Source organism: Haemaphysalis longicornis, unplaced genomic scaffold (assembly GCF_048455015.1).
Source record: "Haemaphysalis longicornis isolate Haplotype H1 unplaced genomic scaffold, Haemaphysalis longicornis Haplotype H1 scaffold_2, whole genome shotgun sequence".
In the NCBI taxonomy this organism is placed as follows: Eukaryota; Metazoa; Arthropoda; class Arachnida; order Ixodida; family Ixodidae; genus Haemaphysalis; species Haemaphysalis longicornis.
Genome location: NW_027526295.1, coordinates 247,800,948 through 247,862,781, shown reverse-complemented (window position 1 = coordinate 247,862,781; position 61,834 = coordinate 247,800,948). Strand labels below are relative to the sequence as shown.

The 61,834-nt window shown below is 47.9% G+C and overlaps 2 protein-coding genes across 2 annotated transcripts; both read right to left on the bottom strand.

Annotated features, from left to right (window-relative positions):
• Window positions 1-12,247: 12,247 nt before the first annotated feature.
• On the bottom strand, window positions 12,248-27,228 carry LOC144170336 ((3R)-3-hydroxyacyl-CoA dehydrogenase-like). The gene is made up of 3 exons (XM_077700077.1): window positions 26,827-27,228; window positions 15,473-15,666; window positions 12,248-12,709 (listed from the first exon to the last, which is right to left on the bottom strand). Exons 1-3 carry the CDS (start codon window positions 26,975-26,977, stop codon window positions 12,308-12,310), a joined length of 747 nt encoding a protein of 248 aa, XP_077556203.1. The 5' UTR covers window positions 26,978-27,228; the 3' UTR covers window positions 12,248-12,307.
• An 11,047-nt stretch (window positions 27,229-38,275) lies between these two features.
• On the bottom strand, window positions 38,276-50,351 carry LOC144170341 ((3R)-3-hydroxyacyl-CoA dehydrogenase-like). The gene is made up of 3 exons (XM_077700083.1): window positions 50,143-50,351; window positions 42,613-42,806; window positions 38,276-39,915 (listed from the first exon to the last, which is right to left on the bottom strand). Exons 1-3 carry the CDS (start codon window positions 50,291-50,293, stop codon window positions 39,511-39,513), a joined length of 750 nt encoding a protein of 249 aa, XP_077556209.1. The 5' UTR covers window positions 50,294-50,351; the 3' UTR covers window positions 38,276-39,510.
• Window positions 50,352-61,834: the final 11,483 nt, after the last annotated feature.

Genomic DNA, 61,834 nt, shown 5'->3' with positions numbered 1-61,834 from the left:
AGCTTCTAGCATGGCGATTGGTAAGTCTCGAATAATAGATCGTGGTTACATGTCACAAGTGGTGTCACACGTGGTGTTAAGAAGTAACAATACCGCCTTTGTTATTTATTTTTATTTCTAAATACTGCAGGCCCCGCTCGTGCACTTGCAGGAGCAAAAGGGAGATATCTGCGAATCTATTTCTCTCAACGCATCTGGTAGGATTCATATATTCGGGCTTCGGAGTTTGCTTTATGCTTTCTTAAAAAGGGGTATGTCAAAAGTACCAGGTTTTTCCGCACAAACTCGTCCTCTTGCAAATGAGGGGTCCTACCCGCTGTCGTTTGCCACCAGGTCAACAGGCGCTTGGTCGCGTCCCTCCGGAATCGATTGGAGACCCTGATTTCGGGTGGGTATTGGGCGCGGGCGGTATCAACGTTAGTTTCCGGAAGGAGAAGAGATGGACAAGGACGCACCACAACGATCGCAGTGACGTTGGGAATCATCACTAAACTTTCTTACACCCTTTTTGGCCGAAAAGGGTGTAAGAATCTTGGCGAACCCCTTTAAAAGGTGTTTTGGCGAAAAAAGGTTTGTACGAATGAAAAAAGGGTGTGCGTATAAACACCCTAAATAAAGGGTGTAAGGTTGCTGAACACCCTAAAATAAGGGTAAGGTTGCTGAAGGTTGCTGCCAGGGAAGCGGCCACACAAGGCAATGCGAATCGCTGGAGCGCGCAGCATTCAACACAAACAGTCGTCAATACGCACAAGTTACACTGGAACACAAATGAATTGAGCAAGAAAACCAACGGGATGCAAGCGCTACAATGAATGCATACTCACTTAGTAATGCATGTGCTCTTTTTGCTTTTATATACAGCAAAAGAAAGCCCCCGATCGAGTCGATGGGCTTGTCGCAAAAAACATATTTTAGTGCTAATTTTGGAACTATGCATTTTACTATGAGAACATACAAATTAATACGCGGATTTGCAAAAAAATGTTTAGTCACGAGGTAGTTTTTGTGTTCCGTAAGTTATAGAATTTTATTAAACGCCGAACAAACCCTTCCCACCACGTCAAAACCCTTCAAAGAGGGTGTTCATTATTTCAACACCCCTTTTTTTCAGAAGGGTGTAAAGTTGCAAATTAAGGTGTTTGAAACTAAGAAAAAGGGTGTAAGCGAAAGGGTGTAAAAAAAGACCACCAACTAAGAAAAAATTGGGCCCATCTCCCCACGAGGGGGGGGGGCTCGAGTAAATGCGTCGCGTAGGGGGTGGGTGTATTGCTTTAACGTTAGTGTTTGGGAGTGGTGGTGGGGTGGTAGTGAATGTGTTAACTATTATTGCTTATTACTATTAATTATTATTATTTCTTTCATATATTAATTATTACTTTTGTGATTTTGCGACTCGAGTCCCCCCTCGTGGAGAGATGGGTTTTTCTTTTTTTTTTGTGACGCAAGAGGTGAAGGCAAGGAGTAGGTTGTTGTAAGTCGTTATTTATTTATTTGTTGCTGTTGTTGTATTGGACGCTAAGAACGACGGCTTCGTGGTCGCTAAAGTGTACTGTTAAGAGGTCTGTAAGCAGTGGTCGTGCGTTGCAGCAACTGGTGAAGACGAGATCGATGCAACCCGCCGCGGTGGCTCAGTGGCTAAGGCGTTGCGCTGCTGAGCACGAGGTCGCGGGTTCGATTCCCGGCCGCGGCGGTCGCTTTTCTGATGGAGGCGAAAAGCAAAAACGCCCGTGTGTACGAGATTTCGGCGCACGATAAAGATCCCCAGGTGGTCAAAATTAATCCGGAGCCCTCCACTACGGCGCGCCTCATCGCCTGCGTTGCGTCGGCGCGTTAAACCCTACAATCAAATCGAGATCGATGCAACTGCTGCCGTGTATCAGCAGCTTCTTGACGTAGTTTGAATGTGTCAAGGATATAAGGCGCGTTCATACCCTTTGATTCTGTGTCGCTTTTGTGGCGCGAGGTATGTGGCGCGAGGTATGGTGGCCTTACATTGGCCACCATAAGGACAGTGTTTTGAAGCGGGTCACACGTATGTGTCTTCCTCCAAATGCAAAAACGTTTTTCTTTAAGCTGCATACATCAACACTCCCAGTGAAAACATGGTTGCGCGAGAAAGGAATGTCTATTCCTTGGTCTGACAATTGCCGTTTATGCAATCAACCTGAAACCATTGATCATTGTTTTGTTTTGTGCCGGGATGCGGTGTTTTTCTGGGATGTGTTGCAACGAACTCTTAAAAAGGACGTGGACATTACCCCTTATACAATTCGGTTCTTGCTTTTTAGATGTTACTGGAGTGCCCTATGATATGTTTGTTGTGATCGGATTGTATAGCTTGTGGAAGTGCCGCATGACGGACAGGCACGCGGAACCCCCTCGCCCAACGAAGTCCATTTTTCGGGAGCAAACTGCGTTGGTGCGGAGCATTTATGCGGCGCAAAGTGACCCACCAGAATGGCTGCATCTGTTGGACGCGTGCGTCTGCTTGCCAGAGTTTTAACGGACGGCTTATTTTAGCTGCAGTGATGTGCATCTTCTTGGATGACTCCTAACTTTTGTAGGCTGTATTAAGGGCAGTTTTCCATGCAGTAAAGAAAAAAAAAGTCGCTTTTGTGGCGCAGTGGGAAGAGCACCATGTACCCCGCGTTCCGCCCATAGGGTCGTGGGTTCGAAACCAGGCGCCGATAACTATTATTTTTTTTATATAGTGTAGGGGGAGGGGTGCGGACCTGTTGTTGAGAGCGAGGAGGGTAGCGTGATGCGGGAGAGGAGGAGTGGGGGAGAGGGCGCACCTGCGCGCTGAGCTGTTGCGGACGGACGGCGGACGCTACATGTGAGTTAAAGAAATGCTCTGCATTTAAAAGGTGAAGGGACCTCGAACTTTTGTACCTGTTTACACGGCTGCTAAAATATTCAGTGAAGAAAATATTCAGTCCACCCGTGTAAACAGGTACAAAAGAAATGCTCTGCATTTAAAAGGTGAAGGGACCTCCAACTTTTGTACCTGTTTACACGGGTGGACTGAATATTTTCTTCAGGCGGGGATGTTTTGTACCTCACGATGTTTAAAGCAATATGAATTGGCATAATTTATTACCAGTAAAGCTGTTTAAGCTTGAGCTAGTTTCGGTGGCGTTAGCAAATAAATACAAAGAAAAAGAACTGCGGCACCTGTAAAGGGTGCACCACCGCAGATAAGGTATGATAGCAGTAAAGTCGGCTTTCGAGCTTGTTAGAATGTGAGCACAAGGGGCGTATGCGTATGCGCACCTCTTACTATACCATTTCAAAGGTACTAATCTTTTTTTGGATTCTAAAAGGCACAAAAATTGGCCCAGCTTGCAATAGTGTTGCAAGGCTGGAAAAACTGCACAGCTGGGGGCCGACCCAGCTTGTTTCCCCCTTGAATCCCCCGGCAGTCGGGGGGAACACTGGAACAGCCTTGTAAAATCCCGTTAAACTTGGCCTCACCCCTCAGCGGTCATCCTAGCTTAGCAAGAACATTGCAAAGCTTCGCAAACATAACAAAACTTAGCAAGACCAGAAGAAACTAGGTCGACCCCCAGCTCCGATGTTCTTTTTTTGCAACTGAACACATATTTCACACCGTTTCAACACCCTACAGAAAGCCAAGCGTGTTGCAGTCAGTAAACACCCTTTTCGCCACACGACTATAGTCTTTTTGATTTTGAAGGTTCAAATTGGTGTTTCACGTGCCAAAGCTAAACATGGGGCACGAGGTGCACCGCATATGGAAAAGAGCGATCATTTCATAGGAGCAATTATTTTTTTTGCGTTGGAAAATTTCTTGCGGGTAGAGGAGTATATGAGGGGGTGTCTTGTTTTTTACAGTGCTATTATTCATCCAAGCATGGCCTTATTCAATGAACAGCTGAACACCTTTTTCACACCCTTTCAACACCCTAAGAAAAATCAAGGGTGTTGAAGTTGATCAACACCCTTTTTTCACACAAAAAGAGTGTAGAGCTAGGAAAAGGGTGTTGCGATTCAAAAAAAAAGGGTGTAAAGGCCTCCCAACACCGTTTTTCCACTTATGCTACACCCTTTTTGGCTAAAAGGGTGTCAAAAGTTTAGTGTGCACTGCTCTTTTCATAGAAGGCGAGAGCTTAATTTGACCGTTAGGGCCAAATGGGAATTGTTTGGTTCCTGGGGGCATGCACTGACGATGATTTAGAAACGAGCTGACGTGTAACAGAGCATGCCCAGTGGACAACGCCAAGCTAAAGCCAGATCCCGGGCGGGCAGCAACCGCAGGAGCCATACAGCAGCAGAAGAAAATCATCGAGCAGACATCGTTGCCGGGTTTCTATGCCGTGGACATCAACTACCTGCCCTTCTGGCTGCTAGGGTCCTCCGTGGTGATCGCGGCACTGCTTCTGGCTTTGGTCCTCTACGCCTGCTCCAGGCGACACGCGCTTGGACCGGGGCGCACACAGGTTACTATGGACCTCTTACAGTCACCACTAATTGCGCGGATATTTATACGGCTACCAGAGAAAAACTGCCCATGCATTTTTTTAGGTGCACGTCCGTCTGTGATCCTTGGGACGACCCGCACCCATTTCAGAATTTGGCAAGCGCGTGAAACGCAGCCTGGTGAAGCAGCAATTGCAGAAAGAAAAACACTAATTTAAACTCAAGACTTATAACGGCTACACTTTTCTTATGTTATTGTTTACTTCTGGCTTGATTGGGCTTGCCTGATTGCTCGAATGATTTATTAGTTCCTTGCTGGGTCTCCAATGGCTAAATTCGTATGAAAACTACGAATGAAGTGAAGAAAGCCCTTCGCCTTGAGGAGAGTAAGCTTACGAGCGGCTGATTGCATTACCGACGATGTATGTTATTTTCGATGACTTGTATTGAAACTTTTGCAACTTGCGAATGTCAGTCCTTCCGTCTCCAGACGCTTGATTGGCCTTTTATACCCATTTGTTTAAATGAGCTCACACCAAAGCCTGTTTGCTGGTTTATGTCAATAAAAATGAGAAGCAAATATGGTATACAAAATCAGAATGGCCTAACGCCATTCGCGAGGAACTGAGCATTTGAGCACACAAGGTGAACTTTGAGTATTGTTAGATCGTAAAAGTGTCCAGACGTTCCCTCTGCCGACGCTATGGAGCCTCTATATAGGGTTACGCACAACATCGGCATCCTTCACTGAACTCCCAGTGTGGCGCGGCCGCGTCTAGGAGCAGATCATCCTCGCAGTGAAGGATGCGCTAAGATCGCAGCAGATTAAATTGCAAATAGCTTGTAATCGCGCTTCACGTAGTTGAGGCGGCCATTAAGTGCCGTCCTTTCACTCAGCTATAGGTGACGACAACCCTTTCCAGCTTCTTGACAAGGAGGCCGTGAGGCTTCCACCCAGGCCAGATTCCCTCAAACCTGACTCGACATGCATCTTAGGCGACGGGGTGCCTTAGCTGCAAATCCCCGGAGACGATAGACCCTGTTTTTTTCTTCGTTGTTGGGAGGGCGTATATTTTTGGGATGTTTTACAGAGGACACTTTGCAAAGACTTCCCTCTACACCCTCATGACATAAGGTATCTCTCCGTAGACCAAGAGGATAGAATGCCGTATGACTTAGTCATGGCGCTGGGCCTCCACAGCATATGGCGCTCACGCACAGCAAGGCTGTACAGCGACGTCGATGCCCGTTCGGCAAAGCAGTATTTTAGAGAAAGTGTAGGTCGTTTTGTGGAAGTTATTAATTCTCAAGAGTTTTCGCCTGTGTGGCTGCCAAAAATAGAGCAGCTTACGTCATTGAAGGAATTTAATGAAACACTAGCCCTTAGTCGGGCTGCTTCACCACGTTGTTGTTGTATGATGATTACCGCTGTTGATCTGCAATGTGTTGTGTATTGACGAATCCAGGCAATAAAGGGAAAAAAGGAGAGGAGCGTGAGGGTGGTAGCACAGAGCGGAGATCGGTGCCAGAGCCCCAGTGGCTAATCACTGCTCCGCCCTAGACAGCTTTCGCGTTGAGTGGAACTGCTTTAACTTTTTGTTCACTTTCTTTCCGCGACAGCATTTCAATATTCATATTTTTTACATAAAATCAAGGAACTAACTCCCCTATGCCTTCCCTAACGTGGCTTTCCCTTGTGTTTATTGATAGGGCCCCTCATCCCATGTTCTGTGCATGCTTTGTCGAAGGCTTCCAGCCACCCGCAGCCCGACACTGATGCCTGGACTGAAACCTTGTCTCGTCTTTGGAAACATTGCTCTCTTTTTGTCTTCCTGACACGGCCGTTACACTTGCAGGCACGCTTCTGGATATACTCGAGTTCGTATTCATATAATACCGTACTGCAGGCAACAGTACATCCTATTTGTGTACTCTCTCGCTGTTATTACACCTCCAAGCCCCCTACCATTCCTGCATGCTTTCGCTTTTTTTTTTATATCTGCACGTGCGTAACGTGGCTGAATCGCCGTGCATCTCACCGCCTGTGCAGGTTCCCCCTCGTTGCGCGGCGATCACGTTGGCCTGCCCTGCGTCCCTGCGCGGGGCGGCGCACCAAGTTCCCGAGATCGTGTTGTGTTCGTCGTGCCTCCAGCAGGACGACCTCTTCCGGCTCGACCCGACGGCGACGGTGCTTTGGAACCTGCCCCTGTCGAGGAGCCTGAACCCTTCGCCGTGCCCTCCACCCACGCCGCCACGCCCAATGCCTAATGCGAGGAGTGCCGACGGTGCGGCAATTGCACACAGCAGTGGGCAATTGATTTGATTGCTTCAATCACGTTTCAGAGATGTCTCACTAATAAGTTAAAACTACCGGGTAAATACGCACGATCAGCGTCGCAGAAAGCAAAACATGAAGAAAAAGAAATACAAGCAAAATAACACAAAAAACGATTCTCGTAACAATGCGATAGCTATAATGATTGTGAACCGAAGCTTTGTGGTTGTATTGTTCTAGTTCGAAGGCCAGCTTAGCATCCAACGGTAATTTTACCTCACTCCTGAATTCCCAATATCTACGTTCTCGGGCGAAGCTATCATTCTAGTAATGGCGGCCCGTTTTACATACCGTTCGCATTAGTTAGTGTAGCTGCATTTAATAAAATTTGAGACCAGAAGTTATAAAATTGCCTGGCATTGCTCTTGCATGGGTGAGCTTACGGTACATATTTTCCTACTTCCTTAAGAAATACGACCATATTTGTGTTACGTGGAAAAGACCATTGTACAGCGAGATCACCGGAGAACTTTTGATGCCGAATTTTGTCACTGCTGACCCTTTCGCTAGTTCCAGCAGGGCGTGGCCTATTTTCGGGTTTGCGCATCCGACAGCAATGGCGCCAACGATGGAAACCCGCTTATATTTCGCTGATTGGTTCGTAAATCGCGCTTACTTTCTTTACAAGACTTAGTTTTCCAAACAGTCTCTGAGTCAGGCAGATAATCAGCGTCACACTCCCAATAAAGGTACGCTGTCGCATTAAAAGAAACACTCGCAGAAATTTCCATGTCAAATAGAAATGAGTGAATCGTGCAATTCAATTTGCCCAGGGAGCGAGTGGTAACAACCATGTTGGCTTCAAGTTCCTCAGATTAGTCTAAATAAAGAACCCAAAACAAGCATGTGCACATCATCAAGTGGTGTATACTAATAGTGAAACTTACGAGTAGAATTCAATACAGTACATACGGAAGAAATCGGCCAGGAATATCATACGAAATGCCAAATAATTCTACGTAAAATTGAAGATTGCGGTAGAGAAAAAATACACAAGAAGATAAAAAAAATAGTTGCGGCTAAGCTCACCTAACCTTGGATATGCAAAGCAAAAGCTTGGCTTAGTATGCTTGACTCTTGGTTTCGCTTGGTTAACCTTTGATGTAGCTGTTGTGCCGGCCACGGCTCCAAGCCGTTCGGTTCAGTGCAACGCCAAGCCGTTCGGTTCAGTGCAACGCTCACAGGAGGAGGCCCGGCCTCGCTTTCATTCTCGGAGAACGCGGCGTTCCTCTTTCAGTGCGAACGCAGCGCAAGATGAGTCACAGCCTGAGACGACCCAGCAGCGAATGCGTGAGAGGCTGCGGGTTTGGTTGGCTGCCGATCAGCTGAGCGGCCGCCACCCGGCCGCCGCCGCTACGTGAGCAGAACCACTTAAAGGGGCCCTAAATAGGCTTCCGAATGTCGCCATTTCAATCGCGCAATCGCTGGAGTACCCCTTCACGACAACGTGTACCAACTATTACACCTCTGCGTAAAGCAGGGGCCGCACAAACACGAAAAAAAGATTTCACTTCCTCCCCTGGCTCACCAACCATACCTTGCCGCCACACTTGCGCGCTCTGACGCAGTTCTTTCCGGCTCTGACGCGCCTCTATGACGCACGAGACACTGCCCAGTGCGGCGCCGCGAACGCGAACCACAGCGACAGCGCTCACCGTGCAACCGGAATCTGGTGGGCGGAGCATGCGCGTCGAGTGCTAAAAAAAAAAACCGCGCGCAGGGCTTGGCGCAGCCAATGACTGCACGTACATCAAGGAGGGTGATGGATTGCCCTGTTTCTCTCGGTGGTCTTGCGCCGGGTCGATGACGTCGCGGCTTCCACAGTGCTTCGGAGGAGCTACTAGAGGAGGAGAGCCCCAGGCCTTATGGGTGGCCCCTTTTAATGAGCGATAACTCGGCTAATACTTAACGCATTTAAACAATTTTTGCGGGATGACGTTCCTTGGATAGTACTCCAGTGACTGCGCACGCAAAATCGTAACATTTGGCAGCCTATTTAGGGCCCCTTTAAAACGGGGCCTTGGGCGCAGCGCCGGCAGCGGGCCCGGCGAATCACACGAGGCGCTTTGAGGGGTGTGTCGCTGAGGGTGACTCTCCGGTCAAAAGGTTAACCTAGCGCATCCTCCGCGGAACCACTGGACAAAAGTAGCAAAGCTTTGCTTTAAAAGGCTAACACGGCGCCCAGTTACCCCTATAACATTCAGACTTCCTCAAAAACCAAACGCCTCTTCGTCTAACGACAACGATGGTTTAATTGCTCAGCCTACTCGTAAAGGGATCCGTTCGATGTGGTGTGGCTGTTGACTTTGCGTCGTTGCGTCCTTAAATCCGTGAATCTCGTCCGTCCATCAGTGAGACCAAAAAAGCCTGGCTTGAAGTCCAAACTGCTTCGACCGTGTCGGCGCAAAGGTATGGCGCAAACGTGTAGACGTCGGCTTCATAACGCGAAGTACCCAGGTTCGATGCCGACCACGGGAAGCGTTTTTTTTCCCTCGGGGTGCTTGATGTGCCTTCGCTCATAATCATCATCGTTTTGTGAAACCATTGTGTGAAGTTGCCCTTCGTGCAGTACGTTTTGGGGACAGTACGGTCGCCATCACGGAGGAATAGCAAGCTTCGCTTTGATAAAACATGAACTGAAATGCACTGAAGTGCTATTTGGGATTGTTGGTTGAACATACTTATGGACGACAGCGCAGCTGGAACAGCGCTCCTGTGTGTTTATAGGTGTTCCTTTCTGTCCGTCTTCCAGCTGCGCTATCGTTCCCTAAGTTAATAAAACGTGCCATTCTAAGCGATTTCCCATCCTTATTGTTTACGGAGGTAGCTCCAGGTTTCACTCAGAGTTGTATACAGCTTGTCATATTACCGCACACGAATACTGTGTGCTGCCGTGTAAAGTGCTTTCGATTTGTCGCATTGGCCTCAGCTGGAAGGGCAACTTTCAGCGGACACCAACAAACAGCACACTCAATAAGCAAGTAATCCGACAACGCCGCTTGCAGGCTGAATACAGTCTAGTCCACTTATAACAATATCTAAGTGCCAAGAAAATTCCATCGTTATAACCGATAATCGTTATAAGCGGGTCGAGAAAAAAAAAGCCACAAGAGAGATCAAAACATTTTATTAGCATGCAAGTGAGGTAGTGCAACTACTCGTTTGCAGAAAAGCCATAGTCAGTCAGCTTTGACCGCTTCACGCGAAGCTGACGAACATCTTTTTCGAGAGCATCTAATTGCTCCACATAGCTGAGCGGGAGGTCCTTCGCGAAAATGAAGTCCCGTAGGGACTGTATCATTCGTTGGGCCTCGTGCGATGACGGAACGGCTAGGCTGCTCAGCCGCGTCGTAGTCGTCGTCGCTCTCACCGCTGTCCGCTGCACCACGCACACTCGCAACGATCGCCTCGTCACTGAGGCACTCGGACGTTTCCACACCATCGTCGGCATGGAGAAAATCGTCGAGACCCGACGCGTCTTTGTGAAGCGCCGACCATAACTGTGGCACCCCTTCATCGTCGGGTGCTTCCGTGGCCTCCCCTGGGATCGCTTCGTCCTCGCCTGCTTCCTCCTCGTGATTTTCGGCGCGCGCGGTAAGCGGATTCAATCGCTATATCCGATATCGCGGCTCGGGAGCATCGTAATAAGCGGGTTATTTTACCATAGAAAGCATACAAAATTGGACGGTGCAATTGTTGTCCATCGTTATATCCGATATATTGTTATAAGCGGTATCGTTATAAGTGGATTCGACTGTACTTCAAAATACATGAATGCGACCGCAGGCAGCTTGGTGACCTATAGAACTAAATGCTAAGGAAGCAGGCTGGGTCGTGTTTTGAATAAAAGTACATGGAATTAGGTGCTCCGGAGATTTCAAGCAGCAAGCTGATGTTTCTTTTTTTCCTTTTTTTCTACAGGGGGTGGGGGTGCTATATCACGTGGAAGATGGAACTATTTTCCGGGCCATGACGACTCAAATGTGGGCTGTCTTTAAGGCCTTCTAGCAAGTTCTGTTTACAGGGAACGTTTAGGGCAAAGTTACTTTGTTTTGCCTGCACGGCGCCACAGCCCCTTCTCCTGGTTTGACATGGCACGCGTAGCAAAAGCGGCATTGTGTACAAGATGCAGCGCGCATCGCAAAAGCGACACTTTTCTATATTGGGCGGGAAAGCTTGCACATACCGAAGCTTTTCTAATCTTTGTAAAACAAGACCGGTAAGCGCTTAGCAAAAAAAACTTACGCCCACCTCCCCTCGTGGGAACCCTGGTGTGATGCAATGCATCTCATGGGGAGTTCCATTGGCGTTTTCCATCGTATATTGATTACGCTTATAACAGGGATTCTCACGCGAAGGGGAGGTGGGCGTAATTTTTCATTTTCACCATGCAATGCACATGCAGTACACGTATGCTCAGGTACGGTCTTTATTGCAGACGAGAATGAGTGCCTTGTGGTCCATAAAGTGCACATTTAGGGGCTCGACGATTGCATCAAGCAATCGTCGAGTACTGCGAGAGAGTGCAAGCGTAACGCGGACGACCGTCGACTGAGACCGTCGGAGCGCGGCATGCCGCTTTATATTCACAGCGCCCAAAGGAGAGGAGAGCGCGGAGAGAGAGAGTACTGCACATGCGCAGCGCGCGCAGCGCCGCCCACCGGCGCCTAGCAACGGAGTGAGAGCGCGCTGCGCCAACCCGCAGCTGTTTGGGAGAGAGTGTTCGCTATCGGAGAGAGGAGAGGAGGAGAGGCGCAGCTGTGCGGACAACGCCGGACAGACGCAGGAAGGACAGAGGGGCGAGCATGAGATGCGTTGCATCTAAAAAAAAGAAAGAAAAGAACTACAAGGGCACGTAAATAAGCACTTCTTATGAGTTGTGAACGCGAAAGCCGTTTAATGTCCAACTGAACGCTCTGGCATTGACGGCGCCGAGCTGATGTTCGGTTATTGTTAGCGCCAAAGCGTCAGCAGTGCCTGCGTGCGGCGGTGCATCGCACAGAGCGCCTCCGCTAGTGACAGCTGTGCCGGTGGCTGAGGCCAGTGCGTACTCCGTCTCCCCATCCCACTGCGACTCCTCCAGTCCTACAATAGCGTTGGGCTGGCACAAACCCGCGTTCGCAGCCAACTAATTTCATTTCATTTAACGGGTTTCATTGAATGTTTGTGAGGTGGAGTGCGCCGAAGCTAGACCTGGCCAAGAGGCGCGCCGTATATTTAAAAGCTCCAGAATAATTTTGACCACCTGTTTAGCGTGAGCCGAAATATCAACAGACGGGCGTTTTCGCCTTTCGCCTTCATCTGAAAGGCAGCCACCACGGTCGGGATTGAGCCCGAGTCCTTCGGCTCAGCAGCACGACGACTTAGCCACCGTGAGTCACAGCGGCGGGTGTGACGGCCAACTGCAACGTCGCGCTAGCACACCCCCGCGTTCGCAGCCAGTGGGAATTTGAGTGATACAGACGACGTCGGTGCGGGCTTTTTCGCTCCGTGGGCAATTTAATGGTTTCGAACGAAAAAGGATGCGAGTGCTCACATGCAGTAGCCGCCCGTAACTTCGAGGGCGGCGCCAGTTACGTAAGAGCTGCTCGGGCAGCAGAGGAAGGCGATGGCCTGAGCTATTTCCTCCGGCTGGCCCACTCGGCCCAAAGGCGTGCGAGCTACGAACATCTGCTCTTCTTCTTCGCTCAACGCGCTGACCATCGGCGTCTGAGTCAACCCCGGAAGGACGGCGTTACAGCGGATGCCATGCGGGGCCAACTCCTGCGCCACCGACTTGGTGAGGGCGATCACTGCCCCCTTGGAGGCTGAATACGCGCTGCAGTTGATCAGGCCGCTCTTGCCCAGGATGCTGGCGATGTTCACGATGACTGCGTCGGCCACCGCTGATTCCATCATGGCTCTCGCGGCAGCCCGCGTCACGAGGAACGTGCCCTGCGGAAAAAGGAAACAATGTGCGTGTCGCTTCCGATCAACCTGCAGAGCCATCTGAAGATTTAAAAAAATCCCCGGCCACCTCCACTAACGTGAAACCTGGGGAGGGGCGAAGCATACAGTGTATAAGTGTTTTCTTAGCGCCTTGGCGTGTTTACCAACGGAGATGAAACCGTTCGGGGTTACGAAGCTTTGTTTTAAAAGTCCCTTGTCTTTGAAGCACGAAGCTCTAGCGCGAGGCGTAAACGAGTGTCCCGGTGTTTTTTTTAGTACGCGTTACAAAGCACTCCACAGCGAGGCGTAAACGAGTGTCTCGGTGTTTTTTTGTTTGTGTTTGTGTTTAGTACGCGTTACGTTCAAGCGCGAGACGTAAACGAGTTTCCTGGTGTTTTAGTACCGTGACTACATGAAACGAACGACGATTACGACGACGACGACGACGATGACGACGACGACGACGACGACGACGACAGGAGACGCCGACAACCCCAACCCCTAAAGTCCTCGCCCCTAAAACCGCCACTCCATGTCAGAAAGGCGGCGCAACCGGGCAGTGGCATCAGTTTAACACTCCGCTTCTCAAAGTCATGTGGGCCGTCCCCGACACTTATATTTTCTTCTGCTCTGTTCTCCAGTGGACCAGCATGAAAATCCTATCAAAATTCCCCAAATATTTCCAATACTTTCTCGTATTCCCCGCATTGCGCCGTGCAGGGGAAAGAACGTGGGATGGTAGGAGGCCTTGGGGTTAGATAGCGGGAAGGGTTTGGTCACGGGAGGATTTTTATAGACATCGAAAACATCTTTTGGAATTTAGAGGTGCGTTGAAGCGGTGACCTTCAAGGTACGTACCACAGAGCAAGAGTTGCAAAACGTTTTGCACCGGTTTTAAAGTTTTGGGGACATATTTGGCGCTGATTGGGCGGAAATTACAAACGTAGCATGGTGTTGCATGCCGTTTACTAGCAAAGCCGACAACGCGCGAAGAAAAAGAAAAAGAGAAAGGCGATGCGTGTAAAAGTAAGTTCTCGGCGAAATCACATACGTTCCCGCAAATTGCAATCAGTGGGCCTCTTCGATTTACGGCGTTCGGGTAGACAGCTGCTTGCCAGACTAAAAATGTAACAGCTCCGTGAATCAGAGATGCTTGCCCTAAAACGATCAAGGGCGATCTGGCCATGTTCCAGAAGTGATGTGGAGCTACCCTAGAATGACTAATGGCTACTTGTTACTGGACCGTCCAGGTTAGCAAAACGTTTAAAAAAGAAAATCATAACTTAGCTGCTCGCATAACAGACTCGCCGCATATCCAGTATGTCTGAATTGGTATTCATCTAATTTATCAGGCATCGGGGCTTTTGAGGTCCTATACAGGTCCCTTATTCCAAAAGCAAGGTTAGAAATGAGTGTTGAATTAAAAGAGGATCAGATATATTTAAAACATTCTAAAACCAATCTGAAACACAAAGTTGCCAGCCACCCTTGAGAATGCATGCAAACTTCGTTGGCGATATACTAGAGTCCCACCGACCCTTAAAACAGCGCAGAACCGCATCCTGAACAAGAAAACAAGGTAAGTTTGAGTTGCTTAACGTCCATTGAAAGTACTTAACTGTAATATGCTTACGCAAATGTTCATTGAATCTTCGCTACTTAGGGGCGTGCATTATTTGCGGTTACTAAGTTGCTCACATATTGCAAGTCACATAGCCCGAAACCGCTCCCGTAAATTCAATAGGTGCAACGGGTTGCAAAATTGACGACGAAACATGAAGACTGCTTAACTTGGTGCTTTAAGGTTGTCAACAGCTGAACATTTCTTTTGTGAACTACATCTGCTTGTTCTGCGATAGCAACAAAGGGGGTCTAAATCTAAAGATAGGAATGCTTTCCTTATATATGTTGCGAAAAGGAGTGACCTTTTCACGACATACGGAATAGCGGCTTCTAGACTGTTTTGTCCAAGCAAGCGACGCGTTTAATCCCGCCACTCTCGTACGATGCGACGGTGTCGAGTTTTAAATGGAGTTCTAATATGCCCTATCGGTGCAAAATGCATTACTCAACACAAACATTTCTTTTGTTGATCTAACACCACAACGCAAATGGTCGGAAAGCTACCCTGTTCAAACGTGGCCACCGCATTTTTTTTTTTTTTCAGAAAACAGTAATGTCATTTAATTGGGGTGATACTGGAAAGGAAAGTCAGCATGCATCCCAGCACAACTTATATATACCAGAGGGCTAACGATTTCATAGGCTGTAGTGATTGTGTCTTTAAAGCGAAAACTTTCTTAGTGGGGCAGTCCTGTCAAAAAACTAATGCATTTCCCCATAGACCGGTTGGTCGACCGAAAAGCTCTGATAATATCTTTGGAATCACAGCGCGTGCGTGAAAAACCGGGCCGCCATTGTGTCAAAACGGTTACTTGAAAATCGCGAAAAAGAGACGATTTTAGATAAGACAATGCACGCATCGATCACGAAGAAGGAGCGCCATAGTGTGTACCTTTATCTTATAAACCACGCATCGATACACTTTGAGATCGTTCGTAGATGCGCTTACTTAGTGCGGGAAAAATCGTCGCATGGTTTCGTTGTTTGTTTGCGATTTGCGTCTTTGAAGGTTTGGCAATCGATTGGACACACTTTCAGTGAAGGTTGGGCGCACTTTTGAAGCAGTTTGATGTCAGAAAGCTTTCGCCCTTCTCTGAACTTCCTTTAGGAAAGGATGGTAACGTTATTTCATGTGTTGAAGTTTACCTTAAGGTTGATTTGAATAACCTTGTCGAATTCTTCATCAGTAGTGCCGACAATGGGAGACATGGACGGTACACCGGCGCAGTTGACCACGATGCTTACAGGCACCGATTCGCTCTCCTTAATTTTGGCGAAAAGTTGCTCCACCGACTCCGTGTACCCGACGTCCAAAAACACAGATGTGTGGCTTGATGAACCTGCAAAGGGACAATTCCATTTTTCATCGTTAATTGCTTGCTGGTCTTTTCTCTTTTTTTTTTCAAGGTGAGGTATTCTCATATCAGTGGATGACTCAAAAAGTATATCCTGTTGCGTCAATCAAATGCTGTTTTGCCATATAAGCCGAAAAGAGGACCGCCGTAGAATCATTGCATTACGTTTTGCATGAAAAGCGTTCACTAAGCTTGTAAGTTACCCATAGACAATAAGTATTCAACAAGAATTCAATATAGCAGGGTGAGATGTTTATATATGCCCGCACTTTTATTTGCAATGTAAAAAACTGAATTACTAGAACTATCGTTGGCATGCCAAATCAAGTACATGCAGTTTGACTCGGTTTCACCCGGATGTTTTGTCCGTACGTCACCTTTGTGGCTTTCCGCTTTGTGGCTTCCACCCGGCGTCACATGTATTTTTAAATACGCCAACCGTTAAAACATGCGCCCGTGAGGCCACATTATTGCAACTCAGATATAAGAACAGGTCATAACGCAAGGAGTATGGGACGAACTGATGCTGATACGTTATAGGTGTGCACGCGAGCCTCATTTGGTTACATTGCGACATCGGCGGGCCTAATTCAATTTCGATTGCTCGCTTTAACGTTTGTGCATCAAACTTTTCTTTACGCGCCTATCGCGCTTTCCCCTATCGGTACGGCGTCCTGTTTTCCCTCGCGCCGTTGCTTAACACGGAGGCCGTGCACATAAGTTACACACCATGGGCGCCTAGCCAGGAACCAGGCCTCCGCCGCGCTCCCCCACTGCGCAGGAGCGGCGCAGGCTAAATCATGCCATCACTTTCTTCTCTGTTGCACTACCGCTGATTATTTCCCGGCCTGCGCTCGTGCTCTGCTGCCGTTCGTTCTTCTGCGTTGGTTCGCTTCAAAGTAGGCGCACTTTTTTTTAGTCAGCCCACCGAGTGCTGTCGCACAATGAAAAAAAATAGAACGTGGGTACAGTGCGTTAAAGTAACTATACTTTGCTAACACCTCTTTTTGCTCCGCGTTTGCAGCTTTGCACTTTCATGCTAAGATCCGCATGAAAGTGCATAAACTACCTCGGGAGTACACAGGTAAGGCAGGCCGCGCGAGAAGCGGCCAGTCGGTCTTACCTATGTATTCCGGCTATTTTCAGTGGTTGCGGGAACTGCCATGGCGAAACGGCAGCCTCTCATACTCTGATGGAGCGGGTGGTATGCATGGAATGCAAACTGACTGCCCTTCTCACAGCCAGTGAGAACTTCTGCTGTGGACTCCAGCTCGCAGCCTGCTGTAATACGGAGAGCCACTGGGGCGGTACTGGAGTAGTATCACATACCACCTCTTACTTTGAGAAGTTATTGGCCCCGAAGCCGGAAAACCAGGGGGAAGTTTTTAAAGAGACCCTGCAAAACCTCTTCCCACTTTCTTGGGGCCCTAAATGTTTTTAAAACGTAGTCAACTAATACACTCAGTGCTTGCAATAAAGAATCACAAGGTAACTCAGCCAAAAATTACTGCTATATGCGTATCACATAACTAAAAAGCTTGCTCAAAATAATTTTCCCTCCTTCCCTGTCTTGGCATTCCTCGAACGCTCGAATTACGTCCTTACAGCGGTGTAGCGGCTATTGGCCGCGATTCTTTCAGTTGCAGCAATGAATGGATTCGATAGCCACTTTTAAAAAACTGCCACAAAAGGAAATCAGAAACGGAAGGCGCATCTCCTGCGTCGAGCAAATCACGCAATGCCGCTCCAGGCCAGCGATACCTACACACAGAACACAAATAAGCCGGAATGGGAGTAAATGGCTTGTGTCATAACTCAGTACCAATTCGGAGTTTTCAAAACTCCTTCCAATGGGAGTTTCGCCTTACTCCCATTATTTCGGCAGTTTTTTTAGTAGCATATGGGAGTTTCATTTTACTGCCACTACAATGGGAGTTTCCAGGGGTACCATTGGGAGTGTATTGTTTCCTCCAACTGGGAGTTTTCAGGGGGCGCATTGGGAGCAGTGTTGACCTGCATTCGAGGTTTTTTTTGTGTGTTTTTGTGCGCTTCATATATATGCGCTGCAGTGGAATTTATTACTGCATTTGGGAGTTCTTAATAAGGGCACAGGCCGCATTTTTATTTTTCGTTGGGGATCACGTAATTTCTAGTCTTTTTCCGCTTCAAACGTTGAATGGCGAAACGTGAAAAGTTTGTTTTCTGCACAGTCAATTTATTGCATAAAAATTACATGGATACGATATACGTGTGAACACGTTAATAAGACAATAAAAACACTGAATCAACAAAACACCTACATCGAGAACACAAGAACTTTATCTACTACAACACTCCTCAACGAAAAAGATGTAAGCCATTTGCAAACAATGAGGTCAGCATGTCGTCGGTGCGCTGTTTGCTTGCACCTGCCTCCCAAACGCTCAGGACGTTGCCGCACCCCCTGGCACGTTCTTCTAGAAGCCACAGCAGCACATTCATTAGAGGGATAGCAAAACGCTTTAAATCTGCGGTAACAAATACATAAGCATATTGGGCATCTGACCTGAAAAAAAAAAAAAAAAGAAACGGCACTGTAAAGACGCTGAACTTGTCACTCTTGTGTCCAACTTTCCGTAATGTCTGAATGTTTGTTTAAAGCTACGCAAAATTGCACTTCTGTCCGAGACACCTGCGCTCACTAGTTCGTCAAAACGAAGTGTTCTGCTGTTCAAAAAAGTGCGCGACCCTTCCTTGTGGCGACCAACTTCTCAAAATGCTTCATTTCCCTCTTTTCCTTGCGTGTAGTGTTCTGGGAACGAGCTTCAGGTTTTACCCCCCGCACTGCCCCTCTCTCCCCTCACCGAAAGTTAAGGAAAAATTTCGGTCGGTGTGACACCTGCGCGTGCCCCCCTTCAAAAAAAAAAATAAATAAAATAAGCAGTCGTCTGTCGACTCTACAGAATGCTCCCTCGAATGGCGTTTGCTGGTTATAGTTACACGCGCCTAGCGTACGGAGAGCTCCCACGGAGCCCCGACCTTCTCCCTTTCCAGTGAAAGCAATTAATCGCCGGCGGCACGCGGCAGTCACCCTCCTCGTAGCAGGCGCGGCTGGCACCACACCTACTTCTCAAGAAAAGCGGCTGTCCTGCGACGTTTGACCGGCCAACTTCACCCTCGCTTGCCAGTAAGCCACAGACACAGCACTGTAAAAAAAATTTGGTCAAAATGACGGAAAAGATCTGGCAGCTCTATTTCCAAGCGGTTGGCTGTCAAATTGACGGGTGGTCGTCAATACCAAATGATGGCGTTTTTAGTCATTTTGACGTCTTACTTGTCATCCTGAAATACAAATTTGTCGTCAAAATGACGGGCTGACGTTTTTTCATTATGTCATTTTGACGTGTCCCTGTCAATATGAAATACTAATGGCCCGTCAATATGACGGCCTGAGTGTTTCACAGCAAACCGTCATTTAGACGTCAAATGTAAGTAAATAGTAGTCTTCGGCTGAACTGCCCAATTTTCACATTCTGTGGGCAGTAACTGATAAAAGATGCTACGACGATTAGCTTCTGTGCTCACGTATTTATTGCTGCAGAATGGTACATAGCAGAATGGATGCAGGAATGCACAGCAGACTTGCGGCTTTCCTGTTGATTTTCTGAAAAGCCATGGACCACAGCACCTGAAAAATAGAACAAGTGGTATTGTGATTAGTTGGTACATGATATTAACGGTACTTGGACAAAATTGTATATAATAGACAACAAAAAGGGATCAACCTACACAAAAACAGGTGGTGGGAAATGCAAACAAATATGACAATATGTTGATCCAATCGAAACAGCATCTTTTCCATTAGCTTTAGGAAGACAGCGACTTTTCAAGAACACCAGCTGTGCAAAAGTTAAATGGAAAAAATTTGGTATACGTAGTATGTGCATAAAACTGGCTTAAAAAGATAAAAAATAAAAACCACATTTCAATAAGCTACATCGCGCTGTGTAACCACAGAACAAAGGAAGCTGCCAGAAAGTCCCAGTAGCTTTCTTTAGTACGTGGCCGCAGCGATGAGAAAGTTAATAAAACTTTAACCGTTATCGAGATGAAGTTGTTCCACACTCATTTACCTTTGCAAACTCAATCGTCAGAGTGAGGGTAGCCGTGTCGGTAACAAACGTTGAACATGAAGAATCCACGATGACGGGTGACACTGCCTGCTTCATAGTATTGTTGTGGTGATGCTGTCGTGTCCGTCGACTGCTATGAAGACCCGCTGGAGTCCACCCATCTTCGAGCCTGCATGGCGACAAAATTACTGCACTTACGCACCATCGCAGTTGAAGGAGCGATGCAACGATCGCGAGTAACAGTTACACGTACTTTGAACAAGAAGGCGACGCACGAGAAAAAAGACGCTCAGAGTTTACATGTGTCCAGAAGCTCTTGGCCCGTCAAGTTTAAGCAGTCGTTAGTCTGCTCGCTTTCTACCCTTTGCACGACCCGATGAAAGAGTCGACAGCCCCCTACCCTTCCCCACCCCAACTTTCGGAAACAGTGCTGCGGCGTGAACAAGCGACACGTCATTGCTTATTACCGAGTTTCGGCGGGTGCGCGGGCACGATCAAAAGCGTTGCTTCGCGCAAAATTATATTACAACAATACATACGCGTCGTGCACCTAACGAAACGCCCGCCTACTGCGGTGCCGAAATCAGCCGCTGTCTATTCCCGCCCATTTCTTCCCATGTCGACATTTCGAAACTGTGTCAGTTGTAGACAAAACTCATCAAAACGCAAACGCGTTTCCTGTTTGGGGCAATTAAAAGTGCTAGAAAAAGTAAAAGCTCCAGGCCGTGCAGCGGCCGGCGCGATGGTGGTCATCGTTGTCACGGCGCAGTTATCCCTCGCCGACCGCTCGCACCGACGAGCGTGCTGCCCTGTTCAAGCTACAGATGCAGAAACACGGTTCCAGTTTCTGACACGACGGTCCACATAGTATTCGAGCAAATATACTCTGCACACTTGAACTTGCTTCACAATTATTGCGTTCGCAGATTTTATTTATTTATTTATTTTTTTTTTTTTGCGAGGAAAAATCTCTTGATGCGGTAAATCGTTCACTTACCGCTATCAGATGCACTTCCTCTGTTGCTGCAGCTCCGTGCGCATGGCTGCTTGCTGAAGGAGACCAGAAAAGAGACGTTTGCTCCGTCGCAGTTTCAAAGAAGAATGTGTGAGCCCCCGACATGGGAAAGGAGGGCAACCCAGACGCTTTCCGAAAACAGAAGAAAATGTCCCTTCCTTCCTCCTCCCCCGATCGCGCGGACGGCGGCCGTCGCCGCGACGGGAGACAAAGGAAGCGTCCCTGGAAAGACCCCACTCCCCCCAGCAACAGGCAACGGTGCCTCTAGGAAGGGTCCCCTGCAAAGGAAGCATTCTTCGACAATCCGGCGTCGAACAAGAGAAAAAGCAAAAGGCCCCACCGGCGACTGCGAGAGCCGCCTGGGGCGGCCAATCAGAGTGCTGTATTACCGAAATCAGTTTGTTTGTTTCCTTTCGCTCCTTGTTCTATCCCCTCTACCATCGAGTTGACGGCGAAGCAACAGTCTTCCCCATTTACGTCGACTCCCTGTCAAAAATCACGGTCACTTGGCCGTAAAAGTGACGGCCAGTTTTTACAGTGAGCCTAACAAAAACACCTAACAGCTGTCCAGAGTTCGGACAGTTTTCATTCTGCTTGCGAGTGTGAACCAGTGAGTGTTCTGCTCGAGACCCGCGCAAATACGCATGGCTTTCACACCGTTCGGCCTCCCCAATGACGTTCCGGGCATGGTGCCGTCTTTCACGCACAACGCTCACCTCCAGTGGCGGAGAATCGCCCGTGCCGTGGCGCGGGAAACACGTTGAGTTTATTGGACGCTAGAAGGGGCACAATTCTGCCAAAATGTTGCGTACAATAAAAAACGTGAAAATCTTACCTTCAACCACCTCGCAGAGGCACAACCGCGTTGTTTTTAACGAGCCACTCTCAGCGATCACTGCATTTAGGCCTCGCGTCGGCTCGCTGGCGTATTCCGTCGGGTCGAAGGTCGGTGACACGGAGGCGACGTTGCAGTCCGTCGCACGTAAGTCCAGGCTGGTTCCACAATGTTCGCAACGAGCTTCGTTTGTTGGGAAGCACTTCACATCCGTTCGTCCGGCCGCAAGTTCACACTGGCAATAAATTTTCGGGGGCGCTGGAGCTCACACGACACACGACACCAACTGGCAGCCATTTTGTAAGGACGCGTAAAGGAGGAAGGGGTGAAGGAGGAGGAGAAGGAAATGGAGGTGGCGTGGGAGTTTTTAATACTCCCATTAGGACAAACGCAGTAATCACAGCCAGATACTGCGTTTTGTGAAGAGGTACAACCGTGGTAAATGCGCTTATTTACGACGGCTTGTGGCCCCCGGTGTAAACTGGCAGTTTTTCCACCATCATACTACCACACGTGGGAGCAGGCCGCCTGTCGTGAGGAGTTTAAAAGACGTATTCCAGCCAAGAAACTCCCATTCAGGCTAACTTGTGTTTTGTGTGTATAGCGCTCGCGGTGTTTACAGACACGAAGGAAAAAGTGAAAGCGTTTATCGGCAGTGTAGCAGAGTCCCATTAAACTCCACACGGCAATACGTCATCAGTGTGCACTGCCGAGTCTACATATATTAACTGTAGTTCTGGTTCTTGGAACAAATTTAGTGGGCTGTGGATAGTTGCGGCTACTTTTTATTCCATGAGAAGACTGGAACGCTCACGCAGCCAAGTGACGTACACTCTTCTCTTTGGTTTAGGTGACCCGGGTAGATACCGGCTGTTAGCCATGCTTGGGTCGTCTGTTAGAGGCCACAAGTACACCTTGCGATACACTGCTGTTCGCCTTACCCCATGCAAAAGGAGTAAGAAATTCACACAGAAACATTTTCTTGGTGGGCAACGTTGTGTCTGGGTGGTGCTGTGGCAGGTTAGTGGATCATCCATCTTCCACACGACAGGAAAAACGGTGGTCTTCTAACTGGAGAAGCTTACTGATACCTCACAGCGTAATGGACCTCACAGCGCAAATGCACTACGTTAGATCACCACAAGATGAGCCATAATTATCCGCTGTGCTTCATTGAAGGCACTGGCATGAGCACCTGCAGCTTTCGGACAGCCTAAAGGTCGCCTTCGAACAACTCGCACGTTGAAAATACCTTGTTAGTATCATATTCGGATCTTTGCGCAGTTTGTTGATATGTAGTGGAATCATGTAAATCTGGTTTACCAATCCCCGTTTGATGCTACCCAGGTAAGCTGCTGCACCACAATCGCAGTCCTCTTCTGTCCTCGCAAACAGCAAAAATTAGGAGGACATGGGATGCGAGCTGTGATCCAGTATCAAAGAGGCTTCCGGTTAAATTGTAGACTTGCCCCATGTCTTGGAGCTTAGCATGAAGCCATTTTCGGTAATGTACCAGGTCCCGAGTGATGCCATTTGTAAGAATCCATTGTACTTCACTGAAGGATGGTTTGTAAAACTGTTGTGTTCGGTTGTCTGTTCATGGAAAGGCTGCTTAGAGGCTCGGGCAGAAGCTCGAAGGGGGAGGCTGCACCTTACTGGCTCGGAACGCTGCAGTTACGGCATGTATGGCACACCATTTCAAACAAAACCGTGCCGCCTGCCTCATAAACCCCGTCAAGGTCATAAGCCACCCTTCAAGGGGCGATGAAGACAAAATACAAGTTTGTTTTATTCGAAAGATTAGGTGTTCTATAGACCCTTTGCAAAAAGGCGGGCAACGCTGAATATTCAGCGGTGGCAACACTTCGCTCTGTCCGCGCTGACAGATGTTTAAGCGTCTGTGAACCACAAACGCGCTCGTCTTCCTTTTTTTTTTTTTGCACGTTGCACGTGCGCACGTTCCTTTTTTTTTTTTTTTTTGCACAGTTGCACGTGCGCATCATGACTGCCGAAGTTTTAACGCGAACATTCAGGCAGGAGAGTTGTGTTGTAGCAGCCAACAATTGGAGCCTGCAGGCAGGTTTTCTCTGCTTATTTTGACGTTTCAACGGCAGTAGATTGATTTGATTGATTGTAGGGTTTAACGCGCCGACGCAGCGCAGGCGATGAGGCGCGCCGTATTGGAGGGCTCCGGATTAATTTTGACCACCTGGGGATCTTTAACGTGGGCCGAAATTTCGTACACGCGGGCGTTTTTGCTTTTCGCCTCCATCAGAAAAGCGGCCGCCGCGGCCGGGAATCGATCCCGCGACCTCGTGCTCAGCAGCGCAACGCCTTAGCCACTGAGCCACCGCGGCGGGTAATCCTGCTTTTCTATTAATCGTGATGTAAGTACAAACCCCCTGACGCAATGCACGCATCGTACTGCTTATGTGATACAGGTGGAAGATACATCGTGTTTCTAACTCACATAACTTCTGCATGTGTCCTATCATGAGTTCCAACTGACATACAGACGAAAAAAAAAGATAGCAGCAATCAAGAGATACGACGGCAAGGAAACGTAAGTTCGTTCGGGACATTTCGTGGAGACAAGAGCAGCGTCTTTATGTATGCTTTCGTCCGTTCCGCGAGAGGCTTAGAAAAATTGAACAGGTACAACGTGAGCAGTGCGTTCATAGCGGCCAGCTGCCGCTACGATAGGGCAAGGGCGCATCGAATAAACACAATTAGAACTGGACGACTAAACAAGTAGGCAGCGGTAAGGCTATTCGCTGTTAGTAACAAATCCTGCGGTCGTTTGCTGCTCTTCATCCTCCCAAACGACGGTATTCATCGCTGAAATTGTCGTATCTTGTAGGGTCTGTCAGTCGACGGCTTCTTCAAATGAAAGTTCAGAATATGCTGCTCTTCAAACAAACGAAGAGCAGCAATGTTATTTTCCCACCCAGTTCTCGGAAAAACAAGCTACGACAACCGCATGCCATTATTACGCCGCGGAGGACGTTAGCTGCTCTGCGTTTGCTGACTTTTCGCTGTTTTCGCTTCCTTCATGATGGCGGAGCACAGTGTTGCCGGAATGGCCTACTGCTCCTCCGCTCCGGAAGCGATCGATGCTTTATTCACTGCGAAATTACTCAATGTAAGCTAAAATTTTGATTCCCGAGCCAAAACATTTGTTTGAACGACGTTTGCAATGTCATCGTATACGAGCAGGTCTTCGAGCTAAACTTGGTGTCGAGCGGAGACTTGCTTATTGTTAGTCAACCTAGATGGGCTACAACACCGCGGCAAGCCGTTTTCTGCCTTTGGTTAGTTTGTGACCGTATATAAACCTGCTTGGTTTTCTTCATGTAGAAAATATTTGTTTCGTGAAAAACGCTCGACAAATACGCTCACGTACGACCCCGTCGCTTGCGTCAATCGGCCAGTGTCGTCTGAAACAACCACGAAGCCCCGCAATGTTGTGCATCTAAACGAAGCATAGTGCGCACAGTACCAACAGCAGTACGCATCGGTCCTTCTACGTTTACGTGGGCTTCGTAACTTCCACTGTTTGTCGCACCATTCTTACTGATATAAAAAGAATGTGCCCTAAATTTAAGCGCAAATAGCTCGTTCGGCAAGCTTATAAGCTCTGCCTAATTTCGTTTGCTCTTTCCGGCCTCCGCTAATCGCAGAGCTGGCTGGTATGACATGATAGGTTCTGTTCCGGGAAATGAGCTAGTGGGTCGCATGGGCATTTTCTTTTTTCCCAGTTATGTAGGTTATTTGAGCGAAGTTTACGTTAAAAATGGTGTCAGCGTGATTCTAACGAGGCAATCTTTTGAAGAAACAAGCTTGCATTTTGTCTTCCTGGCCCCTTTAAGCAACATGTAGGCTGCTTTCTTCTGTGCTTCTGGCATTGTTGCTGGTACATTGTAAACGATGTTTTAAGTATAGTGAGATGGTCTTGATAGTCTTTTGAACCAGTGGCACATGTGGGAGTGATGGTGCTGGTACGAGGCATCCATTTCTCTGCAATTCTTGAACTTACATCCTTCGTATGTGGCCACGTCTTCTATGTAAACCTTAGGGTAATGTTGCTGGAAACAGGTGACCGCTTGATTTTGTTTCACGAAGTGATTTTATTGATACCAGACGACTGGGCTGCTGCAGACACATTGATTCATCTTTAAAAACACGTCTAGCTCGTTAACTGCCCTCGAGTATATTTAGAATAGTGCCGCTGCGCTTGCACTGACGTCACCGTAGCTGCCATCTTTGTGACCCACAAACACGGCGAAAGGCTGCACACTTATCCGGTGCTCTTATCTTTCGGAGCACTGAAAAATCTGTAATTGGGTCACAAGAAAGGGTTCTGATGACGTCATGCGCAAGCTATGCATTGAGTTTCGACATCACCTGATAGGAATGCACGGGTCATACTACTTGGGATCAGCCGTTTGGGCTCGGCATATATGGATCAGCCATCAAGTAGGTTATGCACATTTTTTCTGTGTAACCGCAGACCCGCACATTTTTCTGTGTTGCCGCAGACCCGCACCTATGATAGCGTACTGTAGTTTAGCTCTGGTTTACGTTCGAAAAACAAAACAAAAAAATAAGCAGCAAATTTGTGTTTGCAACCTCCATGGTTCCGCTTAAATCCTACGTGAATACTTACGTATTACAACGTGGATGAGGAATCGTTATGTAGAAAGACAATACAATTTTTTATTTTGGCATATTGTCTTAACGCGGAGAGAATTGCGACAGGAAATCAGACACAGAAACAGCAAACTTTCTGCTTTGCGTCAAGGTTAGCCGCCAGTTAACGAAATCTGCCAGTATTCTTCGTCTCTAACATGCTGCCCCAATAAATATCCTCCCCTTTCTGTGTGTTTAGAAGAGCTACAATAAGCAACGCACGTTGACAAGCAACGTTAAGCCCGGCAGTCACCGCATTAAATTGTTATACATAATCCACTGTTGCAAAACATCAGCGGTAAATATATATCAGAAATTCCTTTCTATATAGCTACTGTTACTTCTCAGAAATTGTCCGGCCAGAGCAAGAGGACAGAAATAATCAGTCGGAGTCATTTCGGTATACCCCGGTGCACAACTTGTCTCATGTTTAAAGTACCCGACAGAACTCCAATCCCATCCCCGCAGATTGGGATACAACCAAGAAGACCCACCTGGCAGTGACCGGGCCACCTCCGTGGCTCCATCCAAGTTGATGTCAGCTACGACGACCTGGGCGCCCAGAGCGGCCAGGGCGTGGCATACGGCCTTGCCGATGCCACTTGCGCCGCCAGTCACCACAGCCAAGCGACCGCTCAGAGACATGATGCACAAAACTGGCTGTTCGTACGCCGTTCCTGCCGCCCGCGTTGGAAGCCGGATTCACGCGCGCTGTCTGGCGTTCTTATGGGGGCACGGGAAATGGTTATCGCTGAACGCTTTGTCGGAGGGGGACGCAGCGGCCTGAGATAAGGTTGCGTGCCGAAGGTCCTGCGTGCTATCAAATGCGAATAACGCTTTGAAAACAAAGCTTTCTAGCTCTACCAGCCAATGGTTCTTTCGTGTTGTGTGGACAAGGAACTCCCAACGCGGCGGCGGCGGCGGAGGGAAGTGGGGGAAAGGGAGGGGGACCTTCGAAAGATGTTCCTCTCCGGTTTATTTCCGCCGAAGCATTCGTTTGGCTCGCCACCCACACGAATCCCAGGTAACGGCTGTGGAGGGAAGGGAGAGGGCACTCTTTGGCGCGAATCTCAGGTTTGTAGAGCCATGTGTGTGAATTCAAATGACGCCGCGTGGGCAATATTTGTGGGTGTCATTTAAAGCGTTGCTTTCAAACACCTTCACAGCGTGGATTGGAGTGTTTTTTTTATTTTTTTGCTCCGTTCGTGTCTTCTTTTTTGGTAAGGAATGACAATGAAGTACAGTTATTGCGAAACCTTGCTCATATGTTCAGGAAAAAATAGGGGCTGGACGCACTCACGGGCCGTTTTCGTAAGGTGCAGGTGAAGGAAGCACATATGTATACATTCCCTTCGATTCCAGCGGCACGCAAAAACGTAACATTGATTTCGGAGTCGTATTCACGTCTACACCGTCTTAAAAATTGAACAATTCAAAGCAAGCATAGACCGATCGGAAAGTCGGCGCCTCATTACGATGGCCACAAAAGGCAATCATCATCATCATTATTATTACGATGTAAAGCAGCAAAACAGGGAGTTGTAACGACATCCGTAATCGCGCTATGGGCCCTATCTAATGTAAACATCGTCTGCTGTGTTGTTTGTTCTCTTTATAGGGACGTACTCTCTGCCATACAATCGATATATATAGCCTTGTTTGCGACAAACCGGCCTAATGTAACACAGGTGCCCATTGTCTCTGTGCCTTCTGATTTTTTGCTGCGAAAGCATTACTAGCGTACACTTTGTCCGATTTCGCGTGAACTGGTTAAGCCTCATTCGTGAAGCCCCATTCGTGAAACCTTCCGTATTTACAAGTTTATAACTAGCACTCGATAGACGTGCATCGAGATAGAGAGAGAGAGAGAGAGAGAGAGAGAGAGAGAGAGAGAGAGAGAGAGAGAGAGAGAGAGAGAGAGAGAGAGAGAGAGAGAGAGAGAGAGGGGAGGGAGGGAGGGAGGGAGGGAGGGAGGGAGATAGATAGAGAGAGAGAGAGAGAGAGAGAGAGAGAGAGAGAGAGAGAGAGAGAGAGAGAGAGAGAGAGAGAGAGAGAGAGAGAGAGAGAGAGAGAGAGAGAGAGAGAGAGAGAGTAAATGTTTATTGAAAAGGAGAAGAGGTCGGACTGAGAAACTGATCTTGGGCCTGCGACTTCACACTGGGGCGAGGTGCTGGGGACTAAAATGCGAGTGAAATCGGTGACTGAACTATGTACATGCAGTAAGACCAATAAACGTCTCACATGCAACGGTCCGCCGAATCAGATTTTCCCAGACCCCTTCTCAGCACATGGCTATCGTCAATATATAAAAATATATATATACGATATTATTCCGCAGTCTATTCAATTTTTTCGCGAACTAGAGCCGACAATCCAGACAGGAGTCACTAAGGAGTATAAGCAGGGCTTTAACGGCTAGGTTTTGCTTCCTGTTGTCAGCCCACGTGCCCGAAATCTTCTGTTCGGACAGACGGCGAGTGTTAAGCGTAGTAATGCTGCCTCAAGGCCCTTCCGCTCACTAGTGTACCTTGGGCAAATGCTAATGCTACTCGTGAATGTAGATATTTGGGAGTAGACTGTAGCCTTCGTCCTACAGTGAGAACAACTAGACTGTTGATGATGATAATGATGATTATGAATATCAATACGATGATGATCATCATCATAATCATAATGTGGCATATTCATGTTACTTTATGTCTGTACGTTTTCGAAGTCGAATTGAATTGTATTCCTGTGAGTGTGCTATTGCTATATTCATTTCATAAGAGTTACTATAACATTTAATTTCTTTTGATGAATTTTTGGGAGCAAGAAGACGCTCCTTCGTGTGTGCGTTTTATGTGTTGTTTTGTTTCATGCACTGCGAAGAGTTCAGTGTACATACGAAAGTATTATTGCGTTACTTTTCATGAAATGTAATTGAAATGTGTTGTTTCACCAGCTGCCTGGTCACTTTACAAGCACTGTGTGCTTAGATTGACCAGAAAATTAATCCTGTACAGAATACGGATAAATGAATGAATGATGACACGTCGCTTGCGCAAAGGTTGATGCGCAGCTAAGGAGGCACCGACACGGATGTGTGACGGCCGGACGTTCGGCCTAATGTCGTCCACCACTGTGAAAACCCACTCATTTTAGTAGTAGTAGTAGAAAACGTTTATTATAGCAAAAGGGAAAGGGAAAATGGTGGTGGTGGAGCGTCCCTAGTCCAGGACGCCTCTTGACCGGGCCGACTCAATGGCCCGAGAAACCAAGGCCCTCTAGCGGGCCGGGTCCGGGCTGGTCAGCTCAGTCTCCCACTGCTCCCGGGGTGGGGAAGGGGGGTGGGTTAGGGGAGTGGGGACAGGAGTATTCAAGGTGGAATGTGGTGAGTGGGGTGTCGCAGTGTTGGCATTGGCGGGAGTAGATAGTGGGTGCGATCTGGTGGAGGATGACTCGATTGAAAAAGGTACAGGTCCGTAGGCGACGATAGAATATGGCTTGCTGCTTGGCTAGGGAGTAATGTGGAGGGGGGTAGACTCGGCGGGTAAGGCTGTAGTGGGACAGAAGGGCATTGTACGTATTATCAATAGGAGTTTGAAGGAGGTCGTGGTCGTTCGTGCGGGGTGATGAGATCACTTGACCATCGGTGGAGAATGCCCGGAAGTGCAGAGCTCGGGCGGCGGCGTGGGCCGCTTCATTCCCCGGAAGGCCGGAGTGTCGGGGAGTCCAGACGATCGTAATGGTGGTCTCGTCAGGGGAGGAGAGGAATGGCCTGGGGTGGGGCTAGACCTGCCTGGTAGAGGCGGCATGCCTGCTGTGAGTGGGAAACTACAGCGATGTGAGGTGAGGAGAGGTATCTTTTATTTCATTGTATCGTTAGTACATCGCAAGGCTGACTATAAAAGCTCCATAGAGCAGCTTGACAAGCCCGTCGGATGCTTGGCGTGGGTGGTGGCTGCGAAGGCGATTGCCAGAGCTTCTGCCGTTTGTATTTTGTTGGTGTGCGCGGTGGCAGCCGTGGAGATACTGCCGGCAGGATTTAGGGTGACCAAAGTTGTGCGTCGAGTGCAGGAGTCATAGGCTACGTCAGTATAACGGACCTGGGGGTCATCCGCTAGCTTCTTTATGAGATAGCGGACCCCCGCTTCCCGACGGCCTTGGTTGAAGGTGGGATCCATATGGCGCGATATGGGGAAAACGTGGATACGGTGTTTGATGGTAGTTCGGAGGCGTTGTGGTCGGTCTGAATTTGGCGGCGTAGGGTAGCCGAGCATGCGGAGAACGGAATGACCAGTTGGCGTGTAGCTGAGGCGTTGAAGTTTGGAGTTTCCCTGAGCCTCCACAAGCTCTCCAAGGACGTTGTGTATTCCCAGCTTGAGCAGTTTGTCCGTTGACGTGTAAATGGGGAGGCCAAGGGCCGCTTTGTAGGCTTTACGAACGAGGGCTTCAATTTCTGCGGTCTCTTGTGGTCGAAGATTGAGGTATCGAAGATTGTGGTCGAAGATTGCTGATCAAAAGAGCTTAGACCAGACGACAAATTTCCGATTCTGTGAGGCCGTGATGTCGGCTGCGGATTCTGGGGATAAGATGGGTTAGGCGAGTAATGGATGTCTGGAGTTGCGGAAGGAGCGCTGTACCCGTGCCGTCCCGATGGAAGGGGACGCCGAGGACGCGGAGGGTGGTCACCGAGGGGATAAGTTCGCCTTGAATCGACACTTCAGGATCAGGTGTGGGAGGAGGAGGGCGGCCACGTGACCGGGCCCACAAAATGAGAAGGGCTGATTTGGCAGGTTCACAGGTCAGGCCCCTGGGATGCAGGTAGTTGACGGTGGTATCTACAGCTTTTTGGAGGGCGTCTTGTTGTTCTCCACTGGAACCAGAGCTAATCCAGAAAGTAATGTCGTAAGCGTATATAGCATGCAGCAGGTTGGGTATTTTGTTCAGAAGAGTAGGTAATTCAAGTAATGCGAAATTGAAAAGTAGGGCGGGATATTACATATCCTTGCGGTGTGCCTTTAGGGGGTGTTCTGATGATGGGCGAGGCTAGACTTCCGAGCTTGATAGTGGCCGTGCGCTCTCGGAGAAACGTTGAAACGTAGTTGAAGGCTCGAGACCCGCATATAGAATCACTTGGTGAGTAACGTTGTCAACTGCGCCTTTTGCGTCCAGCGCAAGGATGATGCGAGGCGTGGTCCGGCTGAGATGGTCTAGCACCTGCTCCTTAAGTTGCAAAAGAATGTCCTGCGCGGATAGTTTGGTACGAAAACCAAACATTGTGAGCGGGTATAGGTGCTTAGAACCTTAGGTGTGGAAGGGTATAATTAGAACCTTAGCGCAAAACGTTGGGCCCCATGGTCTGCGCATACCCTAGAGTTGCTACTGTTATTCTATCAAAGTGATGCGTGCGCTCAGAGTATCACATACCCGTGGTGGTGCGTTGGGCCGCGCTTTATGAGCGGGAACGTGTGCTGCAGCAGTGTGCGTTGCTACAGTATTTTTGCTTGTTGCGGGTTTGCACGGAGGCCTTTCCATTTAGCCGTGTCAAAGTTTCGGCGCACGTTAAAAATAAATCCGGAGCCACTACGGCGTGCCCCATAGCTCAGGTGAAACTACGAGGCGTAAAGACCCCCCCCCCCCCTTCCTCCCCTCTCAATACTCAATAATAAATAAATTATTTCGTTTGGCGCAAATGGTGCATATACAGAGTTCCTCGCTTTCAGCCCGTTTTAGCTATAGTATATGTGGTTGTCACCAGGCCGGAGTGGGAGGTTCCCGTTTTGTACTATACGCGGCGAAGCATCGCAACCACTGCAGTATAGGGGGCGAGAAAATCGAAACCACCTCACTAGCAGTTTTCGGCTAAGGAATCCGCTGGACGGCGCAACCAAGAAGTTACTTCTGGTGACGAAAAAATAAATCATTTATTGCTTTACTCAACGAGCCAATAAAATTAATTTACGACGAGTAAGTTTGGCACCAAATATGTTTTAAAGAATACCGTCCATAACTTTTACAGATAGCCGACTGGTGCACCACCTAGCCTCTGAATTCGAAAATACGAGGTCACTGATTCACTGATTCACTGTTTGTTTGTTTGTGACCAGATACCGGCAGCCATATTCTTTCGTTTCTCCAGCAAATGCGCTCATGCCATTTTCTTCTTGTTAAAGATGAGTTATGGCACTCAGCGCCAGTTCTACGCAGCATTTAAAACTTACAAGGTATGCCAAAGCCGCATGTCCGTATACAGTGCCAGTTCGGTTTCACCGGAAAAAAAAAAGTACGCTATCGGCTTAAGCTGAACGGGCAGCTGCATGCAACGTTCGAAAACTTCCCTTCGTGGGCGCCGTGCTGTACTCCTGGAAGTGAATGACAAGGTGGAGGCCTTTGTCCGCGAGCATCGTGTGATGTCTGTGCGGATGAACCCGGCTATCCAGAAAACTAAGCACATGACACCATTCGAGCTTGTCTACGGAAGACGGCCGACTACGATGATTGACGCCCTGCTGCCGCACGTAGAAGACGACGACCCCATCCCCGATATTCAAGGATATCTTCAACGTGCGGAGGAGGCCCGCCAGCATGCTCGAGTTTGTACAACAGACCAGAAGCTGCTGCATGCCGGACGCTACAACCTCCGACGCCGAGACACCGAGTACCACCCAGGAGAACTTGTAGTGGTTTCGACTCTAATCCGACGACACGTAAAGCGAGAAACTTCTGTGATGGTATTTCGGACCCTACTGGATGCTATGACGTGTTGGCCAACTTACCTACGAGGTTATCCCCAATGGTGATCCCGGCACATCACGACGACGCTCTCGGCCCGAAAGAAGCGCATGTTTCATTCTTTATTTTTGATGCCGCACGGGTTGTCTCATTTGATAGGGAGAGTGTGTATTGCCCTGTTGTTACTGGGCTAGAATAATAATCTGTGATCTCCAGTGTTCTCGGTGTAATTACACGGTACGAGAAACAATCACGCCGAAAGATGAATTCTCGCCGAGCAGACACCGCGGCATTCGATTCGCCGACGCCAGCCAGCGCCCGTCACTTCGTTAAGTGCTTCTAACGCCACTTGTATGTGCTTTGAGTTTTTGCGGAGCACAAGTTCGCTCCTATAAATTTTTGTTGCTTGAAGAAAACCTGTGTAGTCCCCGACTACGCGACAATATGCAGCAAGTAATGCTATGTGCATAACCTTTTTCTTTCGCTTCCAGAACCCCTTTCCCTCTAGTGGGTCAGTCATCTTGCAGTAAATGAATTAATGAAGATACTTTACAAACGCAAGGATGGAGGCTCGGCCTAAGTAGGGGACGAGCCGCCACCTTTTTCATTCGTCAAGACTTGACCGGTTTTTGTGGGAGTGCCGCTTCTAGCTAGTCTGTAATGGAGTACTTTGAAGGTACTCCGCGACAGCTGAGCGGTACACTTATATAGCACTTTCGCACCGTATGCATGGAGGCTCCCCGTTGCGGCCTGCGGGATAACTTGGAAACTAAGTTTGAAGGCACAATGGGGGGCCGGTCGTAGTAGCGTATACACACAAGTACATGCGACTGCGGCCTAGCTTCGAGCCCCGCCCTGCGGGAGCATCTGGACTTCGATAGGGATTTGATTAGACGGAATAATTTCCGTTTTTTTGCTCCCTCAGAGGACGGCTTTGCGGCACTGCTTTCTGTACTCTATTGCCCTGCGTGCGCCGAGTTTTTTCGCTTGCTGGGGTTGGAAGGCTTTTTTTGTACAACTTCGTTACACAAAAATCAAAATTAACAGCGATACACACAGGGTGCCCCAACTATAATGCACCAGTATTTTGAAAAAGAGCAATGGCGTGACTCGAACAAAACTTACTGCATGTTTCGAGTACAGTTGAATAGCGGACAGTAATTTTTCGTTAAATAAATTGTAATTAATTAATTGTAATTAATTATTTAACTCCAGAAGTACTGTCCCAATCATTAAAGTGTCGATGAGGCACTTGTAGATTCCCCAGAGGAGCACCTAACTGTCGTATATTCAACGACGTACTAATTGCGTACTCATTTTTGTGACTGAAAAATAAATCACCGAAATATGAAAAGTGTCACGTGATGGCGCTGCCCGATTTTCGGTAGTCTTCCTTGCTAATCTTCTGAAGGGGAGATCAAGTGCGGGAGACCTAGCCGTACGCGGTACAATGTGTGGGGACTCCAAAGATTACCTTCCCTAGTCCAATTGGTGCAACTTATTCTTTGTAATTAGAGTACACACTGTGATTAGTAAAAAATCAGTTGCCGCGTATAGCCTTCGTCCTGAGCACTGTCGTCCCTTCGGTCTTTTGGCGCTCCTAAGAAGTATTCATTTCGAGAGCCCACACCGCGACTTCAGTGCACCCATTTAAGCATTCTGAATTGGCTGCGGTGCAAATTGTCCATAGTAGATGCCGCCGCTCCGAAATGCCTCAGCAGCTTCGCATAATTATGCTAAAACTGTGTCTTTTCTTGCATGGGGCGTGGGTTACTCGAACGGGGCCAGTCGGCTACGCGATGTCGTCTGACGTACGCTTAAATTGCACGCAGATACCACCGGCGTACATCAGGCGGTCTCAGGTTAACATTATTCGAGAGCGGTTATTTTGCTACGGAGACTGGAAAGGTTGGCATGGTTACATTACGTTCCGTAAACACAAGAAACGTTCTCACGTTTTCAGATAGTGCTTTCAACTCTTTCGTTACTGCGGAAAATCGACCGATGTTTAGTGGTCTAAGGAAACATTTTTTTCTGCTACTATATATTGCAGCAACTTGAAATGCAGACGAGTTAACACGCTTTCCATCACCACCAGTTCGTAATATGTTTTCATGTATTATAGCTGCGAAAAAAATATCAATATCAATTTTTTTGTGAAACCGTAGAAAGTGATAAAAAGCAGTTGTGTATAACAAACCACCGATAGTAGGAAAAAAAATCGAATTTACATTTTTTACGCGTACATTTCAAAAACACATCCCTAGTGAAAATGTTGACTTGCGCTGAACGGCTTGTCAGATATAAAAAGAATGTTAGCACGCGTAATTCCCGTGCCTTTCGGAGAAGCACAACCTCCATTTCAAAATGCGTAGTTCTGGGTGGTTCCCAGGAAGACATCTGGCGGGTTGACATTATCAGAGGCCAGTTTGTTCCCATGTGACGTAAAAACATCTTGTCAACGACTGACTTTGCATTTACGGCCAGCACAGTATTCGAGACAAGCACGTGATGCGAAAAAACCTGCATGGAGTTGAAAACAAAACTCTTGGTTGATGCTTGTTGACGTTCACTGTCAGTTATCTCTCAAAACAAAAACTTGCGTTTTATTACCATCTTGTGACTTGCGATTGCACCCCTGCTCCCCTGCTTGCAGGAATGAGGTGCGATGCGCTAAAATCGCGCCATGCAAGCTTTCCCCGAATAGCTGTTGCGCGATAAATGAGTTCAGCACTACAAGCATCCTGCATTGCAGCGTAATTGACATTTTGGAAAATAAACAATACGAAACTTGTTGGTATTGTTCTTCAACGGTCTATAGACAGTTGTACTAAAAAGCAACACTAGACCTCCGGAGATACCCTCGTATGGCATCGAAAATGGCCGGCGAACAGCTGGCGGTGTGCAAGGCCGGTTTGGGGCCTTATACGCCTTATACGCGGTCTTGGGGCCTTGGGGCCTTATAAGCGGACAACGAATGCGGCTTCGTTTCGAATATATACGTCGTATAAAAATATGTTCCGGGGTGTCATTACCCAATACCTAACAATAACTTGTACCTTTTATAAAAATATAAGCCACGCGAAAATATTCACCACGGCGCAAGTCTGCGTGTGAAATATTTGCCCACTCCTGCCTTATAGAAAGAACCAAGAAAAGTTAATGAAACCACGAAAACATAAATGGTCTGAAAAATAGCTCATACGGGAATGAAAAAAAATGGCCGCGTATCTGCTGCTTCCGTTGCAAATGCCCACGAAAAACGAAAGTCGACTGGCGCCTCTGCCATGTAAACGCCTCCTTTCTCTTTCCCGCTCATCTCTGATGTCGTTAATCTCGCGTCTCGTTTCTCCCAAGATAACATGCTAGAGGTTTGTTCAAGTCAATTAACCTCCCGTCTCGTTTCTCCCAAGATAACACGCTAGAGGTTTGCTCAATTCAATTTAAATTTACCGTGTTCTACTGCTCCAGGCCGGGGGACTCGATGCCAGCGCTGCCGTATGTCGGAGACGCGCGTGATTCGAAGCACCCTACTACAATGTTTATAGAACCACGTTGACCTGCTCCACGTGCATTCTAAGCGGAACGTGGAACCTACTATCAAGTGGAACCTTTCGTTACTGTTGCCGTTTCCGCCAGGATCTATAGTGGCGAGGGCAACAGCAGGCGACGATTTTCTGCACTTGATGTATTATTTCATTTGATATCGCAAAAAAAAAAAAAAAAGACGAGCATCCATGATTTTTTTTAAACGAAGGAACACTGCAAATACCACTTACGAATTGATTTTCTGCCTCACAATTGCGGAATGTTTTGTTCTTGTTTAACAATGTTGACAAGTATGAAAGTTGTTACCGGACTTAGGCGTTTAGGTTTGGCTGTGGGTATATATAAGACTATTGCGCAGATTCTGTTTCACTTTGGCCGGGTGGCTCAATCGAATCACAGACAGACAGGCAAACAGACGACAGAAAGACATACAGACAGACCAAAATTTATGCGTTTGAGTAGTCCAAGAAAGTCTATCGCCTTTAAAAAAATCCCTGCAGACTTATAGGACAGAGAAACTAGAAATCAGGAAGGAAGGAAGGTTTCTATCGCAATACGACAGGCAGTGCATTCCTCTTTGAAGGCCGGGCGGGGTGCCTGAGTAACCAGGTACACACGGGTATCGACAGGAAGCAGGATGAAACATGTTTATGCTGTGACATTGATCGGGAAACTATATACCATATTATCAGGGGCTGCACAGAGCTACGACCGCCGCGGGGCGAAGGAGAAACGACGTTGGCGGAGGCTTTGGGATTTGGGGTGAGGCGGAGCCTCATTGACTTCAGGGCCATAGAGGTGACAAAGAGGCGGCTGTAATGGTGGTGGAGCAAAACTAGGGAAGGGATGGGTATGCAGGCGGAGTAATCATATGGATGAGAATTTAGAACAGCGGGGGGAGGAAAAAAAATGGGGTGGGAGCGATGAGAGTTTAAAACAGCGGGTGAGGGGGAGATGGGAGGGAGGAAGCAAATCTATTAGCTTAGCTAGGAGTAGGGCCAGTAAGTGGAATAAAACAGGCACGCCAGTTGCTGACAACCGAAACCCCGATTCAAAGGCAGCGCCACTAATCATCATCATTAGTACTTTCAAGAAAAACAAGGCGTATCAGCGGACACAAAGAAACATGTCGCTACTACAACGCCTCTGTGAACTAAAAATAACAATATAGTACACATATCACACAGACAGAAGATGTCCGGTCACCACTATCGCTCTTCGTCATCCTTTTTCCATCATATTCTGACCTCGCATCTTTGTCTTCACGGAAATTAAATGAATGAATTAACTTTATTGGTGATTAGGAGGCTTTGTAGCCTACATGGGGAAGAGGGAAACCAGGAAAGGGGAGTTGGATGGCCGTCACGATCATCCGGGCCGGAAATAATGTTTAGAAAAAGTGTATCATAAGCCGAACTCCAACCCCCAGAACACCAACAACGGATACGTGCGGATGAACCCATCACGCGCCTGCAACACACCGCTCCAAAATTTTCCAAAAGAGGAGCAACAACCTGCTTTTGTAGCAATATTTTTAGCCTCTGTCTATGTAGCTCCTATAATTTATGTTTTTTTTTTATTCCGGTCCACCTTATTGTTGGAGGAGTCATACAAAATTAAACTTATCTTATCTTAATAAATTCCTCGTGTCATGCTTTCCTGCCCTTTTGCTTTACTTGTCTTCTATTTTGTCCTGGCTCTGCAAAAATAAAGGGTTTCAGTTTTCCAGACGTCTTCAATAATATTGATTGATTGATTGATTGATTGATTGATTGATTGATTGATTGATTGATTGATTGATTGATTGATTGATTGATTGATTGATTGATTGATTGATTGATTGATAACAAAAGAGACTTCATACCCCAAAACTAGACTCATTTTTTTCTAATACATATTCACTTTACAATATGTGCGCCAAACATTCCGCAGCAGTGTCGAGGCACACGTAGGATGATTCATTATTGAGGCGCCCCCTTCCATTCCTACCACGCTTTGCTTACAAGAAAACCCTTACTTTATTTTGCCGTAACCCTGGCGCAGTCGTTTCATGTTGTACGACTGAGCCCCACTGAACGAAATCAAAATCTACTGACACCGCCCGAGTATTCATAAACTGGCTAGAAATCAATACTGGGCATGCGCGTACATTTGTCGAGCGAAGCTGTAGATGGGTCTTCAATGAGTTTAGCCTTCATAAACAGGTGTCGACTCCGCAGGTGCGGTTTGAAATTACCGCGGCTCAACCTTTTATGCGGCCACGTGTTTCGCTCAGAGATTCTGGTTCCACCAGGGCTATAACACTCTTGTGGCTCCGTCGGTTTGTCGCTACAGCTATTCCGCTCGATTTACATGTAGCAGTCGTGCCGCAATTTTGACCATGCATGTGCTCCGCCAGCGCTGCAAGACTTTCACTGGCTTGCACGCATCCACATTCGTTAGTGAGCCCTCGGAGCTCGCCTGAGAAGTGAACTTTTGTTCCTGGGTACCCTACGCGGAATATAGAGGTTTTTCACCTGCTTGTTCATCTGTTTGTTTGCGTGTTTATTCGAGAAAGAATTCGGAGGATTAATAAAATTTTTCGAATTATTTCAAGGACAGCGAACATCCTTGTCCTCTACACATTCTCCACCTCACATTGAAGTTTAGAACACCCAGATACACGCACCTTACACACACAGCCCGTGCCCCCAGCACAGTCATACTCGTTAGCTTTTTTGAGAGCAAAGAAATCAGCTGCGCACCACACGGAGCACGCACTGCTGCCGATCTGAATTATTTACAGTTAGCTACAGAGGCCCCTAACAAAGGGGGGCACGCAGGTGGTCGTGCGAACCCAATCAGAACGAGCCCGCCTGGCAGCTGTCTGACGTAGCAGCTGGCCAAAGCTTCGCACAGCAGGATGCGAGCGCTCACATGCAGAATCCGCCCGTCACCTCGAAGGCGGCGCCGGTAACGTAAGAGCTGTTCGGGAAGCACAGAAAAGCAATGGTCTCGGCCACTTCCTCGGGCTGGCCAAACCGCCCTAAGGGAGTGCTGGCTGCCAAGAGCTTCTCCGCGCTTTCATCACTCAGTGCCATGGTCATCGGCGTACGTGTACCTCCCGGAAGGACGGCATTACAACGGATGCCATGCGGGCCCAACTCCTGTGCCGCTGTTTTGGTGAGGGCGACCACGGCCCCTTTGGAGGCTGCGTACGCTCCAAAGGTGGTCATTCCCGTCTTGGCCACGATGCTGGCGACGTTTACGATGACTCCATTCGGCACGGCCGATGCGATCATGCTTCTTGCGGCCTCCCGCGTCATAAGGAACGTGCCCTGTGGGGAAAACACAGCGTGCGTATACGTGGTCACCATGCATACGACAATATGGACCACACAAATATCAATGCCCGAGGATGAATGGCTCAAAGAGTACAGTGGAATCACCCCAGCCGGACTGGATAGCTTTCCTCTAATGCACACACCAATCAAATGGCTGATTTATCATTAGAAATTCCTTTAAATCACGCTAAATAATTGCGGTTGTTCTTACCCATTCTCTGTTAAAGACAAAAAACTGGTACCCTTGTTCCTTGATACCGAAACTTATATTTGCATCCTCTTTTTAAAAACTTTAGCGGGAAACCATAGTCCCTTCTTTTGGAAGTTCCTATACCGGCCAGGATAATCTGAGCGTTTAATATTAATTAGGCGCATCGAAATGACTTAAGTTCAACTGCAGCCCTGCGTATGCTTTAGCACACTTTTAGCAGTCAGAAAAAAAACACATCATGGGGGTCGACGTGGTTCCCGAACAGAGGTGGTGACAACATAATGACTCCTAGCATCGCTAAACACTCAGTGTGGCAATAAAGGAAAGTACTGTTGCTAAGAAATATGACGTACCTCCAACTCTCGTACGTGTCGCCTAAATTTCAAGTACCCCTCCCTCTTTAGCACTACCTTGATGTTTCGACATATGCATACTAAGTGGCGCCGCATGTCCGAAGGGAAGCTCGGAGAAATATTGCAACATGGCGTGTAACCAAGGAGGTGTATAAATACAACCCCAAAATTTACTTAAACCGAACTTAACTTCTTGTTTTTCCTGAACAGCCGTAATGTTATGCGAAAAGCCAACTTTCAACCGCGGCCCTTGCGGAGAAGTCAAATAAACAGATTTGCCTTGCGGTAAAAGGTAAAGTCGCTTTTTTTGCATTGTCACCGATTAGGGGGAAAAAGAAAAAAGGGCGAGAGAGTTTTATGGGGGGCACTGGGAAGCTTTCAAATACCCCCTGGTCATCTTTTAGGACTCCCTGTTCTCATTTCGGATCCACTCATCAAGGTTGTGCTTTCTGAAATACACGCTTTATACACGCTTTATTTTTTAGTAACATGGTTTAATCTAATGTCAAGCTGCTGATACAGAAGCAACTTTTCTGCTTACTCTCAGGGAATTCAAGTCTAAAATAATCTTTTCGTCAGTATTTGCTTCTTGTCCGTCAAGCCAGGCTTTGAAAGGTGAGTTAAATTGCATATCCATCGGCCCTGAGAAAAAAAGCTAGTAATGGTCCATGACAAATCAAAGAGCTGTCTTTAAAAGTATCATGATTGGCCTGTCCTGTGTAAAGGGCACCCAGGGAGTGGGCATGCATGAAAACCCACCGAGATAAAGAGGGGAAAAAATTGAACAAAGAAACAGAAATGTGAAGTGCGCGCCAGGAACGCACCAATGAACGAACGCCGCGCCTAAACACGGAGGCATCATGGCCAGATATGGTAGCGCACTGGTCAGCCAATCAGAGAATGCCGCGCAGGAGACAAGTGGCGTGATGACCATATATGGACACGAAAAGGCAAGGAGCCAATCAGAGTGTGGCGGGATCAAGCCCGGAGGGGTTAAAAGCGGGGCTCACAAGTGCACGGAACCAGGAGGCGGGGGGAGCACGTGAGGAACGAGCCAGGGGGACGCGGCGAGGCCACCGACCATGCCATTCGAGCCTGGGCAGAAGCGGGCCGACTTCTCATCGGCTGCAGCGTCCTGGGCGCTCCACCAACCTGTGTTTTGGTGGCCCCAGTGGCATCGGTCGGGCACCAGCTGTTCAGCGTCCACGCTCCGTCGACTTTCGCTTCGACGGCTCTGAAGGGCTACGTTCGTGCGAGACATACCTGGGACCTCCAGCGGCAGAGGCTACCAGGGGGTAGCCACTGAGGAAACACGTCTGCCGTCCAAGGAACGACCGCGCGCATCGAATGCCGGCATCAACAAGAAACGACGACGGCTAGCACAGAGTCGCGGTCACGCAAGGGTGCGACACGTCAGTGACGACGACCGTGGTACGCCAGTCCAATAGGGACAAAGGGATTAGGACACAACTAGGGACTAGTTGTTATAGAGAGAGTACTAGACACACGGTGATTAATTAGTAACATAAGGACAGGGGTCCTTGGATTGGACTGTATATGAACTTTGTTGCAGAGACTTCTGGGTTTTGATTAGAATTCTATTTTGGGATTTTTAGTTATGGGTTTGAGTGTTTATCATTTGTGTGTAGTTGAGTTCATGAGTGGTTTGATTTAGGGTTCTCCAGGTGTGTGTATTAAATGTGTGTGCTGTTAAACCCGTCAACGGCTTTCCTGCGTCCATCTCTCTCAGCTAGTCAAGAGAACCTCACCATCCGTCACGTAACATGGCCAAAGAGGCGTCGCAGCAACGTCAGCAAGTCGCAATACAGTACTGCTGTAGAAAGAAGTAGATCCAGGTTCATAAGTCAACCATTTAAATCACATTTCCTGAACAAATATATCTTTTCGAAAGCAGTGAAATTGGTTGGCTCGACACTGGTAACAATGACAACTCCACTTGAGGAGGTAGAAAGGACGGAAAGGCCGGGGGGTTAACCAGGTTCTAGAGCTAGGTTTGCTACCCAAGCACTGGGGAAGTGGGGTTCAGGGGATAAAAGAGAGGGCGGGAGAAGAGGAGGAAAGTTGCTTCAGAGGTTATGGTAAGAACGACATAGTTCAGGAAATCACCTTAACGTTGGTTTGCATAACTTTGTCGAAGTCTTCATCCGTCGTGTCGACAAGGAGAGACTTCCGGGCTATGCCGGCGCTGTTCACCACGATGCTGACAGGCAGCGATTCGGCCTCCTTGATATTGGCAAAAAGGTGCCCCACAGACTCAGTGGATCCCACGTCCAACCATACAGATGTGTGGCACGATGGGCCTGCAAAGAGCCGTATTCTTTCAAGCCCATGCATAGCTTAATCAAGAGGATATGTAAAGTTCACTACACAGGCCCCATTAAAAAGTTGTGGCATACACAATTATTTCAGCTCTGTACACGATTACATGCACTGGATTTCTCACAAAATTTCAAGTATATATATCTAGTGTTTGAGCCACGAAGAGGCACACGTGAACTGTAGCATAATGCTTGGCAGTATATCGCCTTATTCACAAATTCCTAAATGTGCGTATCGACAATGCCATATGGCAAACGCCGCAAGTAGTGCTTACACCGATGAACTATAGGCGTCACCAAAATAAGCTAAACATGCCTGCATCAATTATGTCCAAGCAGCTTCCTTGGCTTTTCTTGTGACTCCGCGATATTGTTCAACGTTGTCGCATAAGGCGGATATCCGTTGGTTTGGCGATGTATTGTTGTATTTCTTTTTGCGCGTTTCTTGGGGCCTCCCCCAAGGGCGGTGGAAGTGGAGTTCAGAGTCTCGCAACGAATAGCACACGGCGGGTGTTAGTGCAAAAATGTTGATGCGTACAGCCAATGCGCACTTGGGGCTGACCTTAGGCTCTACTGAGGGTTTGCGATGGTGAAGAAGGGTCTTGATCGAGAATCGCTCGAGCCGACAACTACCGGGCGGTTTAATGGTTTAATGATGATGATGCGTTCTCGGGAAGCGCTGCTCCGTCGGCATCGTCTCGGCTGCATGGTCCCTCTGTCGAAAGTTCGTTCATACGCTTGTCGTCGTCGCCATCGTCGCTCCTTGGCGTTAAGTCACGTGACAATATTTTGTTCGACAGAGATTGCAGTCAAGCTCGGGGCAGATTGTATTTATATATTTATACATATTTACATATTTACACATATTTACACATAGACTTATATGTGTAGCAAAGGTGATCGAAGTACTCTCGGCTGGGTCAATCCGGAGTGTTAATATTAGGGGCGGGACGTGAATGAATAACTGCTATAGGCACAGCAAAACATAAATGTCATAAAAATTGTATATTTAACTGCGAACCCGCACATTCGGCAGTTGGTTGTAACGCGGCCAGTGCTGTAACATGAAACTAATATTTTTAGTGTCTTGCACCAAATTTCCACATCAATTAAATAAAGTTCTCATTCTCCGATCAAAGGTATGTCGTAGTAGGTGGAGCACAGGTTAATATATATGCGACTCCACGCTTTCTGTATGTGCTTTGGTGGGCTGTAATTTCCACACGTTGACACACAGTTTGATTCGCAGGCATCTTTTAAGTGCAGAGCACTTTAGGCGCTCGCCTTGTCGCCGTAGCTCGCTCGCTGGACCCAAGTGGAGCAACAGGGCGTCCTGTTGTAGCGTTGTCGTCGCGGCGTACCCCAGAGGCTTCGAAAGCCAAGCGGTTTATATAGTCGTAAGCGTTCCAAACTCGTGAACCGCTGGCGCTTCTCCTACGTCTCCCCATTGTTTAGCGCTAAGAAAACTATAGATACACTTGAGGCAAAATATACGTAATTAACCGGCAGCGTCCGCGTTCATTCAGTTAGGAACGCTCGTTGGGTTGGTTTTTACGATAGTAAGCGAAAAAAGCGGCCGCGCAATAAAAAAAATGGCGCGTTCGAAAAGATGCCGAAAGTTAGTTAGTTGAAGCTTTTATTTGAAAGGAAGGCCATAGCCAATGAGGGGGTGGTTAGGATTGGGATGGGAAGGGCGATATATAGAATATGATCAATTTCAGTTCTTAGTTCGCACTTCACAGTTCACACTTAGTTCACACTCAGTTCACATTTCACACTTAATTCGCATTTCAAACTTATTCACACTTCACAGTTTTTGAGTCAGTGTGACGGATTAGGCGTCACCCTGCTAGACGACTCGCGCCAGACCACTCTTAATTGCGAAGCTAGCAAGCTCCGAAAGAAGTTCACCGCGGTCTATGTTGTCTGATATATCAGAGAAGGTAAACGGGGTGTGACGTGATAGGAGCTGAGTTCGATGCTTTTGGAAGTATACGCGTGACCAAATAAGATGGTGTAAATCAGATTTTAAGCCCATATTGCAATAAGGGCAATGTTCCCGTCCTTCAGGTCTACGGGTCCATTTCTGAATTATATGTGGAGTGTACGCAGCGTCAGCACAAAACTTATTTATGAACACTTCAGCCGCTCTCGGTTGCGTGCCGACATTGAAGAGGTAGCCTGTCGGGGAGGCCATCCGGTGTTCCTGTTGTCGTGCCTTCTTAAGTCGGAGCAGGAGGAGAGCTGGGGGCGTGGAAGAGGACAGCGAGGAGTTCGGTGGAGAGGAACGAGCGATGCTCTCCTGCGCTGCCTCGTGGGCAGCCCGATTTCCTGTGTTCGTGTCCTCATGGCCTGGCGTCCAGTCAATTCGGCCTTGTACACCCTGTCCTCTGAGGAGTTCCATTTGCAGCAAAATAGAGTTCACTATTGGGTTGGATGAGAAAGGCTTCCGGAGTTCTTGTACAGCCTCAAACGAATCTGTGAGGATACGCACGTGTCCAGGGGGTCGGGTGTCGAGATCGTAACATAGATGACTAAGGGCATTATTTATAGCGTACAATTCACCTTCCAGACTGGTGGCATTATTATAGTCGAGTGCAAAGCTGCCATTTAAAGATGTTTGTTCCGGGCATATCCATGCAGTGCCAACAGTACTCGGTGTAATGCTTGCATCTGTGAAAATGTCCACTTCCCCTTTGAGTTTGGTGTCCTGTAGGTGCCGAATTCGCCGTTTTCTTGCATGGCACTTGGTTTGTGGTATCGCTCTGGAACTGTATCCTAGGACATTGTCTGTGAACGTCCAAGGCGCCAACGCAGTCGGTAGAGGCACTTCCGGTGGAGGTTTCTGGGCGTCCCATGCCATAAGTTCAATGCCCTGTCTTGTGAGGCTGCGTTTAGCCTCATCCTGACATCGCGTACCTTGCATAATAGTGTCTATTGGAGGGATGGGGACAGCACGCTCGAGGGCGTCGATTTGGGTGTGTTTTGGAAGGCCGGTGATTGCTCTCAGAGTAGCTCTATGTAGAGTACGAAGAGTTTTAAGGTTTGTCTTATTAAGTTCATAAATGGGAGCGCCATATGTCATTGTGCCAATTGCGACAGCTCAAGCCATGGAGAGGCATGCACGTTGATTTGCTCCGCCGTACTTATTGGACAAACGAACAATAAGTGCAAACATCTGTTTCCATTTTTGTCTTAATTGTGACAACCAGGCCTTGGGACTGCCACTGCTACAGAGGGGGAGGCCAAGGAGCCGAACTGATCCTCTCGCTGCCTTTATGACCCTTCCGCCGATATGCAGAATGGCATCCTCTGTGTGCGCGTTTTCTTTGGAGTTTGTCACAACCAGAAGCTCGGTTTTCTCCGGGGCTAGTTCAAGGCCTAGATCGGGTAAAACATCCTCGAGTGTGTTCACCGCAGCTTGTAGTTCTGTAATCATGTCCTGCTTAGTGTGATAGTCACTGCCTTCAGTCCAAATAGTAATATCGTCGGCGTATATTACGAACCGAGTCGAAGTTTCTTTCTCCAATTCCTTTGCGAGCTGAGCCATAACTATGTTAAAAAGTACGGGGCCCAGTACAGATCCCTGTGGGACTCCCCTCTTGTTGTAGTATATATTTGCTGCCCATCCGGGTAGTGAGCCACAGAGCTGAACCGGCCGATTTTTGAGGAAGCTGCGTATCCAGTTTTGTGCGCGTACACTGGGGAACGCCTGGCCGCCTGGTCGACTCTGTCAAAGGCCTTGCGGAGGTCGACAGTGAGGACATAGTCTGGAAGATCACGGCGATTCGCTTGTCGGTTGATTACTCTTCTAAGTAGCCAGAGGCAGTCATGCGTACCAAGGTTCGGTCGGAATCCTGTTTGTGCAGGATGAAACCAAGCCTTCACATGTTCGAGGTAATATTGCATTCGGTTGTTTATTAGTCGTTCCATCAACTTACACAGCGTAGGGGTAAGAGAGATCGGTCGCAGGTTGGTTACTTCTGAGGGGTCTTTGCCAAGCTTTGGGATGAGATTGATCAAAGTATGCTTGAGGGTTTCCGGGATATCCCCCGATTGCCAGGAGTCGTTAATTAAACTGAGCGGATGTTCAAGTTGCGGTTAATCCAAGTTGCGGATATGCTGCCAAGTTATGCCGTCATGGCCTGGTGCCGATTTCGTTTTGCTTTGCCGTATTGCAGCCTGAAGTTCCGCGGGCGTGAAAGGAGTGTCCAGAGAAGGGCCCGGGTTATTTACCGTAATTTGAGGTAAATAATCAGTGGGAGTAGAAGTAGCTGATGGGAAGAAGGTTGTAATGATGCTTTTTTCTACGTGGTCCGGAGGCGCACTAAGCGTTAGAGTGGCGAGAAGCGGCGACCGTTTCTTTCCCTTTCCAGCCATGCTTCTATAGATGCCCCAAAGCCGAGAGAGGCCTCGCTCTTTCCCCATTTGGTAGCACAGTTCCTGCCAGTTGTCATATGCAAGCTGCTTCTGATAATCCCGAATAATTTTAAATTGCTTGCGAAGTTTTATCAGGTCGCAGTGTCGTTTGCCAAGTTGTCGGTATCTGCATGTGAGGTCATTAGCTCTTCTCCATAAGTTGGCAAGGTGACCATCAAGCGCCGGTGTGTCTTCAGAGCAGGTGACCGCTTCCTGCGACATCTCTGCTGCAGACCGGATTATCTGAACGGAGGACGTAAAATCTGTAGGCATCTCCGATGATTCATTTAGTATTGCACGGAAGCTGTTCCAGTTGGTGACTTGTAAAGTTTTATTTGGAATTTTCCGTCGCCCTTTGAGCGTAATCGCAATAGGAAAATGGTCGCTGCCCCACGTGGTATCGTATATTTTCCACCCTGATGCTACTCCATGAGACGCGAAGGTGAGGTCAGGTGTCGTGTCTCGTTGTGAGGGGTGTGCTCCAACTCGAGTAGCCACCGTGAGGTCGTTCAAGAGAGCGAGGTTGTTCATAGACGTAACTTCTTCGACTTCACGACCCCGCTTGTTTGGATCAGTGTACCCCCAAGCTGTGTTTCTAGCATTGAAATCACCTCCTATCACGATAGGGACATTAGGATACCGATTTATGACATCCGTCAGCCATTGGAATGAAGGTTGAAATGCAGAACCGTTAACTGGTGCGTAGTACACTGATACCACCAGTATCGGTTTCCCGGATGGAAGACGAGCATGCACTTATATCACCTCATGTCGCTTTGAAGTAAGGCTCCAGCCGCGCAAGAAAAAAATTACGCGTTCGAATTGACGGAAATCAGCTCCAACCATCGAAATTAAAGCAAGCACAAAAAGAACTGAACTCCCGCTGGCGCAGTTTCAGGCAGGGGGCGCACGAGCACTGCGAAGGCGGGGAATTTGAATTACATGGGGATAACGGCGGTTAATGGGGCAGAGACCATTATGGCGAATCACTGCTCTGCACTTCCGACATCTTTCACTTTGGGTTGAACGGCTTTACTTTTTGAAACTCTTGCGTGTCATGCCGATACCGTCCACTGTCAGGGCCGGCTGTAGTAGAAGTCGGTGGAAACCAGCGATCATAAGTAGCTTTGATACGAATACCTTTACTGCGTAAGCATCTTCTGCCTAGTATTACTGAAGGACACTGCCTGGTATTTGCGCGCAATGCCCGAGGTTAACAAATTTGATCGTTATTGGAGTGCAAATGGAGATAATTTGTCGAAGGAAATTTTGAAACACAGGTAAACGAATGGAAGAAAGCTGAAAATTATCTAACAAAAAAAAGTCTAACACGCGGTCATCGCCCGACTAAGAAAAAAATAATTTAAAAAAGACAATATGGAACCACAAAAAAAATTTCAAAGTCCCCGGAAAGTGTAACGCCTTATATCCCACAAAAAGCATAATTCGCCAACAGGATGGCAAGTTGGGCTAGTTGGTGCTGATTCATCTCGAAAACAGGCGCGGAAAGACGTAGACTAAAAAGAGAAATACACAGGACGACGCGCTAACTAGCAACTGGCAACATTTATTAGGAAACAGAAATATATAGGGCGACCAACCGACATAATTCACTGATTAAGGCTTATACATAATTCACTGATTAAGACCTATACATAGATTATCAAATAAAAGTTTCCCCCGACATAAAAGTGCAACCCATGATATGCTATTACCGCACGTGTCGTTCCAGAAACGCCAACTCTGCTTCTTGCAGACTGACTGAAGATTTACTCACGCACATTGACCCCTCCCGGCTGATATTCTAAGCTTCTATCATCTCCCTTTCTGCCTTGCCCCTGTGCCTAAACAACACGGTTGTTTTTTCGAACATGGGTTTGCACCCCCCCTGTACCTTGCACTCTTTACAGTGCGAAGCCAGGTGCGTGGAAGGCCTGCCCGCCAGCGAACTGTGGTGCTCCCGCAGTCGTATGTTCAGGCATCTATCTGCCTGTTTGCCCGATGTAGGCCTTGCCACAAGGTAGCGGCAGTCGATACACCACTGATTGGGTGCAAGCAACAAATTGCTTGCCGTGTTTCACGTGGCAGCCTTTTTTGTGCCGCCCCGGCGTATCAATGCGTCTGCCAATGGCAGAGCACATCTGGCCAACTTTCTTCTCGACAGAAAACACAACGTTCACGCCGTATCGGGAACCCACTCTCTTCATGCCATGAGAGAGCCAATGAACATACGGGATATTTGCCACTCGTTTTCTTTCTTGTGGAGCAGGTTCTGAAACAACCGTGTCATTAGCTTGCTTGATGGCACGCCTGATTTTTTCGCACGTGGCTGCAATAGCGCCATCCGGAAACCCCGCCTCCTTAAGTCTTTTAACTTGGCAATCAAAACTAATGCCCATCAAGTGCGTGCACGACTTGTCGAGTGCTGATGTCGCCAGTTGCTAGTTAGCGCGTCGTCCTGTGTATTTCTCTTCTTAGTCTACGTCTTTCCGCGCCTTTTTTCGAGATAATTCGCCAAGACATTTTATTTGTATAATAGGGTAAGTAAAGATTATAGCGAATTTTTTTTTTTAAAACACAATACAAGCAAACCAAGCCAAGGTCTTATAAACCCTACGCAAACAATAATGAATGAAATAGCCTGGTTTAGCTGCCTATAGTCGAACTGGTCTATTAAAAAAGTCTCAATAAAGACAAGCGGCATAACATTACTTATGCATTAGTCGACAATTAGTAGAATTTCGGTACGATTTTTAGCGCATATTGTTAGAACTGCGTAAAAAACGACAAGGAAAACCAGGATATTGACATCATTTCGGTATATACTATGCGTCGTTGTGTATCTCTACGGCAGCCGTAATAACGCTGTTGCGGAAAAACTGCTACAGCAATAACCCACCTGGCAGCGACCGAGCCACCTCCGTGGCGGCGTCCAGATTTATGTCAGCGACGACGACCTTGGCTCCCTGTGCGGCGAGAGCGTGGCATGTGGCCTTGCCGATGCCGCTCGCACCGCCGGTCACCACAGCTAACCGACCGCTCAGAGACATTCTGCCCGATGCTGGATGCTGCAGTCGTGGTCAAAGCCGGATCTTTACGCGCTGTGTCGCGTCCTTCTGAAGTACAGTGATCTATAGAATAGGGGTAGTATGCACAGAAGCCCGGCCTGTGTGAAGCCGCAGCTGTCAACAAGGGTGGCCGCTTGCGGTGGCACTGCTGTCGTAAACATGGTAGGGACGCTACAAACTAGCTTGCGCGTACGTAGTCGCATAGCCTCTCAGGGAAACTCCGCACGCATTACCAAACAACTGGGCCGGCTTATGCGGCTGTACAATTTAATATTGTGAGTAAAAAGTGGCGCGGATGCGCATTCGGTGGAAGGCTCACACGAGTGAATGCGGGGTGAAGAGTGCAGCGCGTGATGTGCAAGCGCGGCGGGTCTCCGGCTGCCGCTAGCAAAAACAACGAGCGAAGGCAGAAATGCTTTTTTTTTTTTTTTTTTGCTAGAAGGAAAAAAAATTATTCTATTAGAATGGAATGGGGCACTGCGTGCCGAGTAATTCTCCGTAGATTTCGCGTGCAGGGGTAGTTAGGTTAGTATAAAATCAGCTAAAGAAGAAATCGAATTTTGTAACGCTTTCTCACTAATTGCAAAATTATTCTGCTGCGCGCAACAGCCGGTTAGGCCTGTTCCCTCAGGCGGGTAATCATCTGTAAAAAGCATTAAGCTATTGTTCTGAATCGAGAACACGTTCTACAATCAACGTTTTTGAACAGCAAGAGTGCAGGTTGGGTTTTCTATTACATTCGAATTCGTAGCTTAATGCTTTTTACAGATGATTACCCGCCTGAGGGAAGAGGCCTAACCGGCTGTTGCGCGCAGCAGAATAATTTTGTAATTAGTAAGAAAGCGTTACAAAATTTGATTTCTTGTTTAGCTGATTTTGTACTAACCTAACTACCCCTGTACGTGAAATCTACGGAGAATTACTCGGCACGCACTGCCCCATTCCATTCTAATAGAATAATTTTTTTTTCCTTCTAGCAACAAAAAAAAAAAGCATTTCTGCCTTCGCTCGTTGTTTTAGCTAGTGGCCAGGTATAATGAATAACTTTTAAGACCACATACCCGTTAAGCATACGTGCACTCTCCTCCCTACCGAAGAAAAATTAAAAAGCTCAAGCCCTTCCTGCCCATTAATGCAGCAGAGGCAAACATTTATTTTGTGAGGTCGGGCTGAGCATAAAGGCAAAGTAATCGCCTTATTTGTTCAGTTACGTCTCATCTTAAGGTGCTCGGTTCGTTCCCGTGGGCCAGACTTGCCCGTGTTAACTCATTTAACAATAAATTTAACAATAAATAATTTAACAATAACAATTTTTAACAATAACAACAATCATTTAACAATTTAACAAATCATTTAACAATAAATAAAAAGCCGCACGACAATATAAAACTTCACAATCTCAGTGCAGGAGAGTCACAACCAACCTCCTTGGACAGCCTGGTGCGAATGAACATCACTTCCTTCCAGGAAACTAGTTCCATGTTAGGGTACAACACAGATATGCATCAAAAAGTTATGTCGTTTTCTCCACGAAGTGTATGCTTCGTCCAGAACATTGAAGGTGTACTCGGCGTTTCCAAAAAGTCGTTTGGCTGAAGAGATTCTGTCGTAGAAGACACGGCCTTGGGTGGCGCAGCTTCGTCAGTGAAAATCTCCGGCTGTTGTAAAGGCTCAGTCAGCGCAACCTCGTTTTCACTGTTACCACCTTCGGTACTTTCGAAACGCCCTTTACGCCTTGCATTTGGTGACGATTTTGCTTCTTCCCTATCTCACCGTTTCCACTTTCTCGACGGCCTCCCCCACCCGCGGTACTTTCTTCGATACGTACACATCCAGGTTAAGTAGAATGGTCGGCACAGCATCTAGTGCTAAGCGCGGTCTTCCGCGAGAAATGCGGACCTGTTGTCCCCATGCTAGTCCCTGCACGACACGGACGTAATCGCGGATGACGGAGCGCCGCTCGAAGTCTAACTGGTTTAACTCGCACCAAGCGCAGTTGTCATCCAGCACTTTATTTGCGCGTCGGAGGTTCCTCTCCCACTGTTCTCTTCGAGAAGCCTCTCTTGGCACACTAAAAAAAGCCGCCTTCTTGTTAACGTAGCCCGGTTTTGCAGCCCGGCGCGGAGCAGTGGTTCTGCCTACTACCGCGGGCTTTTTTGTTTCCTTAGTGAAGGCGACTCACAAGCCAATCATACGCGTAGCGCGCTACACTGATGACTTTCCAGCTCAACGAACACAAAATCACTGAACGCGCACCGGCAGCGGAATCACAAGAGCAGACTGAACCACGCCGGAACGCACGCAGATCAACGAACGCGGGCACCTCCCCTACCATCCATGTCACCTACCGTGGTGTGAACCGTAGCGACACCAAGCGGAGCGAGCGCAACTATAAAAAGTCGACGCCGCCGGCCTCAGCGCGCCTCGTTCGGGCGCTCCGAAGTGAGCACACTACCCCAATTCTAGTTCACTTGGTCCGTATCGCACAACACTCCGGGGGCGGCTGATAGAAAATTTCCTGACGTGGGTACTGCACCCTATCAAAAAAATTCCCCCGCATTTCCCCGAGGGGGAGAATGTGAAAGTGCGAATGCACGGTTGTCGGCCCGCTTGCGGCGCTTGCGCTCGGCCCCCGCAACCCACCGCCTCGCCGCCTTCTCTTCCATCTCTTCCATCGGGTTTGTAGTATCACGTGTACACCACGCAGTTATCAAGCCGCTATAACGCCGCTGAGTCGCCAACGCACGCCGCTGACGACGTAGTTTGAATGCGTTAAAGATATAAGGCGCGTCACTAACACTGATATCAGCATCGCTTCCGTGGCTTGGTCGGTAGAGCGTCGCGCTGCGGCCGCAGAGTCCTCGGATCGAAACCTGGCGCCGGATGCTGTTTCCTTTTTAAATATAGAGGAGCACTGCGGACGCCGCCGCCGCCGCCGGCGGTGGATGGTTTGGGGTCGCTTATAAAGTGCATTCGCACTTAAAATGAATAACCCTCTGTGTTAATTGGCTCTATAACTTCTTTCTATGTGAGGTGCACGCCAACATAGAGTGCTTCAGAAATCAGTGATGATCTGGAAATAATAGGGATAATCAGAACTCCGTAAACCGTCTTCACTAAGGCGAACAGGTGGAAATGGTCCCAAGCAAAACTCATTCTATAAATATACCAGGGTGTCGAACCGAAAAAAATACCGGTTCGGTTACGGTTCGGGTTCGGGTGAAATAATTTCGTTCCGGTTCAGTTCCGGTTCGACAAAATCACGTACCGAACCGGTTCACGAACCGGTTCGGGAGCTTGAACCGGTTCGCGAACCGGTTCGACGAGTTGAATTATCACTGAAATTAGAAAAAAACATTTACTAGTTTAAAACGACCGTCAAGTCAAAAAACAAACAAAAATTCAAAATTCTGCTGTTCCCCAAGGGCAGTGGCGCAATTGCAAAGCAAACTTTAAACAATCACGAGATATTAGAAAAACAAATGAAGTGGCGACGATTTACCACCTTCTTTCTCGCTCACATTATGTTGTCCCAGCGACTATTCATAAAGCCACCGCCAAGACATATGACGGTGGGATATATTTTCTGTCCTTTCCTTTTTTGTTGAAATCGCAATCGTCGCTATGCAATCACCCATCACGCTAACCTTGAAGCTTGAAATTTAGTCCTGGGTACTGGCGCGTTCAAATACCAGCGCTTAATACCAATAGCGCACATTTTTTTTTATATTTGTAACAAAACAGAAAAATCCTACAACAGGCACATAAATACTACCAATGAATTAGAATATTTGGTCACCCTGAATAATTTGTTAGCTGTCACCTTATCGAATGTGTTAGCCACACTTTTGTTAAAAGTAAGCTTTAGTTAATGCTCAGTCACTGCATTATTGCTCTGACCACTGCAATTCCTTTTGCGATACCGAAAGTGTGCATTACAATCAGTATGTCATCGTACCGCCTGAACCCCTACCATCGTTCCGTGTGCTACATTGCGGAATCTTACAACAGATAATGCGGTTACAAAATGAAAGGGAAATTTGTCACGCGGAGCATGAGATGGGACTTTTTGGGTAGACGCTCTTTAATTCGTCCACAGCAGTACTCCCCTCCGGAACGAGTCGCAGTAGAAGCAATGTAGCGAGTTGGGCAAACGGCTTAGCAAACGGCTTAGCCACTGAGCAGCTCCTGCGGTCACACTTGTCAAGTATTAATAATTTGCAGGTGTCGGACCTTTTAAACAAATTATGAAATGCAAAAAGTTTGCACACATCGGGTGTGAGCTTTCGCTGTTGCGCAGTGGAGCACTCCTGCAGCCTGATTGCTCCAATGAAGTCGCAACTAGGGAAGGGCAAAGTCGTTTTATATCCCCTGCAAGCTGCCGAGAATGACATTTCGTTTGGTCAGCTTGCACTACGCTCGCGCCTCCAGCAGCAACAGACCATTGCTACAATGGTGTTAATTCATTTCCCCTGTTGTTACATAGAGCGTGATAGTGTTCAATTGTCGGGAGGGGAAAGTACCCGAGCAAGTACGAAGTTGATGGTACGTGAAAGAAAAAAAGGCCTGAATTGCATTTACTGTGCAATATCAACAACAGAGGGTCGAACCATTTCGGCATGAACCGGTAACCGTTATTTTTTTTTCGGTTCAGTTCCGGTTCGGGTTCAGCGCGCTCAAAAAATAACGGTTCGGGTTCGGGTTCAGTTCCGGCAAAAATATCGGTTCAGTTCCGGTTTACGGTTCGGTTCGGTTCCGGTTCGACACCCTGAAATATACTAAAACTTATGGCGTACTGACATACTTGTGGTTCGGCCGCTGCGTTTTTGGGATTTCATGCCACGATTTCGCATTTTCAGATTTCCAATGCTGATTTGCTTACCGAGGGCTTTTTAAAAACTCACCACATCGTACAACTTTGAAACTGCACTACTCCTTCACATTTCACAAAATTATGCAAAGCCACAGAAGAGGCGCAAGTCTTGCTTTCGCGCCAACAAACAGTACAGTGGTTACGTTACGCACGCTAAGCAAAGATGAGAAAAAAAGCTCTATCTCTCTCTCGGAAAGCCTCATTACTGACTTAAAACAATGCTGTAGGAAGCGCTCCTTAGCTCTCGTTCATTCTCCAGACTGACCAATTCGAACATGCCCTAGACTGCCTAGCGCATGCACAGTTAGAACCCCCTGTCGACTGCACAAATTAATGTTCCGCTAGCGGGCACAGTCCGACGACAAAATGTCTACTCCCCCCGATTAAAGTGTTGAAAAGGCAATTTACAAGGGCAGTTAAGAAGTTTTCCCAGGTGCACGGATACAGATTACAACGTCGGCTCCCCAGCATACCTATGAAGGCCGTGAGAGACAGCAGAGCCCGTATGGTAACCCTAGTCCGTCTTCAACAACGCCCGGCAGGCCACTACGAAGCATCTCCGGCAGTACCGCGCGTTCCTCAGGGGCGAGGGGGGAAGGTGCGACTGAAGGAAAGGCGACGATGGCTTGACCGGTGTCATTCTCGCTCGTTGTGGTCGCTCACCTGGCCTTGGGCCAACATGCACGCCTCAATCGGTGCACGCGCAGTCCTGCGTCGTTGGTTGTCTAGACTTTCCTTGCTCTTTATGCGTTCTCACTTTTCCCGACTCGACGACTGGGATAAGCTTCCTTGCTTCGGTGCATCGCACTGTTTCTCTACACGCCTCCGGGCACGTCCGACATGCCGAGTGGCGGGCACACGTACAATGTGCGTGCATACGCTCGCTGACTTTCTGAAATTCGGCCACTCTAATTTCCACTTCCTCTTGAAACGATGCCATGTGTACTTTATTATTATTGTACAACCGTGTATCTTTAACTTTCATGTTTACCTTGCCCCCCTCCCCCGGTACCCCACGTGTAAAGGGACACTAAAGGATAATGGAAGAAAGAACGCGTTTCTTAGCTCTGTCCGTTTTTGTTCGGCGGCCAACGACGCCTCGCTGACTGTGAAATAACAGTTATAGCGTGAATGTCTTTTTGCCACTTCCCTTTAATTTCTTCGTGACGTTTCAGGGCACGTCCCAAAGCAGCCAGAGTGAGCCCAGCCCGGTTTTACTCGATCGTCACCATCGCTCTGAAAGCTTCTCGTTGGCTTTCAGTTTCGTGTCAGCCTAACAGACGGGGTCTTTTCAACGCCACCCTTAAAGGACCCGTGAAGACAAATACAAGTTTGATTTATTAGAAAGGCCGCTTTGTCCTGATAAAAACGATACCGATTTCATCGCACACTTCCAAAAAATAACGGATATATTAAAGAATACGTGTAGATCTGTGGCGACTCGCTAGCCCGTTTCCAGCAACTTTTCTATGACGTCACAGAATCTTATTTGGGCGAATGACGCCGGCCGAACTAATCAATCGCCAGGACACATGACTGGACGATTGTAGTGGGGCCGCTAGTTCCGTTTGATCGAATCACTTGAATGCTAACGTGCACTAGAGCACTGCACGGGCCCGGGCCGGCCCAAAAGCCCGGGCCCGACCCCGCCCGCGGGCCGGGCCACGCTGCCCGAAGGCGATTATTGGCGGGCCCGGGCCGGGCCCGGGCTCAATTCCGCGGGCCCGGGCCGGGCTCGGGCTTGAATTCATAGGCACGGCCGTTAATAGGTCCGACGTGAAGTGTAGAAAAGAGCATCAAAATGAATATGCTTGGTTTATTTTTGCGCGCTTCTGGCTGTTAGTTGTACGCGTTGTTTTAAAAACGTGTTTTGCTAGGTCTGATGGTTACTATACTGCAATTTTAATGACATTTCTTGCACAGCATTAAAATTTTCTATTTTGTTGTATAACATACCAAAGATACGATTACAAAGAATGCCCAGGAGGGGAAGGACTTAATTCAGACATTCTGGAGCTGTGCACCTATGTCTATGTACGTACGTACACGTGTGTTTTAGATGCCGCACCAATCAAAATGCGGCTGTCGTGGTCGGGAATCAAACTTGCGTTACAAAGAAACACCACCGCTTAACAACCAGTGCAGGTGAAGTATTTCAACGCGCGTACATACTCGTTGATTCAAATGCGGATCAAAAATTTCAGCAATACCAACTTCTGGCCGATACAACCACGTGAAGTTGCCAAGAGTCTGGTCACCAATGGTGATGGTGTCTCTCGTGTAAGAATACGAGCTATTATTACGCCGACGTGGCATGAACTGCAGACGGTGAAAGCTAAACTATGTGCACTTTTAAACCCTTATTTTTTGCGTTTCAATTCAGGTCTTGCTTGTACAGACTAGATGCTCCGTCTGATCGCTCGGAATATAATAAACAAACATTCTTCAGCGTCAAAGACCGGCCCTGGTCACACACCCGCGGGCCCTCCCTAGGCCAAAAAAATAAATTACCGGGTCGGGCCGGGCCTGGGCTTGAGATGGCGGGCCCGGGCAGGCCTCGGGCCAGGCTCACTTATGAATGCACGGGCCCGGACCGGGCTCGGGCTAGGTGTTACGGGCACGGGTCGGGCTCGGGATTCGCGAAGCAGGCTCGGGCCGGGCTCGGGCCTTAAAATCAGGCCCGTGCAGTGCTCTAACGTGCACCTAACCCACTGAAAATTATGTTTCTAGTGCTGGCCCATATGACGTCACTCGCGCTGATAACACCTCACTGTGGCGCGAAATTTGAAAGTTCTTAAGTATTTCCTGCGTTTTTATCGGCTAAAAAACGTATTTCATGGTCGGAATGAAGCTGAGTGAGGTACTGAAGCTTTTAAGTTAAACAAAGTTAAACAAAGTTGTATTTTCTCTTCATGGACCCTTTAAGTGGTGGCGTACGGCAACATCGGCGACCAAGCCCCAGCTTTTTATTGGCGTGGTGTGATGACACCGACGCAGCTTTCACAGTAAGGTCAATGCCCAGGAGGTGTAACGGCCTAGGAGCAGGTGCTGAAAATACACGCGTCGTTGCTTAAAGAATTTAAAGTTGAAGGCTCGTTTCAGGTCAGTTACGCTAATAATATCTGGTTCTACCATAGGCTGTTACATACACTTTCAACAACTCAAAGAAATGTTGACAGGGACTTTTTTTTCAGCGAAACATTTCAGCGACACACTTCAACGAAATCGAAACTGAAACTAAGCCTACCGTCCGGGCTGAGGCATCATAATTTATATTACTTGCTAGCTCATGTTTGTGTCTTTTAGAAAGCGCATGGCCAGTAAGAGCTCTCGGGTGCACTTGTTTACACTTACATGTGCCTGCATCAGTGTCTGTTTCAGAAGAATGCTTTCAAAAGTTCCACCAATATCGTTTGACCATTCGCGGTTTGTGATGTTACAAATTCTCACTTGCCTTTCCTCCATGCAAATTGTAGTGCGAAAACATAATCCTCAACGTTTATAAGTAACTACTGCTGTTGGAATCGGTATATTTGCATTTACGACACTTTAATCTACCGATATATGCCTACTTGATTTTTCTGTTTAAGGTTCTTTTAAGGGAAAATCAAAGGATGGAATGATGAAGTATCTACACCAAACACCAGAACCAAGCTGCACAACACCAAAACAATGACCTGAGAAAGGAGTAAGTTTGACTTCGCATGCAAGATGATCGGAAAGGAGAGCTGATGACATGTCAACTTCGCCAAGCTGAGCATGCGACTATCCTGGAACATACGCATGTATACAAACAAGGCCCTCTCCCCCCTCATGGGGCGACCCAGTGTCCACTAACCAAGAAGCTGCTGTGGCGGAAAGCACTTCAGCGTTCCTGTTCGTACAAACTAGACGCTGAACCCTACCATATCCATGAATAGAATAACACGGTGAAAAATCACAGAAAGATGCAAGTTTTCTAGTAAACTTACACGTTTGGCACAGTAGGTCTAGGTTCGTACGAGTATAAGTTTTTCAATCTGTTTTACGTGCCCTTTTGCGTCGTGGTGTTGGAGACGTACTGCTTGCCAAACAGCATGATATCTCTCCGGCATTTTCAGGGCGACTCATCTAGGTTGATTATGTAGCGTGAGTCCGAAGCGGTTCCTTGCCGCTGATAGCTCGATACTGCGTACTTTTCTCAGGGCGAGGCTTTTGGTGTCGTCACTAAGCACTTGCGTTGCTAGTAACAAAAAGTTAAACTGCTCTATTCGAATAAAGGTAATCATTTTCCCCACGTTATAAAAAGTTACATGTGTAAGCGGTACTGCTACATAAATATTAACGGCCAGCAGTCTTACCGTAATTGCTCGTAGATGCTTCATCAAAGGCGAAAAGCGACCGTCGTCATCGTTGCCGTCCGTCAACATGAACGGTGCCAAAATGGCCGCCGATGTAAAGAGAAAATAAGTAAATAGAAAACACAAGTCTGGATTGATGTTCTAGTTGGTACTTCGACATCCTTGAAGCATGGCGCACTACAACAGGACAGAGGGAGGGACGCGGACACAGCGCTGTCTATCGACTGAAAAGGTTTATTGAAAGGGTGAACATATATATATGCAAAATACAAACAAATAACCACAAACAAAACACGTGCACTCGAAGTATGTATTCTCGTCTCATTGACGGTTTGCCATAAATTTTAGTTCTTTTGTCTGATAAGATTAAAGAAGGTATGCTAATACAGTTCTCGTTCAGCCAGAGCATTTTGAGGGCCTCGATGATTTCTCGGGTGACTGTGTGACGACCATTGCCTATCACACTGCACTCGTCGTACAGCGGTTTGCATCCACACTGCTTGCAGTGAAATAAGATGCCCTGTCGCAACGAGCTTTTCTACATTGTTGTGCTGTTCCCTAAGCCGTTCGTTTACACATCTTCCTGATTTTCGGTGTTTGGTGCCGCAAGCCGCAATCTCTCCGTATCTTATCCTTTGTGTTAACTTTTGAACACAAGCAAATAAGTTTCTACGGGGCCGAGAAAGCAACATTCAAGCCTGTGCGCTTGCGCGCCATCTTAAGGTTGTGCGCAATTACGTGAATATACGGCAGCACAGCTACGTTTTTAAGTCTTTTTCTTGGGTGTCCACCAGTGCGCCTTCCGAATTTTTACTGCGTGCTGCTTTTAGCATAGCTGTTGCGACTGAATACAAAAGATGCAAGAGGTAACCTGCTGCTATAGAAGGTAACCTGCTGCACTGCTGCCGGAGTGTATACCTTCAGAGCGATGTGTACAGGATTTTAGCAAGGCACTACTGAATGACGACTTAATTATGCCTCTCTTTACAAGCTTTGAGTGCGCAGACGAAAAGGGAAGTAGGGGTTTCATATTCCTTGGCTCAAAACACCACCAATTATGGGAATCAGAAAAATAAAGCTTTAGGTGAAGAAACCTTATCGAATCACACTGCGACATCTCGTAGGTCACTTCAAGGGGTGCAAGGTATTCGCAAAAAAACATTAAGAACATGTGTCGCATGGGAAGAAAACTCGTCGCCGTCACAACCTAAAATCACCAAGTGGTCATCCACATACCTGAATATTTTTACAATGCTAGTTCCTTGCAAGCGCGTGCTGAAATTCTGCTGTAAAAGGCACGAAAAATGAAGGAAACTCACACTAATGCGTAAGACTTGAAGGTAGCGAAGCTGTACGCAACAGGAGCGTTTTTCCTCTTTTTCGCCACACGGCGTTGTTCAAGCCTTGCCGCTGTACAAGAGACCGCAGCTGGATGTTCGTCTTCCTCTATCGCGCACAGCTCTGCACAGTACGTATCCTCGTGACCTTCCTTCGGTGCGCGCGCTTATCGCTGCGGCGGCGGCCTCCTCGCCTTCCTCAGCCATGTCCTGTGCACGCGTGGTCCCGCGCACGTCAGGAGACTGGCCGCCAGGGAGCCGCGGCATGCACAAGCACTGCACATTGGCTCCCGACTCGGACGCCAAGTTGAACGGTTACATCCACCCCAGACTGACGAAACCGGCACCGTACGATTCCCTACGTCAGGCGGATCAACCCGACGTCAACATCGAATGGTAAAGGAATCATTGAAACCAGCTGAACAGTGCTGACTCAGCTCGTAAACTTTATCTAAACTAAATGTATTTGATGGCAATTCAAGAATATACGAGCAAGATCTCAGTGCAGGACCACGCTTTTAGTTCTGTAATAATATGAGATAACAAAATTATTAATATTATCGTTGACATCTTAAATTCAGTACAGGCAGTTCGACCAGGCTCAGCCCTTCTTTTTTTCTCCGTATACACCTCCTTTGCGGTACTCCCCTTTAAGGCTATAATAGGTTCACTAAGCTGACATTTTTAAGGCCCAACCGCATGCAGAGTATTTTGACGCATCGGCGTCGCCCGGCGCTGGCACGTGCCAGCGCGTCACCACAATGACTGGGAGTGCGCGTGTTCGCGTCCGATACACCGATGACGCCGCGTCAGGAAGCACCAGAAAGCGGGCGGCGGCGTCCGGGTTTCTAGTCCGCCTCTAGGTTTGGATTCCGTTACCCACAATACAATCTTTTTTTCTGTTGCGGCCATCGGCAAACAGATGTGACGTCATCGGTCCAATCCTGAATATTACGCTGATGAAGCAGCAGCG

Coding starts and splice junctions, on each gene's coding strand:
- LOC144170341 (XM_077700083.1), bottom strand. CDS start 50,293: ATGTCTCTGAGCGGTCGGTTAGCTGTGGTGACCGGCGGTGCGAGCGGC. Junction 42,807..50,142: donor GGTGGCTCGGTCGCTGCCAG/GTGGGTTATTGC, acceptor GGCTCTTTGCAG/GCCCATCGTGCCACACATCT. Junction 39,916..42,612: donor TTATGCAAACCAACGTTAAG/GTGATTTCCTGA, acceptor TTTTCCCCACAG/GGCACGTTCCTTATGACGCG.
- LOC144170336 (XM_077700077.1), bottom strand. CDS start 26,977: ATGTCTCTGAGCGGTCGCTTGGCTGTGGTGACTGGCGGCGCAAGTGGC. Junction 15,667..26,826: donor GGTGGCCCGGTCACTGCCAG/GTGGGTCTTCTT, acceptor GTCCCTTTGCAG/GTTCATCAAGCCACACATCT. Junction 12,710..15,472: donor TTATTCAAATCAACCTTAAG/GTAAACTTCAAC, acceptor CTTTTTCCGCAG/GGCACGTTCCTCGTGACGCG.